Source organism: Saccostrea echinata, unplaced genomic scaffold (genome assembly GCF_033153115.1).
Source record: "Saccostrea echinata isolate AGI-Se365-2 ecotype Australia unplaced genomic scaffold, CSIRO_AGI_Sech_v1 ptg000008l, whole genome shotgun sequence".
Lineage (NCBI taxonomy): Eukaryota > Metazoa > Mollusca > Bivalvia > Ostreida > Ostreidae > Saccostrea > Saccostrea echinata.
In genome coordinates, this window is record NW_026889757.1 from 10,857,454 (window position 1) to 10,929,542 (window position 72,089).

The following is a 72,089-nucleotide window of genomic DNA, read 5'->3' on the forward strand; positions in this document are numbered from 1 at the left end:
AAAATCTTGCGACCAAGATCAAAATTTGATAACTCAATAATTTCTTTGTTTAATATGAAATTATTTTTATGCCCCCGTATCGAAGATTCGGGGGTATATAGTTTTTGCCATGTCCATCCGTCTGTCTGTTTGTCTGTTTATCCACAAAAACTTTAACATTGCCCATAACTTTTGATATGGTTGGAGCTATGGCTTTCATATTTCACATGTGTATACCTTGTGACAAGACCTTTCTTTGGGTACCATCATATTTGACCTTTTGACCTTGGAGTTTGACCCAGTTTTACAGAATTTTACCCAACTTTACACTTGGCCATAACTTTTGAACAGTTGGTGCTAGGGCTTTGATACTTCACATGTGTAATCCTTGTGACAAGACCTTCCTTTGGATACCAACAACTTTGACCCTTTGACCTTGACCTAGGAGTTTGACCTACATTTGAAAAACTTTAACCTTGGCCATAACTTTTGAACGGTTGGTGCTATGGCTTTCACACTTCACATATGTAATCCTTGTGACAAGGCATTCCTTTGGATGCCAACAACTTTGACCCTTTCACCTTGACCTTGGAGTTTGACCTACTTTTGGAAAACTTTAACCTTGGCCATAACTTTTGAACGGTTGGTGCTATGGCTCTCACATTTCACATATGTAATCCTTGTGACAAGACCTTACTTTGGATACCAACAACTTTGACCTTTTGACCTTGGAGTTTGACCTACTTTTGATAAACTTTAAACTTGGCCATATCTTTTGAACGGTTGGTGCTAGGGCTTTCATATTTTACCTGTGTATTTCTTGTGAGAAGGCCTTTCCTTGGGCACCATTAATTTTGACCATATGACCTTGACCTTGATGTTTTACTTACCTTTGAAAATTTTTTACCTTTTACATATCTTTTAAATGGTTGCAGCTAGGGCTTTCATATTTCACATGTATATTCCTCGGGACAAGAACTTACTTTGGGTACCAACATATTTGATTTGCATTTGAGAAAGTTTAACCTCCGCTATAAGTTGCCATACGGGGGCATCAGTGTTTCGCAAACACATCTTGTTTTTCTAAAGGATTAATCAAAATATTTTCTAGTGTAACAGAAATGTAAGCTTTTTGTGACCTACTTTTTGTAAGATATTTTGTGGAAAAGGTAGGTTGTTAATTTGGTATCCTTGCTGATTTGCTTTGGTTTTCGTGTAAAAATTCCAAACGAAAGAGCACACTGGTAAAGATAAGATATTTTATGATACTATTTTCATCCACATGTGATTTTCTTAATGTATAAACATGGTACTGATTTAATGTGTCTATGTATTTTCTACATCTATGTATTCTATCTTGAACTTACCTTCAATGCACGCTGCAGTCAAAAACAGCCAAAAGGACACAAACATTGTGTACACTGTAAAGGAAAAGATACTTATGCTTTCGAAAGATCAGTCTTTGTAAGTTTTGTATTTTTTTCTTACGAGGCAGCAATGATACAACAGCACAGATGTGTCAGTAATCCAGATTAATTATTAAAATATATATTTTTCATACTGATTTTGCATAAAGAAAATAAATTCATGTTAATTAATCATTATTAGGATTATTATATAATCATCTCGCAAATGATAGTTGCAGAACTACTTAAAAGTGTATAAATAGGTCACAGGAATATTGATTTAACAATTAAAATACATTAAAGTGCATATATGAATTTAAATTGAAAGATACATGTAAAAACTAAATCAATCTATTGCATTAAAAGTTACATTTTATATATAACATAATTAATAAATCAATAAATAATGTCCAATTTTTAATTTTTCTTAGGTATAATATAAAGGTAGTTTTTAGTCGTTGAGCATTAAAAAGTTGTGACGGTACGTATTGTTCTGTACATATTGTCTTCGGCCAAAATATGCACCTACCCTCAATGCATATATTGTCGCCGACAACAAAAATATACGTGTACATTGTCGCCGGGAACGATAAGTGCCTACGCCCACGCAGATGATATGGTTACTTCAGAATTTCTTTTTTAATTTAATGAATGCTGTTGATGCTGGAATACTGGAAAATATTAAATAGTCAAAATAAAAATAACAAATGCACAGCTGATTTAAATAATCTGTATACCTTTTTCAAAAATATTAATGAAGCCAATTTAGAGGAAACTGATTCAATCAACATCACTGAACAAAGTAGATATAATGAAATCCTTGATTGTCCAATTACGCAAGATGAAATTTTGGCCGCCGTAAAAGACCTAAAATAACAATAAATCTCCCGGAAGTGACCATATTCTTAATGAACATATTAGTACCACAATTTCACTGTTTCTGTCTCTATACGAGAAGTTGTTTAGTCTAATTTTTAACTCTGGGATAGTACCGGAAGAATGGCTTATAGGCATTGTAAACCTATTTATAAAAATAAAGGAGACTCAACACAACCCGAGAACTATCGCCCGATCACATTGTTGAGCTGCCTTGGGAAACTTTTCACTAGTATTTTGAAAAACGATTAGAAATCTATGCAGAAAATGTCAGTCTGATTAACGAAAGTCAAACAGGTTTCAGAAAAGGGTACTCTACTTTAGATAATATATTGATTTTGCATTTTCTGTCACAAGCACATATAAATAGCAAAACAAAAGTTATATTGTGCGTTCATCGACTTTAAACAGGCTTTTGATACTGTGTGGAGAGGTGGTCTTTGGTACAAATTATTTTCAAATGGTGTTAGTGGGAAGTGTTTCACTTACATTAGAAATATGTATGCAGGCATAAAATCAAGAATAAATGTGGATGGTGTGTTTCTTCTGAATATTTCACCTGCAATGTCGGGGTCAGGCAAGGTGAAAATCTATCACCTTTTTTATTTTCTCTGTATTTCAATGACTTAGAAAATTATCTTACAGAAAGGAATGTTTACGACTTAGAAAGTTTGTCTTAAGAGATTGAAGATGATCTTACCGTTTTTATCAAACTGTTTATATCATTTTATGCAGATGATACTGTTATCTTGTCTGAAACTGCAAATGATTTACAACATGCATTGAATGAATTTTCTGTAAAACATGGAAACTCAATGTCAATAAAACAAAAATTGTCATTTTTTTCAAAAGGACCATCACCCAAACATACATTTAAATACAACAACGATGTTTTAGAAACTGTAAAGGATTTCAATTACCTAGGTATTTTATTTTCAAGATCAGGGTCATTTTCAAAGGCTAAGAAACACTTATGTAATCAAGCACAAAAGGCAATGTACGACATTATAAGAAAAATTCGTTTATATAATCTACCTTATGATTGTCAGCTAGATCTGTTTGATAAAGTTGTTGTTCCTGTTTTGTTATATGGGTGCGAAATATGGGGATTTGAAAATATTGTTGAACGTCTACATTTAAGATTTTTGAAATATATTTTAAACCTAAAATATAGTACACCTAGTTTTATGGTATACGGGGAGACTGGACGTTACCCGATGTACGTACGCATTTATACAAGAATGATATCTTTCTGGGGAAAACTGTTACATGGAAATGAGAATAAGATTTGTAGAATTATTTATTTACATCTTTATAATAAATATACCAAAAACGGGATCAATAACCCATGGATATCTTGCATACAGAATATTCTTAACACTGCAGGACTGTGTAATGTTAAGAATGATCAAAATTTTCATAGTGTTAAATGGATCGCGACTACAATAAACCAAAAGCTCAAAGACCAGTTTTTACAAAAATGATATAGTGATATGAATAATTCTAGTAAAGGTATTACATACAGAAGTTTTAAAACAAAGTTTGAATGTGAAAAATACTTAATTATTTTACCAAGAAAATTTAGAAATATCTTTTCAAAATTCAGAACAAGTAACCATCGTCTTCCCATAGAGGTGGGTAGATAGAATAATGTTGAAAGAAATGAAAGAGTATGCTATTTATGTAATAATAATCAAACTGGAGACGAATTTCATTACTTACTGGAATGTAATGTTTTATGTAATATTCGAAAAGATTTTCTGTTAAAGAAATACTATGTACATCCAAATGTTATAAAATTTTGTAATTTAATGACATATACTGATTCATCATTCTTAAGAAAATTGTGTATATTTATCACCAAAACTTTTGACACTGTTTGTCCTCCTGCATTGTAATAAAAAAAACATATCTTCACTGAAAAATAGCTATGATCTCTATCTGCCCGATCGCAGTAAGGCAATCCCCAAAACTAAGCTTTTTGGCGACAAAATGTGCAAATGTTCGCAGAGTATATTGTCGCCGATATGTAACTGATGCATTTTGTCGCCCATTTTGCAGAGATAAAAACCTAGTCTCGGCACATGCTGTTGCTGGTATCAAATATGTACTGATAGACGACAATATGTGCAACGAAGGTATTTGCATATTGTTCGCCGGCGACAATATGTACAGGACGAAAAAAATTATCGTCATAAGGCATTTTGTATGTGCCACATTGGACCAGCTGTAACAATCGTAACTTCCCTTAGAATTATTATGAGACAAATGTACAGAAGGTTGCCCATCTATTGTTATGCATTTACGAACGCTGTTCCAGAAAATTGTACATTGTACTATATGTCCAGGAACTATTTTTCACAACTTGGCCACTTTTTATGGCATTAACGCAAACATATGTTTATATCATGAAAAGCTTAGTTTTGAATCAATTTTGATCATTTCACGATCAACTATCACATTTGTCAGTTAACAATCAAACGATTTTGTTTAAAAATCTTGTTGAGTTTTCTTTTCTTCATGTATGAAATATATGAAATCATTTTGAAATCGTAGACGATGGTACCTACGTCTTAAGAAGTTAGAGCAAATTTATTTTTAAAAAAAGTTTCTTAAAAATACTATTCGAGCATATACATGTGCATTTTGCTAAGAAGTACAACGTAATTTATTTATTTCTATGTTATAAATACAGAAACCTGCATACCATTAAGAAATGGAACTATATTGATGCTAATACTACAACATATATTATGCCTTAACTATTAGAATATCCAGAATATTAACTGATTATTCCATAGAGAAGTTGTCTTAATTCTCTAGCAAAAACATGAATGATTTGAATCAAAAGTTATGATTTGACTGTTAATAAGGAGAGAACAACAATATTATTCATGAAATGTTTACTATACCTTCTTAAGTTTAGGAGAACCGAGCTGACCTTGTCCCTGGAACAAGAATGACCCAGATTGATAAATGGTACTAAAGGCAGTTCAAATACAGTACTTTGTGATAACCAAAAAAATCTGTTACACTAGCAACCGATCCTAAAGATTACCCGAGGCTTTTGAATTTGAGTATAACATGACTATATCTATAGAGAAATTGTTAAATGATTGTGTTAAATATGCTAATGATATATATATATATATATATATATATATATATATATATATATATATATATATATATATATATATATATATATATATATATATATATATATATATATATATATATATATAAGAGGGAGAGAGAGAGAGAGTTTCTCCTTTATATTAAAATTGTGATTCTCCAATGAAAAAGTGATGTCAACATAATATAGAAATTACAATAGAGGAAATGAACCGATTCTCTTTTTAAAAAGCCCAAAATTGTGATTTTGGAACTTTTCGAATGAGTATCAGACATGATAGCTATGCTAAATCTAAGGTAATGCAATTATTGCCAGAGCCTCTGAAAATATAACACTGATGCTATAGTAATGCTGAGGTAGATACTATCTATATTAACTATCAGCATTGTCTTTAGAGCATTTTTATTCTTGCTATGTTCGATTGGTTTTCTTATGTGCTTATGGTCATTAAAGAAAGTTTTCCTGATAATTGTAAAGAAAATTATTTACATTTGCGCTAAAATAATTAATAGTTCAAAGATATGACTGAATACTACTGTAATGATAAAAATTCTAATAATGCTGGTATACTTCTTGGTAATGCTGATTACTTGCTAGACTAAGTAATGTTGAGTGTTTTATAAAAATGTAAGAGAAAGTGATTAGAGTCATAACACCTGTAAAAAATAGAATTGTGAACAGCACAAAAAACAGGACCCTCGGGTCAACGGAGAAATCTGTAATCAAAGCAGAAAACAATCGTTTAACAGTTGGTATGAATCATATTAGTCAAAATACGATAAGTTGTATCACAAGGCCATTTTAACCACCATAAAATCTGGGATATGCTGACTTGAAATGAGTTTGTAGAAAGCCCTATAATATCGACTCATTTGTTAGATGCTTGCCTCGGTTTAGAACTTGATCGTACTCAGAACATGCTCTTGCGTACGAATCAGCTGGGAGACATAAAGACCATATGCAGGTGATAGTGGAATTTTACTAATTCATAAATATAGGAAATTTACGATGGTAAATATAAAGTCATCGAGTTCGTCATGAAGGTTTTAGTAAAACATCTAAATATGAAACAGACTTCATTTCGAGTTAACGTTCAGTTGGAAAAATAAATGAAAATAACTTATGTTAATTTATTAATAAAACGCCGTCGACATATTTAAATGTCGAATTGACGGCCACAGCAAGTTTTCTTCTTGTTCTTGTTTAAGGTTTTGATGAATCTTGCTTCATAAAAATATAAAAACAGGTCGACTAATAAAGTTGCAAAATTAGCTCCATCGGAATTCCAACAGATTGTTGGAAGACAATGGTCTCCAAGGACAACATACTAGATATTATCAAAGAGAAATTCCTGCATCTATTTGATATCAACTTCAGAGTATTTGTATGTTGAATAAGAGTGATTTTAACAAAGTAAATTTTCTTTATGACTAATTGTATGGCATAAAACTCTACGAGTTCCATTTTTATTGAAGAAGCAGATGTCAATAAAGTTAAAAAAAGGTCGTCTTTAACTCATCGTAAGGAATGGTTGTAAAAAGCGTGGAAAAATCAAACATCTTGATGTTATTGGTGTTGGAAAAAATTAGTTAATGTATTTCAAAAAGGATTTTCATACACTCTTTATTGTTGCACTTGTTGGAATGAAGAGTCTTATTAGTACAAATCTCTTTCTGCTTAAACTTTCAGTAAGGCGTGACATTCTCGGCGATACATAATTAGCGTCTCTCAAATGGTGACCTAGATTCTCATTGGTTAAGAAATTAATAACATTAGCAACTTTAGATTGTTGTTAACAAACGATGAGATGACATAAGCCATACCTCTTTACTGTAAGAAGCGATGTAATTGGTTTCTTGCGTTACTCGTTGACTCTGACTCATTTTTATCCCATATGTATATCATCCGTGAATGAGAAGCTGTGTAAATTTCAGTATTGATGAGGTAATCCGACAACCAATGAGAATCTAGGTCACTATTTGAGAGACGCTTATGTATCGCCGAGAATGTCATGCCTTACTGAAAGTTTAAGCAGAAAAGAGATTTGTACTATTCTGATGAGATGCTAAAAGCCACTACTTTGGTTGGAAAAATCCGTTCTTTACTGACCTAGCCGAACTTAGAATGTTTTAAACACGGAAGAATTTGTGAGAGAGCAGAAATATCTACTTTATCATTTACTGTCCAAAAAGACCGTACATAATGCACACAGAGAAAGTTTCGCCCCTAATTCGCACACTCACAGGTGGGCGAATTTAAAACGAGGCGAATTCAAAGAACACGGTATAATTTCTTAAACAGAACAAGACTGGGCGATTTTAAAATGGGGCAAAATTGCTTGCAAGTGTAAAAGAGCGACATTAACACGGGGCGAAAATAACAGTATACAGTAGTTTTTATATACTACTAGTGGCAGGAATATCTGAGTTATTGAGTTTTGAACAGGGTTAAATGCTCTTTAAATGTTTAACATACTCTTATTTGTATAATCGTTCAAAATTCAGAAGTTAAAAAAATTGGGGTGAAAATTAACTAAGAGTTCATGTGTATATAGGCTATAAAATATAATTATGTCAAAAGGTTCTGCAGTCAATCTATAATGCAGACATTTCCATGAAGAAAAATGTCTGATATTACCTTATGAGGAAGACAAAAATATCCTAACGTACCATTTCCTCACGGTCAGAACAAATTAATCTGACAATTGCTAATAAAATTAGCTTAAAACATATATGAACTTATCAAGTTGCAATAGAATGCTGCTAAGATATAAGAGCAGAGATAATGCTTTATTGAATTCAAAGAACACAAAACACATTTGTCTAAACTATCATTTCTGTTTTATTGAGAGATATTAAGGTGGTTTTTCTCATTAATGTCGATCAGAGAAATAGCGGAACTAGGTTACCCTTGACATTTATGCTAAGGGGCCATTCCTTTTGTATGTTATATGTTCAAGGTTCTGTCTAGAACATAAGAATATAAAAGTTTATGCTTGTAAATAGATAAAAGTATTAAAGTACAAAGTATGGTAAGTATATAGTATAATTTCCTCTTGGATAAAATCAAAAAAATTTAGGAGTCAGATTTCACTCTGGTCAAAATTAGCATTCCCGGCGCAAACAGACATCCCAAAACGGTTCTCATTATGTTTTGGCAAAAACAAAGAGAAAATATTAATATCTTAACGATCATAAAAAAATTCTTTGAATATCAGTTGATTTTAATGTATTCTTCCTGTGAAATCTCCATAGTATGCTACAAACTTTAAGTATTGAAAAATTATAAAATAGCATGCAAACGCCAAAGTATGCAAATATGGAATACTTTCACATAAATTTTGAGTAGGACATCGTTCAATCTGATTAAAAATGTATCTTAAATAAATAGATAATAATAAAATAAAATAAAAAACCTTTTCGACTGAAAAAAAAAAAACATAGACTAAGGAACACCACTATACAGTTCATTTGATCAACGATCATACCACAAAGAAGATTTGAATGCCAAGGCCTGTTATGATTGTAATGATTGGGCCAGAGATTTAAAGTTTGGTCTCGCAGACAATATCTAAATGACAGGATATTAATGTCTGGATTTAATCAACGGAGACACCATTTTTTTTTTACTCTTACCGTATACTAATAATAATTTTTGCAGCAGAATTTCACAAAAATGAAACGTTTGATACAATAATAATCCTTACTAAAGAAAAATGAATTAAACATTAATAAAAAATCAATTTACTTAAAAACTATGAAAGTTGAAAGCATTCCCTATGCCTAATTTTCAAATGTTTCTTCTAACTTATCTTAGAGAATAGCTTTCTTTTCTGAAAAACAGGGAACGTAAAATGGTCTGTCTGAACTTTTGATAGGCTGATATCGGCACATCATACTTCATTTTCATTCGGAGCAAATATAATATATCCTTATTTATAACAGTCTATTCAAAGTCACTATAGCTATGCAAATCAATGATTAGTCAATCTCCAAACAAACCGGTTTTTAAGTCATATTTTCTGTGGGGACAACAACGTATGCAGCAGCAATCGCGATGTCACAAAGAACACATTACATAACGTTGTAAGCAATTACTGCACTGATTTTCAGGACATTACAAGTCGAAAACAAAAATGTTAAGCTTACAGATGTATTGACGATCTGAATTAGAAAAAAAAATGTTTAATATATAGCAATATCTTGTCTGTCAATTTTCTTATCTAGACGGTCTCCAGATCAGTCTCTAAACTATTTCAACACCAAAACTGGGCGGAATTCCAAATCAACAACGGGTTGGGGGTGGGGGTTGGGGGTGGGGTGGGGGGTAGGGAGAGCAGCATCTCAATAACAATTGAATATATATATATATATATATATATATATATATATATATATATATATATATATATATATATATATATATATATATATATATATATATATATATGTATATATAAAACAGGTAACAACATCACACCTTTTTTTGTAAGCTCATTATCACAATTTCATTTGAAAGGACCTTGCAATTGGATTTAATTCTACATATAGTTATCCAATTTGTACTCATTGTTCGCATTTAAAGAGGTTCTACAAAATCACTTGTTCATCAGATTTAATTGTTTTATACTCCAAACAACCAGTTTGATTTCGAATAATTACACCTATCTTTTATTCAAAAACCTCATAAAATCTTTACAACCAAAATAAATAGCCAAATCTAGGTTATGTTCTACCATGTCCATTTCTTAACTCCTCCCGCCCGAAAAATATTAGCAGAAGTGAAAGAGATGTGAAACAACATATTCTAGAAGTAGTGTTAATCAAATGTGGATACTTAAAAACTCCAAAGAACTTTTAGAAATCACAAAATTTACCAAAATCATTGGCATCAAATAGATGAAATAGCAACACCTTATAAAGCTATTCCCAACAATGAATGAAAGATCAAGCTTTTTTACATCATGGACAACGGCTTCTTTAATAAGAATGAACCTCGCAAATTCTCGTAACTGGTCATCCAAAAAATACTTTGTCAAAGACCATTCTGATTTACAAACAAGTTCTTTGAATTTGACATTAATAAGGTGCTCGAGTACCTCATTGGAAATAAATGTAGTTTTGGGGGACTAGGTCTTCTGACAGTATCTTAGAATTCCCAAGGGTAATAATTGTGGCCCATTATTAGCAGACCTGTTTTTGTTTTCTTATGAAGCAGAATTTATTAAAAAAAACTACATGAATAGAAGTCTTTTGCTTTTTTTATGGCCTTTAATTCGACATTAAAGAGGGTTGTCCCAGAAGAACATTTTCAAAATTTTTCTTTTCACTTAAATTATAAAGTTGAATGTTCGCATGCACCATAAAATTTTTTACATAATACACAGAAATTTCAAAAAAATATCTCTATAAATAACATTTTCTCTCTGATAAACGAATCATTCAAAATAGTTCCCAGCGCAACACCGACGACGTCAAAATGTAGCGGTCGTGGACTTTTTGAATTTGTTCAGGAAGGAACCGTGCGTCTTTAAAAATTCGTTCGAAGCAGAAATCTGATACTGCATTTGATTTTCTTTTAGTTAGCGAGTTATCCATATCACACGAACTGCAGTTACGAATAAATCAAGGAATTAATTTTTAATAGACAATTTCCCAACCCCGATCATAAACTTAACTGCTCGCATAGTTAACGGCGGTCTCCACGTATGACATCCAGCTCTAGACTTTTCAGTTTGTCGTCATTTTTGTTGATCTACCAAACGCTTCTTCCATCGGATAGCCAGTCCATCCATCTTTGTACCCCCTTTACTATATAAAAACGAGTGTAAGATACATGTATTTGTGTCGTTCCTTCAGTTTCTATGGAAGTAATTTTTGTCACATTATATTTCCGTATAGCTTTATATTAAAGAAAACATAAATAGCAATGCTAATTTTGAAAATCAAGAAATTGCCGCGCGCCGACCACCGATATATTTTACACATTTTAAATGCGGTTTCTAAATACATATGATATTCAAACATTATAGTATATGGTCAAAATGACGAAAATATCATTTCCCAACATTGTGCCAAAAATGAATAATTTCGGTCAGTTAGTTTATGAAATATTTAAAGAATTAGCGTTTTTCTAGGACATTATTTCGATGACGTTTTAACAATTAACAATATACGTTGGTTAGATATTCACATCGAACTCGAAATAACAGACACCACGGAATATGACACATCTGCTTCCTATTTGGACATTTTACAAGAGAAAGACATTGATGGCAAACTAACAATTTAACATGATGACTTCAACTTTTCTATTATTAAATTCCATAATCTGTATAGCATGTACCATTATCACTTGCATATGCAGTTTATGTCTCCAAGCAGACACTACTAAAGAGCATGTTCTGCGTACGAAGAATCTCTGAAACGAGGCAGACTTCTGATAAATACATTGATAATACAAGGGTATCTACTACAATATCGCTTAATTTCAACATTTTACAAATCGTATGGTCGATACAATGACCTTGTTAGTAAATACATTCCCGTTAGGTCGAATATTGATGGAGGTTTGTCATGCACTTTGATTTGGCCATAATATTTATACTATGTATTTGTCCGTTTATCCGATCATGACAAAGAGCACATGGCAGGTGTGACAGTTCGACAGGGGATGCTAAATACTAGTGATCCTTGACACCTGATCCTTTCCTCCGATGTTTTCAGAGGTCCTCGTTTGCTCTGCACACAATTTATATTGTTTCCTTAGGATTTTTTTTTAGCATGGTGACTGTTCATTATCTTCACATTTAATTCAATGAAATTGTGTATGTACGGAAAAATAGTGCGAACACCTTAACAGAAGTAGAAATCCATTTTAAGGTTTATTTCTCGTTGCTTTTTCGGTGGTTTTGCAGATGCAAAAGTGTCCATTTTTAAATTTTTTAAATTCTGTTAATGCATCAGGATTGGTTTGGAGAGAGAAGGCTAAGTGATAGGAATAATGTCCGAATAATGTCCGCTAAGAAAGATTAACGGTGAATTGGTTTTGTCGTTTATTTCTTTTTAGTTTACCTGTTTCAAGAGCTCAAAGCAGCTTTTCTGATCAAAGAGTGTCCTTCTCCGTCATGGTAGTCAAAGGAAAAACCAAGCTTTTTTTCATGGGGAGATTATTAAGAAAAAATTATAATATTATGAGTTTTTTCCTAGTAAGTACTCTTCTACATTTGTCCCGAGGTCAGGATAGGACTTATAAATAGGAGGTCAAAGTTTAACAAAGAAATATACTGATTACAATAAATACATGGTAAAATGTTATTGATAAATTAAGATACATACAGGTTAGTCACTTAAGAGAACTATGAATTGATAGCGAACAAATGTTGTGAACAATACAGTCTCTTAAGAATTTCACAATCATTGTTTAAGGTTATAAAATATCAATATTTAGTAAGACTCCACTGACACTAATGACTGAAAGTCTGAAAAAGGCTTCTCATGGAATATTTTGATTGTCTACAAACAGTCTTGAAATGCTATCTCATTCTAACTGTAGAGATTGGACCAACTGTTGCTGGGTCTGAGATTGTAGTTGCCTTTGGTAAGTCTGCCTTTTCAGTTCGTAACATGCTTTCATGCTCAAACTAAATGGGATTAAATCCGACGATTTAGATGGCCCAGGAAAAACTGGATGTTTTTGCTTTACAAGAATGCTTTTGTAAGACGAGCAGTATGTGGGCTTGCATTGTTATGTAAAAATCGGCTCCAGGATGCTCCATTATTTGAAAAATATGTAATGGTAAGGTTAGAAATAGATGCATAATTACTAGGAATGTCAACGAATAGTCGAGTATTCGACTATCAGTCGAATGGACTAACGATCGAATAATGAAACGACATTCGAATAAATTAATTCCAGAAAAGAGTGATAAAGAGATGGAATTCTCATACTAAAATTGAGAAACCGTCTTTCCTCAGGCACAGTCGATAAGATAATTTTCCTCATTAAAAACTCCTAACTTTAAATGTAGAATGAACAGTGATTTGAAATGCTTCACTTCCGCGAGAATTATTTGTCAATTAATGTGTTGTTTTTGTAATGAAATTATCTCACTATACTGGGCTTTGTTTGTAAATTATTAATTGGACTTGATATCATACCATGTACCCATTATAGCCGTGACATGTTTGGACACTACGATAATTATTATAAGATTAATATTCTTTTACATATTTTAAAGACATTTTGATTATTGGTACAAAAGGTATATTCAAATATATAACATTATCACAGACACCGTGTGCCCCCCCCCCCCCCAACATTTTGATAAGCTTTTAAAAAAATACCGTACTGTCATTTTTTATGCTTCCTAAAAATACGACTTCACAGACCGATTTATGAACATGATTGACGGGGAAATCATACATTTTGGAGAAATTAGCGGTCTATATTTAGTAAATACGAGTCGTCCCAGGAAAACTCGAACATTTTCAATATCTTTTGTTTCACTAACACTATAAAGTTAAAAATTGGCATACACCATAACCAAAATTTTTGAATAATGCATAAAAATTTCAATAAAACATATCTATAAATAACATTTTTCTCTCAGATAAACGAATCTTACAAAAGAGCAATCGGCGCAACACTGACGACGTCAAAACGTAACTCGTGGCGTTTGTGAATTTATTAAGGAATCGTGGGTCTGATTAAATTCGTTTGAAGCATAAATTCGACGCTGTATTTAATTTTCTTTTAGTTATCAAGTTATCCATCTCAGGTATTAATTTGCGTTTTTGAAAGATCGCGGAATTAATTCTTTTAATGAACTTTAACAATTTCCAAACTCAGGTCATAAGTGAACCTAACTGTTCTCTCAGTTGTGAGGCCGTCGCCACGTATTACGTCCGGCTTCTGACTTTTCAGTTTGTTGGTCTACCAAACGCTTCTTCCATCAAATAACCAGTCAAGCCATCCTCGTACCTCTTGAACTAGGTATAAATCTGTCCGAAATATATGTTTGTGTCGTTCCATCGTTTACATATCTTTTTTCCCGTGTGGACAGGAGTCATATCCCGCTCAACAGTACTGCTTGATAATTTGGTGCTCCGTATTCTCGCCCGACGTCACTATTTTTGACAATATCTAATCTAAGGTGTTTTTGCATCTAACGTCATATTTTTGTCATTTGTGACGCTAAATTAATTAATTTTTACACATGAGTACTTCAGATCATAGAGATTTATGGAGGTAATTTTTTCCCATTATATTTCCGTATAGTCTGGTAATAAAGAAAACTTCTCTGACCCTGCTATTACTAAAACTCGAAAAATTGCCGTGCGCCGAGCACTGATATTTGACACCCTTTAAAAGCGATTTTTACATGCATATGACATTAAAACTTTACAATATTTTGTCAAAATAAAAAAATATTTCATTTCCCAACAAGGTGCAAAAAATTATTTATTTTGGTCGAATAGTTTTTGAAATATTCAAAAAGTTAGCGTTTTTTTGGGACAACCCTCGTATAAACACGCTATCTACATTTTAGGTCCATGTGAACATCTGTGTGTAACATTTGATGTAACTTTTCAATAAATAAAAAAAAAGGGATTTGGGGTTAAATATGTCATGTACCAGTGAAGTTTGAAACAAAATTTTAGTTTCCAAAAAAGTTTCGAATATATTCGACCATCGTTCGAATAATGCAATCGAATATTCGACTAAAGGAAATGAATATTTTGACATTCCTAATAATTACAAATACGTTTAGATCATTTTATTTGATTGATTGATTGATTGTATATTGTTTTACGTCCCATTCGAGAATTTTTCACTCATATAGAGACGTCACCATATACCGGTGAAGGGCTTCAAATTTTGACCTTTACTCGGCACCCAGGGCCATTGAGCAGTGAGGGATCTTTATCGTGCCAACGCCTGCCGTGACACGGGGCCTCGGTTTTCAAGGTCTCATCCGAAGGACCCGCAACTTTCACTTCAAAGTGCCGAGCGCATGGCGAAGGAACTTAGGTCTGTCGCGGTCGAGATTCGAACTCACGACCTCCCGATCACGGAGCGAGCGCTCTACCGACTGAGCTACCGTGAACGGTTCATTTTATTTGAAAAAAAAGATTACTTCGAAGTAGTAGAATTGTCTAATTATGAAAACTGTTTTATACTGAAACTTGTGATATATTTTATATGTCCACAGAGTATAAGAATTCGTATATTTTTGTTTTAAAAGTGTACAATCAGAAGCCACTTGTGCATGGCAGGCCTCATTAAAGAAGTTAATGTTAAAATTTCAATTTGATACATCAAAAACTTCAAAATTTTGCTCATTAATATTCAAATCCAATCGGAATCATCTGGTTACTTTATAGGTCAAAGACAAAAATTAATAACAAGTTTTACAAAAATATGCAAATTTTTAATTATCAAATCTGTACAAATATGCAAAATTCAGACTTGTTTGTAGTTTGAGGCATCACTTTTATGATTTATGCATTTGAATGTCAATTATCTGCATATCCGTTTCTGAGAAGAGTCACAATTTTTTGCATATCTCTGGATAATAAGAAGTGATATAGATGTCGACTGGCGGCAGACAACTCGTTGTAAGTGAGCGGAACTGTGGCCGGGTTTTGCAGTGATGGAATCACACGGTCCCGATTCACTATAACTGTGTAGAATTCGCAAATGAGATCTTGTAAATAACTGTAAATATCATTGATAACAGAACTATAAGATATCCTATCTGAGGACTCTTCCAGTTTTTTCATATGTTCCACAAAAGGCCATATATTAAGGAGAACTTGATAGTCTCGAATAAGCTGTTCATCGATATCCTGAAATGATAAAATTGGAACATAAATATGAATGTCATGACTCAGCTTTATGAAGAAAAATAAGAAATTTCACTCAAAACTTACTTCGCCAACATTTTGCAAATTGAAAACTGGAAATCCATCTAAACCTTCAGATGAACCAATGGCTTCGAGCAAATGCTGATCACCCCTCAGTCCTCTTTCTTTCTATTTCATTACAAAGGAACTAATTAGATATTGCTATTTAAAGGCGTACATATCTTTTTCTGGCAAATAAACTCCTTAAAGTGAAAAGGAACATGTACCAGGAATGGTATACACATTTTCTTTAAATTTGCATTTGGATTTTTTTAATCGTTGAACAATAGCCCATATGATAGCAGTAGCAATTGGTTGTTTAAAAATCACAAGAACTGAAGTAGTGAATTAGTAATTGTATCTTATTCCACCAAAAGGGGTGTCCCTTTTTTAAAATTTCAAAATTAAAAAGCTAGATACTGCTATAAGACAGAAAACACTGACGTGAGTTTGTGTCGAAAATTATTCTCCTTTGTACATAGCCTACTAGCGAAGAATCGACAAAAGTTTGTAATTTACATAAATATACATGTATCAAATTTATCAGAAGATGTTTCGGTGAGCATGTCGTCCATCGGCCTCTTCTGTTAGAATTCCATGCAAAAATTCATATAACCAACCCGAAACAAACCAATTCAAAAATAATAAATTCAACTCTAAAAGGGGATTTTTGAAAGGAAGGTTTTGATAAAAAAACAAAAAAAACAAAAAACAATTGGCTCCTAAATTTGCCTCCTTGATGAAAAAAACCCCGTATTGCATATCTACAAGACACTACAATCATATTCTATAACTTGATTTGTCAACTTTCTTTTGTTATATAGGTTACGAGGTAATAGATTAAACAGCTGATATGTAATTATTACCAATTTTGTTGCTTTAAAATGATACTACAAGAAAACATAAATTATTCTGAAAGTTCAAAATTGATTTTATTATAGACTACCGCTGATAGTAATGTAGGATTGATTAATAGTATATTTTTTAACGTCCCATTCGAGAATTTTTCACTCAGATAGAGGCGTCACCGTATGCCGGTGAAGGGCTTCAAATTTAGACCTTTACTCGGCACTCAGGGCCATTGAGATGTGACTGTTCTTTATCGTGCCAACGCCTTAGGTGACATAGGATCTCAGTTTTTAAAATTTCTTCTAAAAGACTTGTGACTTTCACTTCTAGTGCCGGTCGCTTGGCGAAGGAACAGTCACTTCCTATCTTTACGTCTTAGGTTTGACGCAGCGCATCGGACAAGAATCGGAACCCGGGCCTCCTGATCATAAAGCGAGCGCCCTACACCTAGGCTAGTGATGTAGGAGTGAGATAGGAGAAATCCCGGATAGTGTTATGGGAGAAATTATCGTACCATAGTTGCTTTTTAATAGTCGTATATAATAAAGTACTTGTAAATTCAGACATATGATCAAAAAGTCCGATGAAGTTTTGATCTCTTTTTTAAAACAAATAAATTCCAAATGTTATTAAAAAATTGACTTGACGTGTATTTTCTTATATACTACTGTGGATTCATAAGATTTCGTGGTGGCTCAATACTCGTAGAATTCGTGGGTACGCTGCATCCAAAAGTACACATCCTCATTGAATAAATAATGAGGTTTTAAAAGCCTTCTTTCTTGTGTAGATATGAGTGAATACAAGAAATTACGACCCTCGAACATGTAAAATTTTGACAATCCACAAAAATTGGCATCAACGAATGTTAATGATTTCACAGTATTGCAATTAATTAAAAATATTGAAAGTGATATACTTACAAGTGTATCTATAAAATCTCCTAAGTTCCTTAAAAAAAGCTGAAATTTTTGTAGAAGGCGTGGAATGGCATCTTCTACAGTTTCTGATACAGTCATTTGAAAAACATTGTTTCTTTCACGACTTCCTGCGCACATGTTTACAGGAGAGCAATCTGTTTTATAATTGTCCAACATAAAGATGAAAAAAGCAAAGTAGGATAAACCTACAATGAAATGTAAAGATAAAAAGATTAAAAAAAAAAAGGATCGTTCTCATCCATTTAAACAATGCAATTCATGAGCAAAGCCAACAATGACCTTTGAAAACAGCGATGGTGCAAGGTGCCATCAAAAAGAATATATGAAAAACCATGAAGTAAAATAAAAACCCTATGAAGTTATTTTTTAAGGTAGTTTTGAAAATATTAGCCTCAATGATGAAATGAAACCAAAAAAATCATTTTTTATTTAAATATTTTAACTTATCATAAAAGTTACCTTTTATATTCCTCATTGCATTTATTTTGCCAAAAAGTGATAAAATAATAATAAATACTTAAATAAATACATTCACCACAATTTCATTGAGACAGCTATTTTCAAAACTTTGCAAAAACCGAAGACCTTAACGACTTTCTTTTAGAATTTACAAACATAAGCAAAATAAAAAAAAAATATACCCACTTATCGATTTCAGCATGACAGAGGACAACATTTAGCTTAGACAAGCATTTGTTCCTTCACGATTTACTGTCTTTTATAGGCATAATGCGTTCACACCCCCTCAGTGGCGTGAGTTTAATACTGTCATTCTTCAGACTTCATTAAGTAAAAAATAATTTCAATAATTTTAGGGGAGGCCAGCATCGCTTAATTTGTTTTCCCCTCACAAAATGAAACATATTGTTCATTAGTAAGTATCGCCTTAAAGTACATTGACTATTTTTTTTAATATCATATACAAAAAGTATCATCATTTTTCTCTATCGTTGACAGCTACTGTAGATTCCTAAATATACGCGAGGGAAATATTATCACGTAATTTTGAGGAAAGCTCAACTCGCGAAATTGAATTACCCGCTATTATTTTTATGGCGAATAAATGTATGTAAAATCTCTAGATCAATTGTCCACTCGAGAATTATTGTTCTCGCGATTTGACGTACTACGGCCATTTCGCGATATTAAATACTCGCGTAAAATAAAGAATCTACAGTATCACACTTCAATCTTTTCATGTGATGTATCAAACTACATCACATTACCAAGAAATCAACATCTTACAAAGTGATTGTTTATATTTTAAGATTCTAAAAAAAAAAATTCAAAATTAGAAACAATCTTCTCTAAACCAACGTTAATGACGTCACAATAGTCTTTTTTTCTTTAAAAAGTTAGTCAAATTTAAAAACAGATACATCAGCTGCTTTTTTAATAGTGATGTCATATTATGTCGTAAAAATGCCTTATATGAGAAACTACTGAGTATTAGAAACATTAATTTAAAGATATTTCTCATAAAGTGATATAAACAATAATTAAACAAATGTAGCCTTTTGATTCGGTACAATCCTTAGTAATGTATACCTTAGAGAAAGCATGTTGACCTCGCACTGCGTTCTCGGTCGATATGCTTTCTCTATGATCTATATATCTAGAGATCGACCTCATTAAAAGGCTACATTTGTACAGTATTTGTTTTAGTGTATGTGTGTGTTTTTGTTGTTTAACGTCCATCTTGAGAATTTTCCCCTCATATGGAGACGTCACCACTTGCCGGTGGAGGGCTGCAGATTTTAGTCCTTTACTTGGTACCCAGGACCATTGAGCAGTGAGGGATATTTTTCGTGCCAGCACTTACTGCGACGCGGGACCTTGGTTTATACAGTCTCATCCGAAGGACCGGTCTCCACATCCCGCAGTGGGATTCGAACCCGCGTATTTAGGAACAACTCTTTACACCACGACTGTAGAGCAAACGCTCTAACGACTGCGCCTCGCGGGCGACTATTTGTATAGTATATCTCATATTAATCTTATAAGCACTTAATTCATATGAACAGGGTAGATAATCACAAAATAATTAATTTTTAGATCCATTAAAACACACACAGACTCATAATGATTGCATGAATTTTTATTATTTCATATCTTCATGACAAATGTTTGATATTTTCACATCATACATACATGTATACATGTACTAGTATTCCACCATTATTGTCTATTCTTCAAACTTCTGTAATCAAGGAATATAATGTTATTTTAATTGAAGGATGTAAAGTGGGTAATTGTTTTGTTTCAAGTTTTAGATCATAAAATTAGGACTTCGTGATATGTTTTCACTTTTTGAATCTGATATGAATGAAAATTCCCCTAAAGAGTCTGTCGCTTCACTTTCCTAAGATTTTGTGTCTAAAATGTCTAGTTTTATATGTGCTTTTAATGCAAAGGAACACTTGAAGAATACTTCTGAGATTTTTTTTCTCTCGCTTTAACAATGAGTTTATTGATTGAGAATGGAGATTTATCAACTTTTCAACAAAATTAGGAGACAAAGTGCATTTTGTTTCCGCTTAACTCAGCATCAGCATAGACTATGTAACTATGCTTTTATCTTACTCATGCATTTGTATCATTCGACGCAGAAGCTTACAAAAATGGGATCTGTATTTTTAACTAAAATTGGTGGCATTGTAAGATATTACTCATTTTTTTAATGAAAGAATACAACGTTATGACTTTGGACGTATATTTTATTTGACCAGTGATAATTGGAAGGTAAATAATTTCGATCAATGTTAATAAATTAGTGAGTCTAAAGGGCATGTTTTTTTTACAGTAACATTCCAGATCATTCTCTCCTGTCTGATAAAACTTGGTCGTACTGAAAACATACTCTTGCGTATCGAATAAGTTAGGAAACAAAAACATCATATGCAGGTGATATTGGAATATTACTACATAAATGAGGAAACGTATGCAAGCTATGGCATTCCTACAAACAAGAAACACCTTCTGCAATTTTTGGACATGAATGGGTATTACCAAAAATAAATTGTCCAACATTTTTCTCCGTAGTTGCTCCTCTTACTACCTATCGAAAAAGAGGAGTAAAATGAACATGATAAATCATTTCACAAAATTAAAACTGTCCTTATGAATTCCAGAGATAACAAAGAGTAATAAAACTTTAAAGTTTATTGAAACAATACAAATCGGAATCAGTGCAAACACAGCTCTAAAAGCATCAGAGATGGGAGCAGTACCATGGAGCAGTAAACATCCCCTGTCGACCGGTCACATCCGCCGTGTGTTCATTGTCGTGATCGGGCAAACGGACACACATATAGACAATTAAGTGTGTAAATAATGGCCCTACAATTGAATGAAAAACGTCAGTCAGCATTGGACCTAATGATAGATTGTATTTGCTGACAAGGTCATTGTATCGACCAAAAAACTTGCCAAATGTTGACTTTAAACGAGACATTAATATCCTTGTTTTATCAACTTGTTTGTCAAAAGTTTGCCTCGTTTTTAAAAATTGTTCGTACGTGGAGCATACTCTTGCGTATGGAATTAGCTGGGGGACATAAACTCCAGTGTGATAAGGGTGTGTTGCTACAAAAATAAGGTACGTTGACAATAGAATGATATTAGTCATTATGTTTATCACAATGTTTTGTTGTAAGGTTACCATAACGTCTAGCAGTAGGCCGGTCATTTCAACTTCATGTCTTCCTAAGCAATTCATGCTCGTCAATTATGTTAGTAATGTAGGAATCACGGCTGCATTTAAGAAAGGAGTGAAATGTGTAGGCAGAAATGTTTCTCATATTAAAAGGCAGAACATCAACAATTTCTACCATTGACAAAAACTGTCCTGCTCTGTTGCTAAATCTACAGCATTTTGATGTTATTTGAACTTTACAGTACATTTAATTAGTGTTTATACATATCGTTGCCACTCATTTCTACGCAAAGAATGCCATTCAAGAATCAAATATTTACAAGATGGAGTATATTTTTACAACAGTACAATATTATTACTGAGTATTTCAAAGACAATGTTAATGCAGATGACTTGTCAAGAGTAGCATGAATGTGGTATATACCATAATAATAATAAAAAAAAAACAAGAGACCCAAGGGCCTTAACGGTCACTTGAGTATAATACAACAATTTAGGAGATCCATAGAGTATAAAATAAACTGCCAGATGAAGCTTTGTTGCCCAAAAGCAGGGAAAAAGGATGATCAGAATCAATGAAATAATTAGTCTTGTATTCAGTAACAACTCATACATTAAATTCTAATTTACCCCCCATTTAGCACTATCACCATGCAGACTATTAACAAACTAATAGTTCCTCTGAATTACTTTTAACCCCACATTGTGACCTCTCACATTGGCCTCTCTTGGTCTGTGAAGAACATTTAATAAGTTATTTTTGTCTCATTTTTATCTATTTAATATTATTTATCTATCTGATCATTAAAACTATGAAAGTACTTTTTGTATTATTCAATATATATATTTTTTTGCATAATTCTCTTATTCTATTAACTTTCAAATACATTATTTACAGTGATTATTATCAAAAGTAAATGGCCAAGGGTATAACTTCTCTCATTTGAATACAAATTTGGAAAAAGCATCCTTGTGCACCTTTACCATGCACTTAGTTTGTTTAAATAATACCCAGGAGCAGAGAAGAAGATTTTCAAAGAATTAATGCATTTTCACTATATAATCAATATTATAGAGCCCCCCCCCCCCCCCCAACACCAGAACCCCTGACCCAGGGGCCATGAATTCACAATTTTGGAAAAGGCATCAATGTTTGTCATAACCATGCACTTAGTTTGTTTAAATAATACCCAGGAGCAGAGAAGATGATTTTCAAAGAATTAATGCATTTTCACTATATAATCAATAGAGCCCCCCCCCCTCATTACCAGAACCCCTGACCCAGGGGCCATGAATTTCACAATTTTGGAAAAGGCATCAATGTTTGTCATAACCATGCACTTAGTTTGTTTAAATAATATCCAGGAGCAGAGAAGAAGATTTTCAAAGAATTAATGCATTTTCACAATATAATCAATAGAGCCCCCCCCCCCATTACCAGAACCCCTGACCCAGGGGCCATCAATTTCACAATTTTGGAAAAGGCATCAATACTTGTTATAACCATGCACTAATTAGTTTGTTTAAATAATATCCAGGAGCAGAGAAGAAGATTTTCAAAGAATTAATGCATTTTCACTATATAATCAATAGAGCCCCCCCCCCCCTAACACCAGAACCCCTGACCCAGGGGCCATGAATTTCACAATTTTGGAAAAAGCATCATTGCTTGTCATAACCATGCACTTAGTTTGTTTATATAATACCCAGGAGCAGAGAAGAAGATTTTCAAAGAATTAATGCATTTTCACTATATAATCAATAGAACCCCGCCCTAGCACCAGAACCCCTGACCCTGGGGTCATGAATTTCACAATTTAGGTAGAGGGCCCAATGCTTATTACAACGATGCCAACAGTTTGACTGCTTGATGTCCAGGCGTAAAGAAGAAGATTTTTAAAGATTGGATCAATTTTGGTGGTTTTAGCCCCACCCCTGGGGCCCCAGGGGGGCAGGGACCATGAAATTCACAATTTGTTTTTCCCTTCGCCCAAAAAAGCTATATGCCAAAATTGGTTGAAATTGGTTGAGCGGTTCTAGAGAAGAAATTGAAAATGACGACGCACGACGACGGACAAAAACGGATAGCAATAGGTCACCTGAGTGACTCAGGTGACCTAAAAATTCCCCCATGTGCAAATATATTTTAAAGTTTGACAACTTAAAATTTGACATTCAATTTTTAAAGGGCAGATGCTGTGTAGTAGAAACATCTGAGATATATTATTTCATCATGTTTACTTTAAACAAACTAATTTAGACTTCAAGGTTATTTTTCAGGCGTTAACAGGAATGTTGTTTTTTTTTAATCCCTAACAAAAATAATATAATTATTAATTAACTAAAGTTTACAAAAATTAGCTTTATTTTAAAATAGTAAACGGTTGTGTTCTCAGGTAATTTCTTTTGCTTACATTTTTGTGAATAAGAACTTGTTAGAATTGTTTTGTAGAATGTAAATTTTGAGGTTAAAAGACATATATGCATTTATAGTTACATTGGACTTTCTATATTTTACTGATTGGTTTGCATCATACATCGTTTGCGCTCTAAACGTTCTTAGTGAACACAGAAACACAGTAAAATCGCCAAATTGACACTGTTTTCTGGACTTTTACGGAGAGTAAACAATTTTCAAGAATACTTTTATCGCAAATTAATGTGTAAATTTAAATTATCTCATTGAATGTTTGCATTTAGGGTTATTCTGAACCATTAACCATTCTGAACCATTGTGAAAGTGCATAGAAAGGTCATCAAAGTTCTTTTATTGTTTACCGTTTATCCTTATTATGTATAAGGTTAAATTCAAGTATAAAGGTAGTCTTTGCACTATTGATAACAGATCTTATCTTCGTCTCTTGCCTTTCTGAACTTAAAACTTCACAATAATCTGCTCTTCACTGGATTACCATGACTGGAAAATTATTAGTCTTTATTTTTATTGCATATGCTGCAAAAGAAGTTAGTTCTATTGTTTTCAAAGACTGTGGTAAGATTTCGATAACATTTAATGTTTATAGTAAGGTATGCATTGTAAAGTATATTCGTTCCAATGATGAAATTCAACAATAATGCAAATTAACAAAAGATATTTCCAACGAGTTCAAACGGTGAAAATATTGTATAAAGAGTAATTTTCGCCCCGTTTTATTTCCACCCTTTTCGACTTTCAAACAGTAATTCGCCCAGACACAGTTGCGTTGAAGAGTTATTGCTGTCTTTACTGAATTGACCTGAATTCAAATTTGCCTACTTGCAACGATGGCGACAGGGGCGAAAATTTTCCTGTATGCAGTATTCTGGACAAAACAGTTTCAATTATTAGTTTTGCAAATTAATTTCCAAACCGCTTGCACAATAAACCACCATTAGATTGATTGATTGATTTATGTAGTTTTACGTCCCATTCGAGAATTTTTCACTCAGATAGAGACATCACCATATACCAGTGAAGGGCTTCAAATTTAGACCTTTACTCGGCACTAAGGGCCATTGAGCAGTGAGGGTTCTTTATCGTGCCGTCGCCTATCGTGACAGCGGGCCTCGGTTTTTAAGGTCTCAACCGAAAGTCCCTCAACTTTCACTTCAAAGTGCCGAGCGCTTGGCAAAGAAACAGTCTCTACCTATTCTTTTTTTTTTTTTTTAATTTTTTTTTATCGATTTAGGTCATTCGCGGCCATGATTCGAACACACGACCTTCCGATCACGGAGCGAGCGCTCTACCGACTGAGCTACCGTGACGACTAACCACCATTAGAAAAATTCTTCTAAAATATTGATAAATATAAATGAGAATGTGGTCATTTAAGAAAGAATCTGGAGGTCATGTGACTGGATTATAAACAAACAAATTTCGTACCATTTTGTGTGTCTTACACATAATAGGAGACCATATAGGAAAGAAACTGGGTAACATGTGACTGCCCATAAGCGAACAGATTGTCTTATCATTTTGCACGTTTTTATTTTGAAAAGAATCTGGAAATCATGAGACTGGACTGTGAACGAACAATATGTCTTATTTTCAACGAAAGAAATTGCTTTTAGAGATCTTCGTTTCATAGCGATTGGGTTACTGAGGACAATGAAATGACAATCATTCTTTAAAAAAATAGTAAGTTGATTGATAAGAAGAATGTTAAAACTATGAATGAAATTTTATTGGTTTTTATCATAAGTTGACCTTAAAACATGACACATAGGCTAACACTATTGAATGTATTTTTGACTTTCTATTAAAATTTTTTTCTCCGGAAACATCGTGATATTTTTGCTAAATTGGTTAATATTCCCATACGGAAGAAATTCTCTTAGTTTCCAGAAGGAGAGGTTTTGAAACTCAAATCAAATACAAGCATGCAAATGTATATTCCCAAAAGGGAGTATGCATTAGAGGTGCGTAAAAACCCTTTAGCATAAACTGTAGACAGTGGGTAGAACCTGAACACCTACTGCTTACGAGGGTGATTGAAATGTAATCTACTAAAACAAATGAAAGAAATGACATGACCATGGATTGCGTCACATTCTCTCAATGTATTAGATTAGGATCCTTACTCAATGAAAGCTCCTCTGTTATTGAAATTATTTATTTCATATGCAAAAAGAGTTACCGAGAGAATTGAAAATGTTGTGAAAAGTATACTGATATAAAAGTCTTTTTTCCACGTAAATAGAGTGCTTTATTATACTGAAAGTCGTTTTAATTCCACTGTGTTAAAATTTCACGATTTCTGAAAAAGTACCAATCGATGGCTATAATTTCACGCTGCAAGAAATTAATTCAAATTTCATATAAGCATTTAAAAGTTTTTAAAAACTAATGATAGCATTCACTATGGGTTTAATTTCGAGGAAAAATGATGAATCGCGAACATAGTGAAATTAAAACCATCGTGATTATTTGTCAATCTACAGTATTTAAAGACCCTCTATCACCAAAGAGTTCCAATGCTATGGTATTTTATGTAGTAAATGTGATCTACCTATCTATTTAAAATCTATTAAACTGAAAACTAGAGTGTAGTATATAGTTTGAATTCAATTCAAGTATTTTCAACATTACCTATACTTGTATATTAGACCAAGATGAAGTCATTGAATACTTAATTTACCTATGTATTCTCCATTTAAGTAAGTTATGGTGATTTCCATTCAGCAGTATTTTGTTTTCTTTGAACAATATACAAATTTGTAAAAGTCCAAAAACATTTATCATCAGTGTATTCCTATACATGTTCCTTAATCCATTGTATATGTTTGTCTTAATAGTGAATTAAAATGTACAAATTACTGTCACTGTTTTAAACGATAAACTTTTAGGAAAAGGTCATTTGATTCTTAATAATGTTTATTATATAATATAATACAGTTATGAATACGAGTTCGATTTGTATATGACTGTATAAAACTTTGAATCATTGGTGATCCATGTATTTATCATCATGCTGACGTGTGAAATGTATGAACAGGCTATAATGACTGAACTCTCTTTATGTAGCTGACTGAGGAAAACAAGTCGATCCATTCGTGACATCTGTGTCAAGAAGTGAACAGAATATGTTACAATAAATTTAATCTCTTAGACGACTAAATTCTGAAATCACATACTAGTGCAATACATGAAAAGTGCTAAAATTGAGTTGTTTTTATTGGATAAACTAAATGTAAAATACAAAAGAAAATGTAACATATGAGAGTAGGCAAAGAGTACTAAGTGAAAGAATCTTCTGGTCATATGTTGATGTCAATATAAAATGTTTGGAAGATCAGTTTAACTATGAATACCATTGTAATCAACGTCCATACAAAATATAGTTATACAGACTTTTGATATACTCCTCTATGAAAAGGAATTCAATAGCTTTAGGTTCTGTCCCCCCACCCCCACCCCCTTCTACCCTTTGTCTATTTATAATTGATTTGCAGACCATGAAATTATAAAGAATTATTGTAATATACTTGAAAATGAGGTGGAATTAAGAAAGAGGGTCTCGGAAGAGATGTCAATATTAAAAACCTTTATCTCTAGGGAAAGACAATACTACAAAATGTTGTTTCCTTTAATCTGATCATTATATATTTATAATTTTTTTTATATATAGATTGAATTGTAAAACAATGATATTGATGACATAAATGAATGGTGTGAAGTGAAAACTTAAGACTCTCAGTCGACGTTGGTTATTGATAAAATAATTGAGGAAATATGTTGGGTTTTGAGAGACGCAATTGCTTGCAATTTTCTCTGAATGCTTATTGGTTATTGAAGAAAAAAATGCTTTCTGAATGATGCAGTGCATACATGTATGTACTCGTTTTTATTGAAATACGTATCCTTATGAGAGATAATGTCAATATGGTTTTGTCGGGTTTCAAAATAATTAATCAATAATGGCCTCTTTTACATATATGGACTTTTATTATTAAGAATGTTAATGTACAGAATTTTACAGATTACTCTAGAACCATGATAAATGTACAATTTTAATTAAAACATTAAAATAATATATACTGTTTCTCTTCATTTCAGAGATTGGGATCTTTTTTATAAATAGTAAAAACTGAGTCACTTACTTTCAGGGTCAGTCTCGGGAAAGGTTTTATCGGTAAATGTATCAGGATGCGACAGCGAACCTTGTATATTTTATTCACAGACCAAAGAAACACTTAATGCAACATTTACCTCAAGTGAGTTTTACTAAGCGGTATTTCTATTTATATTTACAAGTATGCTTTTATACGAATGCCCGTTGAGACCAGTTCAAAGAAAGAAATATTTTTTATTGCGTTTAAACGCAATAATCATTGCGTTTAAACACAAAAGATTGCGTTTAACGAGGTTTGCTCCTGAGCTTTTGAGCAGATTCTTATCTTAACCTATATTTCAAAAATTCTGCATAATGTTTTAATTCTTAAAATAAATTTGGATTCTACAATGCCAATTTAACTATATTCAGTTAAAACTCCATGATTAAATTCCATACCAAAAGCATTAAGTGAGGAACTATATTTTGTGGCGGAAGGGTTTTTTTTTTTTTTAGAAGAAAATGATCATTTTTTTCTCTTTCGAAGTATTTAAAGTATGTTAAGTTTGGATTCCTATTTTTACATGCAGGCTGCACATATAGTTATTTTGTGCAGTGGACTGTTTTATAATGGTCCTAAATTACCTATTAAATAAACTGTCATGAATTCTATCATCATATTTTATAAATATAGCAAATATATTGTGGAAATGAAGTAAAAAATAGCTCTAATTTAAGCTTAAAATTAGCACTATTTTAGTAATATCTAAAAATTAACATCACAGACCCCCACTTTTAATTTTCTTTTCTGAATATATACGATACTTTTAACCATTCTTTTTAAATTCAGTAAAATGTCATTACTTTCAAATGATTTTTTTGCTTGTTAAATTTTAATGCCAGAAAAATGAAAATGTTTGAGTGCAAAAAGGTCAAATAATTGAACATGCGGAGTAATTCGAAAATTTCTTCGTTGTTACAAATTTTAATGTGTCTATTTAAGATGAAATAAGACTGTGTTTGTTCACCATAATTTATTTGAACAAAAAATATTGAAGGAAAAACTTTAAAAATTGATTTATGTGTAAGAGGTATTTACAGTGCAAAAAGGTCAAACTAAATGCTCTGTAGCGCAAAAAGAAGCGCATTGACCCCCATTTTTTGTTTTGAATTTTAATAAAGCTATGTGTATAAATTCTAAAAATATACTTGCATGATAAAAAATTCTCATTACTTTTGATGGCAGGATCCAACCTCCTTAATCGCAATGTATATCAATGTATATTGCGTTTAAACGCAAAACACTTTGCGTTTAATCACAAAAGATTGCGATTAAACGCAATCTTTTGCGTTTAAACGCAATAATATTGCGATTAAACGCAATACTTTTTGCGTTTAAACTTGGGATGTCAAAATATTTATTTTCCCTTGTCGAATATTCGATTCCATTATTCGAACGATAGTCGATTATTCGGAACATTTTCTGAAAATAAAGTTTTATTTCAAACTTCACTGGTGCACGACTTATTTATAACTCAAAAACCCTTTTACTTAAATATGTTTAAAAAGTAACACAAGAATTAATGCAACGTAACATTTGATAGCATGATTATATGAAATAAATTTAGAAATCTAATTCTCCAAAATTTATGATTTCCCCATCAATCCAATTCATAAATTAGTGTGTACATGCAGAGTGAGCATTCAAAAATTGCTAGCCGATATTTTTAAAAGCTTATTATGAAATAAATTGGGGGGTGGGGGGGGGTGGGGGGGGTGTAATTTCACACTATCCAAACACCAGGTGGTTGTTAAATTGTTAAACAGTAAGTAACTGCTTATTCATTAATTGATTGCTTTGGCTATCAGAATGTCCTTAATTATAAACAGTTTAAAAATGCAAGCGAATTGTTTTAATAATTATCAAAGCGTCAAAACATGTCACAGCTATGGTTTGTTCCTTGCATTTGAGCAATCTTAAAATAAAAGATAATTGGTACATCGTACAAAATCAAGTCCAATTGATTATTTTACAAAGCCCAGTATATATATTGATGGTTGATTATTTAAGAAATAAATTTAATTTTTGAAGATTCATGAGGACAACTACGACGCTTCACGCCGGCATATTTCATGAAGCGCGTTAGCGCTTCATGATAAATATGCCGGCGTGAAGCGTTGTAGTTCATGTCCTCATGAATCTTCAAATATTAAATTCATTTCTTATATTTACATTATTTTTCTGATGAGTTTCCACAAGTTACGCGATTCAAATGTCATTTTTGAAGCAAAACAGTTTGCACTATAGTTTTGACGTCAAATACGGTATTATGACGTCACAATGGAGATATTCTTGCTCATCTCATGCTAGTTCATGAGAAATGAACAATCATCTAATTTGCAAAGAATCTTAAGGAAAAATACTTGGAAATGTAAATATTACAAAAACAACGCAAGCAGTAACTGATAGATAATTCTTGCGGTAGTGAAGCATTTATTAGTACTTTACTTTCTATCCACACACGGAAAATCAAGTTTTTTTATGGAGGAAAATTATCTTATCAACTTCTCCGAGGAAAGACGGTTTCTCAATTTTGTAATGAAAATTTCATATTATTATCACTCTTTATTTGCATTTTTAAAATTATAATATTCGAATGTCGTTTCATTATTCGATCGTCGGTCCATTCGACTGACAATCGAATAGTCGACTATTCGTTGACATCCCTAGTTTAAACGCAATAATATTTTTGCGGTTAAACGCAATAATTTTTGCCATTAAGTGCAATAATTTTTGCGTTTAAACGCAATAATATTTCGATTAAACGCAATAATTTTGCGATTAAACGCAATAATGTTGTGTTTAAACGCAATTATCTTTGCGTTTAAATGCAATAATCCTTCCTTTTAAGGATTCATTTTGCATTTAAACATAATGATACTGTAGTTTCAAAATTAGACATCAATAAGCCAAAGCTTACTAGGTTCCGACACTTCAGAGAACCGTTTGGTTCTGCGTCTTTTTGCAAAATTTTCCAGTTTATGAAAATTGTAGTAAAACAATGGCATCCTAACAACCAGAGTGTCTTAAATGTATTAGAACCCAACACTCATAATGAAGCCTTTGATCAATTGCTTACGTATCACATCGTTTCAGTAGTATTAATAAAAACTTGTCAATTTCATAGTACACATCGCTCAATCTGTTTTCATTTGATTTTGATCTCAAATGATTCCATCACCTATGTTCTTGTGTTTTCTGTATGCAACCGTAGGAAAGGTTGTGAATACACATTTAAGTCTAAATAATACATCATGTTGTACGTACATGTAATTCCAACATTTCATTAGTTCTTTCCTGAACCCATTTATACATGAGTTAAACTTTGTAACCGCAACGTGGGGGATAGTTTTTTAAAAATTATTTTTCCTTCTTTAGTCTTTTATTTAGAAGGTCCATTCTAATTGTTTGCAGAAATTATTTCAAAGTAGGAAAAATAACAAAATAGAAAAGTGATTTGTGATTGTAAGCAACTGACCAAATCTTCGTTAAGAATATAGCGATAAAAAGACATGTTTCGTTCTTAGGTTTCTTTGTTTTTACAACCCAACATTTTTTTCTCCTCTCAAATCAGTGATTTATCCTTTCAGATAGCGTTTGCTCGGAGGAATCTGATACTATAAAGCTAGACATTAAACAATTTTCTTATAAGTAAAAAAGAAAGAAATATAATATATCAGTTTATGTGGGTCCGTTGTATTCTGCAAGATTTAATACAATTGATTGCCTTTAATCACAAAGATTATTGCGTTTAAACGCAAAGATTATTGCGTTTAAACGCAAAGATTATTGCGTTTAATCGCAAAAGTATTGCATTTAATCGCAATATGATTGCGTTTTAACGCAAACAGTATTATGTTTAATCGCAAAATGATTGCGTTTAAACGCAAAAGATTGCGTTTAATCGCAATCTTTTTGCGATTTAACACAAAGTGTTTTGCGTTTAAACACAATATACATTACGATTTAACGCAATCTTTTGCGTTTAAACGCAATGATTATTGCGATTAAACGCAATGTTTTGCGTTTAAACGCAACAATTATTGCGTTTAAACGCAATAAAAAATATTTCTTTCTCTGAACTGGCCTCAACGGGCTTCCGTACTTTAAAACACATATACCAAATTGTAATTTTTTAATTTCGTTTATTGATAAATCCACACTATAGAGCAAAGTTTAAATATGTATTTTTATTTTGTGTTGAATAAAATTAGTATCGGGTACTTGAAACCTCCTGGAATTCAATATTGAAACCTATTACAAAATGCACTTTTACTCCACTATTATTTGGATTTTAATTTATTTCAAAATTAAGGATTATCTCCCTCAAGCATAGCTCTGATCCTTCGACGTATTTGGCTCCAGTCTTTGGCACTTTTTTCAGCGCTTCAAAGTCTTTTTTTATTTACCTATTTTGGATGTTCAACCTTTCGGCATGAGCATCACTGAAGAGACATAATTTGTCGAAATGCGCATCTGGTGCATCAGAATTAGTACCGTATATGATTTACATTATGACCCCCTGGGTCGAGGCCTCTGCTGGTGGACTGTTAGTTCCCGAGGGTCTCTACAGCCTAGTATCTAAGTACTTCGCTACTAGTTTAAAAATACGGATATATATGTAATTGCTGTGGTAAAATTTAGAAATTTATTCCAAAATTAAGGATCATCTCCCTCATGCATAGCTCTGATCCTACGACGTATTTGGCTCCAGTCTTTGGCACTTTTTTTCAGCTCTTCGAAGTCTTTTTATTTAAGTATTTTGGATTTCCAACCTTTCGGCGTGAGCATCACTGAAGAGACATAATTTGTCGATTTGCGCATCTATTGCATCAAAAGTTGTACCGTATATGATTTACATTGGAAAGATGCTATGTTGTTACTTAAATCTGTTTTTGAATACTTTTTGTAAAGCACAGCGTTAAGGAAAGCGAAAGCATTTAAACAAGGATTAATTAGAAAATTTGAGCGTTACCCTCACATCATGCATATGGTTATCTATATCAGACTGCATGATATTCTGTATTTTAAACACAACTAAAATGTGTTACTGAATGTACATTTGCTTATTAGATGCCATTTATCAAACTATAAAAAAGTGAAGAAAACGAACAGTGGTCAATCTCATAAATCGTATATAAAAAAAGATTCAAAATACATAGACCCTGAAAACACCAAAGGTAGGATCAGGTACCTAAGATAGGCATCCCATCTTTACCGTTCACACCCGCTGTGAACTCTTCCTTTTGATCAGGCAAAAGGAGTTATCCCTAACCAAAATAAGAATGAAAATTATGGCTTAAAAATTGGCATGAAACACTACAGTCAAAATTTACACTGGCATCAGATCGCTCTTCAAATAGAAAGTTATTCAATGGTAACTGACACAGTCACCTGTCACAGTGTTTACATTCCTGAATTTTTTTTTTCGTATCTATTCTAACAGATGTGGCATCAACAAAACCAACAACGCAAGTAACAGGAATCATAGGGGGCGTTCCGATTTCATTTCCGGCAGAGAAAAACACTTGTGTCAGTCAGACGAAATGTCCTATTCAGCCAGAGCAGCAAAACACATTTTCTATCACAGTGAATGTTTTGAAAGAATATCCTCACGTAAGAGAGTCTTTTGAAATAGGAAGCTTAAAGTTAAATACCAAAAAGAGATCAATTAGGATATAAACGACGACAAAAAGTTGAATCAGGAATGAAATACAGTGTAACAGAATGATTTTTTTTTAAATCAAACTTATTGATCATAAATGTATGTTTTGGAATCCATGAGTTTTGTCGTAAAAAGAATGATCATATTCAAAGATGCATGTTTCTAGAAAAAAATATAATCATCATCATCCTATTTTGGTAGAAGAAATCTGTTTTTGGAATATTGCAAACGTGCCTAGAGCGAAAATATATTTGCAAAATTTCACTTATCTCACCCAAACAATCAATTAAGAAAGGTGGTGTTTTGTATAACTTACGCCTCCATTGTTTGTTTTTGTCTATGTCTGGTTTAAAATCTCTTAATGCCTCATTTTATTCAATCTTAACGATAAAGGAATATTGGTTTTGACAAAGAGCTTAATAATATCTTCAACAGTCAAAACTAATAATATATATTTATTACAAAAATGCAGACGCCTTAAAATTATGAGATGTCGTGCATGTTTTTTTTTTATAACAAGTTATTTGATTTGTATTGTAGATAAGTCTTTTGGTTAAAACAGAAGTTCGGGACGATACTGGAAAAGATATATTCTGTTTTGTTTTTCCTGCACAAATAAAACCTAAGCCATATTTCTTTTTATCATTATTATTACATTTTTACAATGGACTGCGTTATATAGAATATTGTGTTGAATTTGTTTTTGAATGATTATGTTTAAAGGGGCACAGAAACAGTTTTGAAATGTATATCCTTCAAAATTGTCGGTAGAATTTCATGATCTATATGATGTAATGGCGTTTCAGACTGTTTCAGACTGATGTATTGGTTGGTTGTATATTTCTGTCTGCAATTTTAATGAACAATTTTCCATAAAGTTTTTGTCAGAAACTTTAAGATATATTCAAATTCTACTTTAGAATTACATGTAAGTCTATCCATAGTGTGGCATGAATTTCTCATCATTTTTTAATTAATAATGTCTTTGAAACATAAAAATAACCATTGCATGACTGTCATCCATCGCATCTTGTACTTTCAGAACTTTTAAGTATGTATCTGATAATTAAAAAGTATGATATTATTTAAATCCGAATTATTATGAGGTGAAGTAATGGTACGTGTATGTTACATTCACCCGGTCTATCTCACCCATTCTTTAGATGCGGTGGCACTTAAAAAGGAAGAATTAAATAAAAATTATATACGTATTCATAATTCAACTTTTTGCGTTCATAAGACCATCCTAGTTCAGTAAAGTAAAGTTCAGACTAAACGTTACTTTTTTGTCTACACATTTTCTTTCAAGAAGTATTTTTTAATCTGTCTGAATGCAAATTTTACCTTTTTGTATTGTATTCTGAGGCATCGTCATTATCATTTTGTAAATTGCGTCTTTTCAAAGGAAATTATCTGTTTTCTACATTTCAATATCTGAATTTCTTTGAGATACAATGAAAAATTGGTCGCAAACCCTATGGAAACATCATACATCCAACAGTAGACGTAGACAAGAAAGCAGATTAGGATCTATAATATAATTTCCTTGTCAATGTAATACCAAAGGGAAATGAATTTCGTAATTTAAAACAAATCTCTTTGCCTGTGGTTAGTAAGTGCGCTTTTCCATGACCATCAAATAGACAGAAGTTCTAAAGGAATATTTGATTCTTTATTCCACAAAGGTAATTTAAAAGCATTATTATAAAAGTGAAAGATAGTTTATACACATTTCTTTTAAAATGCATATGTAATTTCAGGGATTTTATTCTTTCAGTCCATTGACAAAACACGAACTATGATTAACACAGATTTACGAATGGACGCGAAAGAAATCAGTTAACGGTTCTTTCTGGGTTACTTATCAAATGGGGCTGGACATTATGCAAGATTCTTTCAGAAAATCTTAACACTTCAGAGCCATTCTCTGCAATGACTCAGACTCGTATAATAGCTACGGCACGCATAGGCACAGGATTTCTTCAAACTCACAAAGGATATAAATATTTGATACCATATACTCATATCAAGCAAGAATTGGTTGCTATGTTTTGCATGGTAACATGTCCCTAAATTTGAAAAATTGCATTTTTTAAACATGTTTAGAGTCCAATATTAACATTTGCAGCAATACAGAAAAGTGATAGTGATATTCTTAAAGTCAAATACTTGATGTCTTACTGTAGATCACTTTATTTTCGCGAGATAGCTTTTTGGTATTTATAAGCGAGACAAAATTTTCGCGAGCTACGCTCTTTGTTGTATATAATCTTTAACAATACAAATATACGCGAGAATAAAATTTTCGCGAGCAGACAGACTCATATAATTACGCGAAAATAAAGTTCTCGCGAATAAAAAGTTATTTACAGTATATGCATGATAAAAATATTTGGGACAACAACAATTACATACGTTACCATAAAAACAAGGTATTGAAAGGAATTATTTTAATTTTAAATATTCACTTTGATTAGTCATACATTCAAAAGATAATAGAGATTATTAGTTAAAATGCAACCAATTTACATGTATTGAGAAATATATCAATAACATATTTGATGTAGAAATGTGATATTTCTTACTGGTTTGAAATGGTTGCTATGGGAATAAGACCGAGAAGTTAATTCCAATTAACTCTCTGTACTTTTTCATCTGTTTTTATCTTTTTGCAGAGCACAATTCTCTTTGACTAGAAGGAAATTTTTGAAGTCAATAGTGTGGATTAAGTATCAATATTTCAAAAAGTTCAAAACTTAGCCTATAAATAGAGCGTTGTTGTTGAAATTGTATGAAAACATATCTAAAAATCTCAACAATATTTTACTTCCTTGTGTGCACATTCCAAAATTTCTGGCTGATATGTATTATATGTACACCAAACATGACTTTCAACTCTAGCTACCAAACAATTTGAACTGGATGTGAGAAGCTACCATATAGGGTTTAATACTGTCATGAAATTAACAAAACTTAACATTTTCCCTTAATTGGTAACCATACATGTAGCAAAAGTATTATTTCTTTTATCAAACTTGATCAATAAATGCGTTTGAACTTAAGTTCTGTCATTATTATTTAAAACATAGCCACAAGTTTAAGACTAGGATTGATATAACCTTTCTTGATCAGGTCAAATATTATCATTGTTTTTATAGTGTTGGTGATTGATGTTAATCATGTAACACCTATCATTAGTGATTACTGAGCATTTTTCAGCATTTAAAATCTACGCACACGTATCCATCGTTACCCTTTATTTAGAAATATATTTAAAAATATTTCTTTATAGCATAAATAGCAACAATGTATAATATTTTTGTGAGAGTGGCATTTTTGGTTTTCTTAGTCTTAATGAAACCCCAGTCACAATTCAAAAAAAAAGGCCAAAGGCCAACGGTTTTTGAGGCAAAAATAGGACTCTTCGGGCGACAGTCGGCGGTTCATCTGCCATTGCCTTGCCCGATTTTGACCCTATTCTTCGTCAGCCGACCAATTTTGTGTCCGTCGGTCCAAGATATAATTTTTTCATTTGAAGCAAGATATAATTTTTTCATTTGAAACAGCCATTGAATAACCCGTCCACTAACCCTCGATCATTGGGTTTTGGGTTTTCCGCAATTTCGGCTAACGGTGGAGAACAAACTTCGGCTTAGCGCTCGCTAATCGAGCGACGATTTGCCGACTTAAAAATATTTGAATTTTTAAAGTCATCGGTGTTCTTAGGAATTAATGTGACTGCTCGGCGTCGCCCGATACTGGTGTCGGCCGATCATGTTTTTTTTTTCAGCGAAACAATTTGGTTGCCCGACAATCGGCTGAAATTTGACTCAGGATTAAGGATAAAAATAGATTCAAAATGCTAAAAATATATTCTTTTTGGTCTATAATTACTACTTTCTAGAACATATTCATAAAGACACAGAAGTAAAGAACCTTAATACCAGTACCTATAATTAAAACAAGAGAACAAGAGAAAAGAGCAACGGATTTCAGGTATCCATCAAAATCAAGTGTGAAGCTTAATTCTACATGCATACACTAAACTTTATGATAAACTTGAATACTTCAACTTTTTTATCGACATCTTCCCTTATTTATGGAGCAATAGTTTACGTCTTCCAGGTGATCTGATATACAAGGTTCTATTTCCGAACTCGAGACTGTCTATTGAAAAATAAGCTGATAATACAAGGATATCAACACTCTCATTTAAAGCCAACATTAGGAAAATTCCTCGGTCGATACAATAACCTTGTCGTTAAGTCGAATGTTGACTGACGTTTTTCATACAAATTGTTAGGTCATTATTTCACACCGAATTGTCTACAGATTTTCTCGTTTACTCGAACATGACAAAGAGCACACGTCGGGTGTGACTGGTCCATTGGGGATGCTTACTCCTCAATGGCACTTGACTCCACCTCTGTTTCCGAAGGTCCGGATTGCCTCTGTTCATTATTTGCATTGTTTCAATGGACTTTTGAGACTGATTACTGTTCGTTATCTTCATATTTTGTACACCAATACCTCTAAAGATAAGCATTTACTCATTGTATGAAAGCATATCGTCTGAAACAGATGTGGAATTTCTGCTCAAGTTCAGTCAAACCTTAGTTGTCTGCAGTGCCATTTAATGTCGTACTTAATGACAATAAATTTCATTAAAGAGCAATTCTTTGTAATCATTTAAATTTTGATTTTTTGGAAACTTTACTCATTGTTGTAGCTTGACATAAGAAAAATAAAGCAAACAAAATTTGGTTGACGTGTTTCTTGGTTGCCATGGTAACTGTCAGAAAAAAAATGAAAGATTGAAATTTGCAGCTGCTTTAAATCTGTATTGAACATTTATAAAGAATGAGAAAACCAATTTAACCATTCTCACAAATGCATTATACATCGTTGTCATTTGTCCTATAAAGAAATTATTTAGAACATACCAGGTATCTAAGTAAGCGGAAGCAATCGATACATTTGTCAAACATTATAAATGTTGAAAAACTCTCAATATTCAATTATACAAATTATGTATTACTTTTTCAATTTCAATTACCACTCAAGAATAACAAAAGAAATGTTTGACCTTATGTATAAAGGATATAACAATGTTATTCTAAAAATAACTTTCATGGTTGTCATGGTAACACAAGTATAGCAACACAAATGTCATGGCTAAGTTTTTATTAACACTGTTTTCTTAAGGAAAGACCAAAAAAAAAAAAATATCAAGACTGCCAAAAAATGTATCTTTAGAACCTTGTAACACAGATTACATTAAAAAATTGGAATTTATAAATACATTGTTTTGTAACCATGGAAACAACACACTAGTGATTTAAAGTAAAAATTCCTTGCTTGTTTAGAAATTAAGTTACTTTTTAATCAAGAAACATGTCTTACTCGCTTTAATTGTAGTTATCTGATAGAACTTAAGCAGAATATCATATTCTAATCAAGTTTGATCAAAGAAAAATCGTTGCTATAGTTACCAAGAAGGGAAAATGTTCATTTTTTTTTAATTTCGTAGCAAAATTGAACCCTATTTGATAGCTTCTTGCATCCAGTAAGAGATTGAATGGTAGCCAGAATTGAAGAGGATAGTTGTTTATAAATATTAATCAAAAAAGTTTTGTGAAATTTTCATTCAAAAACACATATCCAAGGGAAGAAATATGCTCTGTAAAAAGAGCGAAAACGATGAATACATACAGAGATTTAATTCGAAATCACTTATCGATATTATTGTCAAAGCAACCACTGCCAACCAATAAAAAAAAATCTTCTTCTTCCTTAAAATATGTTACAATATTCTTTCCTGATCTTGTGGTTTCTTTTGAACTTATACTTGCTTTTACATTTTGAATGGATGACTAAGCAAATCAAATGAATTAAATTTTTGCTTTTCAATAATTTGTTTCCCTAGTAACGTATGTAATAACTTGTGACCGAAGTATTTTTTATGATGCATATAAAACATCAAGTCTTTGACTTTTTAAAATAACCATTGTCACTTTTCTGTATTGTAGCAAACATTAATAATTGGACTCAGAACATGTTTTAAAACATGCTATTTTACAATCTTTGGGATGTGTTGTCGTGGTAGCCATGACACATCGCAAGCGATTTTTGCCTTCTATGAAATAATGGTATCATTAAGTATCTTTATCATAACAAGTTTGTAAAAATCTGTTCCTATATATTGAGTTAAGGTCATCACAAAAAATGGCTCTTAAAACTTCATAGTTAAATAATAGAAGGGGTTCCATTAGCGTACCGGAGAGATGAGTTTCTTTCATACGGTAAATTACCGCAAGGAAAATTGCGCCATCAATGAATGTACCATCTTTTTGGAGTTTTCTTTCAAAGGTTTTAAGTTTTTTTTCCATTCAATTGTAATATTTCTTCTTTAATTTAATCAAGGAACATTTTTATTTCCATTCCTCTTCAACAAATCTTAAGAGTCTGCTATTTATTTATCTAGGACCTTTGAAATGAATTTATATAAAAAAAAAATCTGCATTTCTTCTGAAAAATAATTTTCAACTTTAGGTGTCGATACCAAACCCTACCATTATTCCACAGAAAAAAAACTCTTTTTTTTCCATTGTAGCATTGTCCTATGCTATGCCTATTTCATCTGATGATCATGCAGAGCCATTATCCCTGAACAGGCGAAATCCCTGAGGACATACTGTTCAAAGTTACAAATGCAATTATGTGTAATCCAAGGAATTATCAAATGGCATAATTTATAGTATACTTTCAGAAAATGTATGAGTTTTGAATTCCCAAACTTCCTCACAATAGTTTACGAACCAATACAAATAACACACAAATTTGAATGGTGCTTAAAATATGCTGACTCTAAATTCCTTTTAACTGATTTTTTTTCAATCACCCTTGTGTTTTTCCAACAGGTTTTTTCCTGTTTTCCGCTGCAAAAGCATAAATTTAGGGACAAATTCTGTCTCCCTGTCAAACACCATTAAACATTGGAACAACGATAAAGTGATTAAAATCTTTCTTGGTTCGAATTATTATACCCGCACTTGCTAAAGAAAGTTCGGGTATATTGTTGTTATCCTGGTCCGTCCGTCTGTCACACTTTCTTCTTTCTCAAACTGCTCTAGCATTTTAAGCAGAAACCAACTCATGAATATGTGCAGAAGATTTTAAAATTTTCAATTTCACCCTGAGGGTCATATGAGGATTAAAAAACGTCCATTTTTCTACAAAAATCTGATTCCCTGAATTCCTCATGTCTACAGGACACTTGGGAGTGTCCTGTAGATAAGTATTAATGTTTTGGAATTTTGATTTTCACCCAAGAAGTGATTGTGGGTCAAAAAACGACGCTTTTCTACAAAAACCTGGTTCCCCGAACTTCTCTGACTAATCTTACAGTAACTATACAAACCTGGTCCCTGAAGTCCTGTTACATTTTTTGCGGTAACCAACTCATCTTTTGGAATATAATTGATAATGTTTTGTAGATGTGCAATAAGGTTTTGGAATTTCGATTTTCACCCTTGGGGCGATTAGGGTTCAAAAAATGTAGTTTTTTCTGCAAAAGACCTGGTTCTCTGAATTCTTCTTACATTTTTTTTCAGTAGCCCAATCATATTTAGGAATGTGATTTGGAGTGTCCTCTAAGTATACAATAACGTTTCAGAATTTCTCACCCTGGGGGCGATTGGGATCAGAAAACGTTTTTCAACATAAACCTGGTTCCCTGAAGTCCTCTTACATTTTTTTGCATTAACCAACTCATCTTTTGGAATATGGTTCTTGGTGTGCTGTTGATGTGGAATAAGATTCCAGAAGTTCAGTTTTCACCCTTGCGTCGATTGGTGGACAAAACCGTCGTCTTTTGCAAATGCCTGGTTCCCTAAATTTTTCTTACATTTTTTGCACCAGACCCTTCACATTTTGGAATCTGATTGGGAGTGCCCTGTACATGTGCAGCAATGTTTTTGAATTCCGATTTTCACCCTGGGGAAAAATGGGGGTAATAAAATACTTCTACAAAAACCTGGTTCCTTTAACTCCTCTTACATTTTTGCAGAAGCTAATTTATCTTTTGGAATATGATTGGTGATCTCCTATATATGTGCAACAAGGTTTTAGAATTTCGATTTTTACACGAGGGATTGAGAGGATTGGGGGTCAAAAGGCGTCGTTTTGCTACAAAAAGTGGTTCCCTTAACTCCTCTTTTATTTTTTCCAGTTGCCTACTCATATTTTGGAATATGATTTGAAGTGTAATATAGACGTGAAATAAGGTTTTTGAAATTTCGATTTTTACCCTGGAGGACGACTTGGGGGTCGAAAACCTGCTTCGCTTCTCTTACCTCCTCTTTCATTTTTTGTTGTAACCAACTCATTTTTTGGAATATGATTGGGAATGTCCTGTAGATGCTCAATAAGTTTTCACTGGGGGCCAAATGGGTGTCAAAAAGATATTTATATTAAAAAAAAACAAAAAAATTCCCTTAATTCTTCTAAAATTTTCACAGCAGCTCAATCATATTTTCGAAGAAGTCTATGTGTGTCCTGTAAATGTGCATTTAGGTTTAGGTATCTTGACTTTTCACCCAGGGGTGGTTGGGGTTTGAAAACCTAATTTTTTGTAACATATAGAATTATTATGGCTTCCTCCCTTGTTACTAAAATATTAAGATGAGTACATTTAGATACTAACACCTAAGTGGAGGTCTTACAGTATGTAGTTTTTATTACATATCCTGAAATATAGTCATTATAGAACTTCAAACACACACACTTCTAATTTAAATGATTTCGGAGACTGATGATGTCTCATGAAAAGTCGTTGAAAGTTACATAGACTACAGGTATGATTTAGTTGATAGATAATTAAGGGTGTTTGGTCTGTTAGTGTCATACCTCACATATGGCATGACATACCCCACATATGGGATTCAACTTTATTTTAAAAAACAATGGAGGTTAAGGGAAAAAATAGAAAATTCAATAATTTATACATAAGATAATTCTGCATTCACTAGAATATTTTGGTAAAATTCAGTAAAAGTACCTCAGTTTCGAAGCCCCCGTATACAAACATCTTATATGTCTTTCTCCATTTATATTATCTTACTGAGCAAATAGAAAATGTACCCTAAACGACCTTCAAATAGAAACAGCGCAGATTTTTTTTTCTTACAGATAACGTGTCAGGTGTTATATTCACAATAAACCTAATGTGAAAGTCATAAACTTCATTTGTGCTCAACAATGATTATTTAAGACTTATGGGAGGGATAGTAGAAAGTATACACCTCCAAGAAAATACAGGTAAGTTATACTAATTTGAATTTACTACTTTTCTTATCAGTTTTTGAATCTAAATGTAAGGGATTCTTATCACGTACACGAACGTTCGACGCACGTGTTTACGAGCAAACACTAAATTATACCTGTAAATAAAAATGCTGTAACGTCGATACCGCTAAAGATGATGATTTTTTATTTAGACAATTAATGTGTAAATAAAAACATACATAAGGCTCGGGTATTGGTTTATTGACACACCAGAATAAGAATGATGTCATATTCATGCATACCCTGTATTTATTATTTATCTTTATATTGACTTCATCTCTTAATAGTCATGATTAATTATTCATTAATTAGTCCCTTAAATTGTTGATAAAAATCAATAGCTGATTTTTTAAAAATTATTTTTTATTTAAATATACCTTAAAAAGTTAAATGTTTTTACCTATTGCGAAAAATACATGCTATGAGTATCCAGTAATAAGTAAGTTTAGTATATGATATTCCTTTAAACTGCAGAAAAACAACAGGTACTTGCATTTTAAACACACTTTAACCTCCATGTGGATATTCACGTAAGTTACAATCAATTTTACACAATCATTTTAGTTACGTACATATGCAGGACCAATTAAGTCATAATTTAACTGTTAAATTTGTTCACAGTTATGTTGTTATATTGCTTTTATTATTGGAAAGCTGAATTTAAAAAAAAAGCCTTTTTCATGCATGATTATGATTGTACTTTGAAATTTTAGAATTTTACTTCAAAAAAATTTTTCTTTCAAAAAGTTTTTTTCCAGGATAAACAATGAGCGCAGAGAGTCTTGGAAATCCAGTGGATCGAGGTTGGTCCTGGGTAATTCTGGGAGGTAAATTGTAACACTGAACTATTAAAGTTTTAGGATGCAACACATTCCGAATATTTTATCTATCTAAACGGATATCTTGAATCTTATATTGATAATTAAATCAAAATCTCAGGTCTTATGTGAAAATGGAAATACACTGAATAAGCATGGGCGGATGTTTGAAGATATAAATAATGAATCAAAAATAATAAAAACAGATTTTATGCAACACTCAAGTGTGGTTGTTTCAAGAAGACCTAGTTATGGATCATGCCATATGTTCTAGTAACATTGTGCTCTCTTGATATCTCGATGTATGCGACAAAAAGTATAAAAATTGTTTCAGGAATTGTTTTTAAAATATTATCTAAATGTATTTTGACATATCGCAACCAAAGTTTAGACTTGAGCATACAGTTGAAAATATGCTAAGCTACATACTATATCGCCAAGAAATGATTGTTCGTATTTTATAAATCATGTTGCATTTATCAAAGAATGATAGTGATAGAAAATTACATACTCCTCGAATTCGTTGACTAGTAATACAGTATGTTACTGTTGGTGCGAGGAGATATTTAACTATACCTTAAAATAGCATAGTAAAGTAGCTTAATTAGTAAAATAGCTAAAAAGCTAATATAAACCCTCACTGCAGCAAAGATTTCTTTTTGACATCGGCATCTTCATTCAACCTTTACAAAACAATATGACTGCTTAATGGTCACTCCCATTCAAATGTGAGGCTTAATTATGAAAATAGTTGAACAAAATACCCTTTAGGAATTCAACATAGTAAAATGAGGTACATGTACTTTGAATTGATCAACATATGCAACCTGTCCTCAGCTGTTGGCCTTCTTAATTAAGGCCAGTCACCTCATGGGTCAGGTCTTGGGAGAACTTTCACCGTGTTGATATCTAAGGGTGATATTGTATTATGCTTTATAATTTAAATTCATTAGTGTCTTTGTATTTGGAACGAAATCCTTATCAATATTTTGTTAACACAATGTGAAATCGGTGAAGTTTTAATATTATCAATATCAGTCTTTTCTGTTTGCAATTTTAGCAAGTTCTGCAATTTCATTCTTACATATTGGATCAATCAAGTCTTTTGGATTATTCTTCGTTGAAATTTTGGAGATGTTTGATGCAAGCGTCTCCGTGACGTCACTGATATCGTCACTTCAGGCCGTCTGTTTTGCAGTAGTGGGTAAGATAGATCCACTCAAAATTTATCATATGATATTTTTTTTTGTTCTGAGAATTATCGTATCAAGGCAAAAAAAAAAAAAACTACATTTGAATATACAATAAGATTATAATGGCTTATTTTTGACAATTTCAGCCTTACCAGTATTATCCATAGGAATAAATTTCCAATCATCCCGGTTCTTTTGTCTCGTTGGTGGCCTCCTCTGTACAGCGGCATACGCTCTAAGCGCATTCGCCATGAATGTTGAATTCATCATCTTCACACTCAGTATTCTATTCGGTATGCTATAATTAAATGTAAATTTTAAAGTAATTTCACCAATTATATCTTCATAGAAGCCATATGTATTTCACAATAATCTTTAAATATGACGAGTATACTCCTAGAAACTCACCATCGAAACGAGTAAACAAAAAAATGCTGTATTCTTTACTATAGAATTTTTAAGGCCTGCAACTCGCAGCCATATAAAGTCCCCGAATGTCGGTCGGAAGTTCTTTATGTTGAAAACTTCGCTTGCTTCGAACTATAATAGTGTCACTTTTTTGTCTAGAAATATGTTTTACATGTATTATTCTGATAACTGAAATGAAAAGGGCAAAACAGAGGGAGTTTGTTGATTTCAAAGTATAAGAGCACAGAAGTTCGTATCTTATTTACGGATTTAAATAGAGGCTCAGTGTTTATAAATATATTTCAAACATTTATTAATGATTGACCTAGCTATCTACTATAGTTTGTGTTTTTTTTTTTTTGTTCATGAGAAGCAATATAAACTGTATAATGATTAATGTAAAGATTTCTGAGCTAGTGTACAGAGTATTGCGATTTATCAAGCTTTTCGAATTCATCGTATATGCCTAACAAGGCATTCACAAACATAGCGATATTATTATTTTTCATGAATGCTAAACAAACTTATATTGGGCTATTTTTTCCAATTAGAAAAAAATCAAACCTTGGATTCAAGTATAGCATTTTGCCTTTGTCTAAAACCAGTAGAAATTCTTAATACCCGGTGGTTACAAATTTTGATTTGAAATGTCAACCTGTATTACCTTTTATTGTTTTCAAGTAATTAGACAGTTTACAAGGTTCAAGATGGAATATTTATTAAAATAAGGTTGATATCAATCAATGAGTCTTTTTCCAGTATCATTAGGCTATAAACAGAACAGCAGTATTTATTACTGTTTTTACTATTTTCAAACATTGTGTTAGAAAGATACAGTATACTGCACTGACACATATTTATTTCCTGTTTATAATTTGAATCAATTTCTTTGTGTGTGTTTGAAAGGCTGCGGAGGAGGATTTTTATTTCCACCGACGCTGGTGATTCTTGGCAGATATTTCCATAAACGACGGGGATTAGCAAATGGGCTTTCAATGGCAGCAGCATGCTTAGGAGGCCTAGCCTACCCATTATACATTCGATTCTGCATGGACGAGTATGGCGTCCGAGGAGCATTATTATTAGTTTCAGGATTATATATGCATGTTCTTATAGCTGCTTGCCTCTTGACTCCTCCAGAACAATATGGACTGTCTAAAAGAAATGAGAAACTGCCCGAAAAGGAAAACCTATTACTTTCACCAATTGTAAAACGAACAAATAGTTTAACGTTAACGAACGATAACAGTGCACTCTCAAGTTCACTTCCAAATATACGTTTATCCCGGGAACCTGTCAAGACGAGACGAAGAACAGTGACAATATCACATGATGCAAATTCACCCTCAACACACAAACTCAAAACCCCTAATTTCTCGCAGTATCTCAGTAATATGAGTTTAATGTCGATATCATTGGTTGATTTAAGCCTTCAAAAGTCAACGACAAACATGAAGATAAAAGAGATGAAATGGCACGACTACTTGAAGAAAATAGATTTGACAGTCCTCAAGCAAATTGAATTCATATTGTTTTTAGTTGCCTTTTGTTTCTCAGCTGTACCGGCTATCTTTTTTGTGTTCCTACCAGCATTTGCTCGAGAAAAGGGAATCTCAGACAATGAAATTCTTATACTGGTTTGCATTGCAGGATTTACGGATTTCCTCGGGAGGGTTGTTTGGGGATTTCTTTCGGATATTCAACGAATTCGTACATCCCACATCATTGTTATAACAATGTTTATTCTTGGTACTTTAAGCCAGATGGCCCGCCTTTTAGAGTCTTTTGTAGCTTTCTGTTTGTTTATAACACTGTATGGGTTTTTCGCCGGATCTCCTTTTGCACTGTTTTCTTCTATGATAACCAAAATAGTCGGAATCGAGAAATTTCCCACGGCGTATGCTTGTCTTATTTTGGCACAAACATGTACCTTGGCAACATCAATACCTTTTTCTGGTGAGCACAAAAACATATATACACTGTTTTCTTAAAGTTTTATTTTACGCTGTATGGAATACTTGTGTAACATTTTATGTTTCTTTTTAAGGGTTCCTTCGAGATCTGACCAGTGGTTACTATGCAACATGCCACTATATTGGAACAAACGCACTCCTATCAGCCCTACTCTTTTTATTTGAACCATTCGCACAACGAATGGATTTGAAAAGAAACGTAAATATACGAACTCAAAATGTTCAGAATAGTGACTTGCAAAAAAATGGGATTTGACATGTCAAGAAATACACTACTGACTAGATATACATGTAGGGAAAAAAATGAATATATGATTGAACTAAAATACAAATGTAGATCATTTTCTATTGGTGTCGTAAAGATCAGACTTTTTGTAATTAAAAATTAGGACGTGCAATATTAGAAAATGTTTTCTAAATAAGCTTTTTAATGATTCAGTAATTTTGAATCAGAGGTTGTTCAGACATCTCTCTTTCTTTATCTGCATAAAATAATCCATACAGCCATTTTTGACGGTATTTTAGAAATATTTTAAGGATATCATACAATTTATAGATATTGTTCACGTGACTAAATGTTGTTTGATATAATTTTTATTTATTTTCTATATCTTTAACGAATCTGGGAGCATTTTATACTGAACAATCATATATAAAGATATTGATTTAAAAACTTTGCAATAAACAGTGCTTTGTATCATAAACAGAGGCTTTTAGATTTCTTCAGAAGAAGAGAAAATATTGCAATGATTTAAAAAAATGTAGATAGAATGTTAGAAAAAAAAAAAAAAAAAAAAATAAGTATTCACACTGAAACAACTACCTGCGAGGAAGGGTAGCATATTAAGGTTCGATTATCGGCCGCTTCCAGCAGATTCTGTAGAATGAAATACTAGTATGAATATAACAAACAGTATTCAAACTCATTTTAATTGGGAGCAGAGCAAACACGGACCTCCAAAACATCGGAGGTGGGATCAGGTTCCATGGAGGAGTGAGCATCCCCTGCTGACCGGTCACACCCAGCGTGTGCTCCTTGTCAAAATCGGGAAAAATGGGAAGATCCGTAGACAATTAAGTGTGTAAATAATGGCTTTACAATTAAAGTATGAAAAACGACATAATTATTTGACTTAATGATAGACAGTATTATAGTATAGCACATTTATCATAAAGTTTTGTTGTTAGGTTACCATTACCGTTTTTTTTTTCTAGTAAGATATCCAAATATGAAACAGATGTGTCAGACTCTGTGGTGTCCTTTATTTCAAGCTGGGATATATCGAATCGACTTATGAATGGAAGCTGCTATTGTTAATACGTCGTCGATATATATTAGATATATAAATGTCGAGTTGAAGGCTACAGCAAATGTTTCCTTCTTCTCATGTAGAAGTTTTTAGAATAAATTCTGCTTCATATGAATACAAAAAGTATCTGCTAATAACGGGGCGCAATTGGTACCCATAAGAATTCCAACACATTGTTGGAAAACCTGATCTCCAAAAACTAGATAGGTTTTGTCAATCAGAAACTCAAGCATCTTTTGAACATCAACGTCAGAGTACTTGTGTGTATAATCAAAATATTTTTTTACAAAATAATTTTGCAAATGACCAATGACAAGGTAAGTATATTTACGAGTTCCATTTTTATTGAAAAAAGCAACTGTCTATGATGTCAAAATGCCTGGACGTTAATTTATCGTGGGGAATGGTTGTATAAAATGTTGAAAAGTCGTAAGTTTTGAGGTTATTGATTTTGGTAAAATTGTGTGATTTCACGTTTTCTAAAAGTTTCTTTGAGTTTTTAAGTATCAACATCTGATTTACACCACTTCTGGAATATACTGTTGTACAGTACTCCTGAAGTTTCTTCTTCATTGTTGTAAATATTTTAGTGATGAGTAAAGAAAGAGGCTTGGTAGAACATTTTCTGGAACCCGCTATGCATCTTTGTAAGGATTTTATAGAGTTTTTGAAACCAGTACAGGTATTTAAAACTGACATATGGTTTTGAAGAATTTCCTTTTTAGAAAGGAAGCTATGACTTTTTAATTGGAAGGTAATCGTTAATGGAATGTGAGAGTTAGGGTTTTGTCTCTCAACAACTTTAAAATCTGTATTGTTGTTGCGATACCAGACCTTCCCTAAAAGGATCTATCCTTTTTACTTCTAGTTAAAAAAAACCCTACACTAAATGATTGAAACAATCTTTTTAATTTATTTCAGATCAAAAATTACTTGTGAAAAATAAGACAATTTAAAAAAAAAATCTGCATGACATTTATATCACGCTTGTCACAGTATTTTGATTAACTTATATGCACTCTGTGGTTTATGTCTAATGGGTCACAGAAAGGTCGCGATATGTTTTCTTTTAGCTTGAAGAATAATTACAGGGACATTTTTTAAAAGATATTTTAAAGAAAGATCATCAATAATAGTAAAATCATTGAATAAACATATCAATCAAATAAAACTACAAAATTATTCTAAGAAAAAAAGAGATTACATCTGAGTAGGAATAAATAGTTTGAAAACAGAACATTCAGCAGCAAAAGTGAGGAGATGATTGTTTCCTTTTATATTAAACAGGTGAAGATAACGAAGAGTGACCGGTCCAAAAAAAAAGAACAACCTAAAAACAATACTAATCTGTGAACAAGGCATAAAACTCGGCTCCCTTGAAATTCCAAAGCAGGGATCAGGTGCCTGGAAGAAATAAGCAAACCAACCCTGTCGACTAGTTAAACCCGACATGAGCCCTGTGTGTTGATCAGTTAGCTAAAAAGAATAATCCGTATCCAAATATTATAAAAACAAAGGTCTAATAATTGATATAGGACTGCATGCATGCCAGTCAAAATATAATACGACCCAATACTAGGTTGTACTATAGTATTTGCTAACAAGGCCATAATAACGACGATAAGTTTACGAATGCTAATTTTGATCGAGGTTGATGAAATCTCTGTAACATCAGTTTGTTTGTCAGTAGCCTGTCTCCGTTTAGATGATCGTTTTCGAAATATGATCTTGAGTATCGAAAATGGTGGGAGACAAAAACACCAGATGCAGATGATAGTGGAACTTTACTACATAATTAAGGAAAAGTGACGATGTAAAAAGCTGAAGTCATCTCGTTTGTTATAATGTTTAAGTGATAGTTGGCCCTTATTGTCTATAGCTATAGTCAGTAAAACATCCAAATACGAAACAGATATTAACAGACTCCATGGTGTCTTTTTTCAAGTTTACTGGGATATATCGAGTTGACATATGAATTGCAGTATCTAGTTGTTCATAGATAATACGTCGTCGATATATATCTTAATGCTGATTTGGTCAAAACAAGTGTTTGCATATTTTCTCATAGTAGCTATTGAATAATTTCTGCTTGATAGGAATATAAGAGCAGGTCTGTTCATAAAGGAGCACTGAATTCCAGCATATTATTGAAAGGTCTCGTCTTGAAAGACTGCGTAGGTTTCAATGAAGAACTTCAGCATTTTTGTTTATGCATTTTTGATATTGATTGTCAAATATGACCCAATCACCTAATTGAACACATGGTTGGAAACAGCACACTCTACTTACGGGCAGTGGAACTAAGAGTTAAGTAAAGGTCTCACTATGCTAAGGTGTGACAATAGGTAGCAATTGCAAGCAACCTTTATTCGTATATTAAACCCTACCGATCTTTATATCTTTATATAGCAACGAAATGAGAACACTTAAACAAATCCATGGATTGCTTCATTCGAATATAAAATCATTCTTAAAATAAAACTGGCATATATCAGATATTTGCCCAAGTTTGATTGAATAAGAAAAATTAAATCTTTCTAGCCAGCGATGGCTTGTTGCAAAATTCTGCAGTGTGTTAATTGGGGTGCAGCCTGGAAATAATCTTCAATCCATGACCATGGTTGATCATGAGATAAGAGCAGAAATACAGAAACAAACGATAGATAACAAACAATAACTCCCTCATATAAACATTTAAATATATCCTATGGTGATCTAAGAAATGACTGGTCCCATTAGTGAATGTCAGGAATGTTTGGGGTTGGCATGGGGATTCGAGATCGATGAACCGGAAAGGATAATACATGAAAGAAAGTGAATTTCAGGTTTTAGAAGTAAAATACATGCTTACAAATATCATTTGATCTAGATTCCAGACATGAATAATTAAATGTCTACGATGCTGCATCAAGAAAAAATATTATATGACAATCGAGGTTTATGTTTGAAAAGATTGGTAAAGAAAAGTCATTTAAATTCAAACATTAAAATGGCAATTTTAATGCCATTAATTAGCCAAAATTTCATTTCCTTATAATTGAAATTTCGTTTTTCACGAGTATTTGTCTTAAACATTTAAGCTAACCTTTAACAATGGACTTGTTATTAAAATCTTACCTTTTATTCTAAAGATGATTACTTTGTCCTACTGACATAGATTTGGTATGCCTTCAGTTTGTACATATTTAGATATATTCTATTAGCGTTGATATATTAATGTTATGAAATGAAGAAAAAAAAAACATGAGAAAATATAGCAATTGTTCCGAATTTTTTTTATTACAATTATTATTCAATTCAGAATAATTAGCGCTGTTTGTTATCAAGCCTAGATATCATCTCTTCTGCTAATCATTGTTATTTTGGTTGGTTTATATAATTCTACAATGTGTATTTCATGAAGCATAAAATGTGTAAAATATATTGATGCGTTGACTGTTTATTGAGTCCGCTCTTGTCCGTATTTTTATTACTATAAAACAGTTCATAATATTTTTTATTTTAAAACAGATGAAACACTTGATGAAAACTATTTTTCACGTGCAGGAATAGTCAATGTTGTACTTTTCAGCTGTTATAGATTTCTTTCCCTTTGTCCAATTTCCATCTGCAGTTTCTTTCAGTAGCCATCAATTATTCAAATAACTGTAGTAAAAGGAATTATTTACAGCGTTCAAAATTTGTTTCGATTGGCTAACAACATATGAATATATAAAACGAATAAATTTCAATACAGCAGTTGCCGTTGTGCAATGATAAAATTACAGGAGATTTTTTTTCAGTGATGTATCCCTCCACTTTTTGTATTATTTTTGAAAAATTCTTATAGAATGTAAAATCGTTTTAAAAAACAATAACCAATGGCCGTTCTGCACAATACAATGGTATACTGCTTTCAATTTATACCAGAATTTCAGAACAAAGAAATTTGAAATTGAAATCGCTTCCTACATGTTATTTGTTGGTAAGAATCGATCAATGCCTCCTTTGCACTATGAAAAATTTAATTGATGAAAATATTCAACAGAAAAATATATGAATTCCAATAAAACTTGCGTTACAAAAATGTTATCAACTTAAAATGAGATAATATGCTGTTAAAATTAGTTTTGATCCATTGTAATGAAATATAAGGATAACGAACATTATTCAAGCTAAAAAGTTCATTCAAACAATGCAAATAAGGAGCAGAGCATATTTTAATGATTTTACATGTATTTTATCTTAGTGTGTATTATTTACTTTGATAATCATTTACATAAATATTTCTTTCAATTACTGTAAATCATACGTACCGTCTTTAATATTATTTAAAAATAACTCAGAATATTCTTGATGCTATCAAAACTAGACTATCAATAAATTTGATTGTTTCCTATGTTTTATCGGGGCATGTGCTCCTAAGTAAACACAGTGTCAGGTAAGGGATACAAGTAATTAATAGACAACTGTTTAGGTAATTGAAAGAAAATTTAATCATGATAATTGCCAATAACAGATCAAGTGTAGAGTTCGTAAATCAAAAACATCAGCCTAGTGGTGGGGCGCTCGCTTCGTGATCGGGAGGCCCGGGTTCGATTCTCGTTCACGGCGCCGCGTCAAACCTAAGACGTAAACATAGATAGTGACTGTTCCTTCGCCAAGCGCCTGGCACTAGAAGTGAAAGTCACGGGTCTTTCGGATGAGACCTTAAAAACGAGGTCCTGTGTCACGGTAGGCGTTGGCACGATAAAGAACCCTCACTGCTCAACGGCCCTGAGTGCCGAGTATAGGTCTAAATTTGAAGCCCTTCACCGGCATACGGTGACGTCTCTATATGAGTGAAAAATTCTCAAATGGGACGTTAAACAACATACAATCAATCAATCGACTCGACATTCAGATATATCAACGACATATTATTAATAAACAATATTTACTGTGGAATCAATTTAATTCGTAGGGGTCAATGTTTGTTGGCCAGCAAAATTTTATTGGTTCGTGGGGACGTAATTTCGTGGGTAACTTGTATATACAGAAGATTCAATGTATAAATATGTTGACATATAATTGTTCGTGGGGATGTAAATTCGTGTGAATTTAAGGGTGACTCATGAAATCCAAGAACATTGGTCCCCCAGAAACATTGATCATTTCACAGTACTTTCATTCATATGTCGGCACGATATATCCCAGTGAATTTGAAATGAAAGATACCACAGAGTTTGACACATCTGTTTCATATTTAGATATTTAACTAAAAAACGTTTACTTAATGGTAATTTAACAGCAAAACTTTAGTCTTCTAGTAACTTTCTGTAGATCTACATCACAGTGTAAAAAAATATGTCACCATAAAAAGACGAGTTTGATACCTGACTGTCATTGTGTTATCTGAACCATATTTTTCTTATGTCCGGCGGTATTTCCGAGATCTACACAAATTTTATTAAATGATAACTGCTTCACTGAAACGTTACATATAGGCTCTGCTCAGTCAAAAAATAAATAAAATTTAATCTTTCTTTAAGCATCGTCTATCAATTTTTTCGTATGATCACAATTTTTGAAGTTCTATAATTATGAAAATTTGTCATTTTCGGACTATTTATTTGCAAATGCTCTTACTCTGGTTCGTAGATCACGAGAGATCAGGAGGGCGCAATTATTTTACTAAAGTAATTTTTTATTTATATGCTGGTGCCCCTCCCCCTCCCCATTTTTGTTGCAGTAGGGTCGAGCACTGGAACATTTCAGGATTTGGACTTTTTTTTTTGCTTGTCAGACTATTTTGGGAAGTCCTCCCCCACCCCCACCCCCAGTTTTGAACAGTTCAGCGTTTTTTGTCAGATATTTTGGAAGGTTGCCCCCTTTCACTTTTGAAACTGCTGCTACGGACCTGTTCCTTTTTACCATTAATTTTAATTTTGTGCTCTGGATACCAGCATCAATACCACTTTACAAGGATATTTTCACAAAACTACCAAAACTGAATCTTTAATACATTTATGCTTTAACCTCACTATTAGTCCAAGGCAAATTGGAGCTCTTTTTCCATATAAATCATAAAAGAACACATGTTAAAATATTAGATCTTGCCATTAATTTTAAATGACAAATATTTAAGTCAGAAATCATTAAAGAATAGGCTTTTTGACATCATAGACAACTGTTTTTCTTCAATAAAAATGGAACACGTAAATTTGCATACCTTGTTATAGTCATCTGCGAATTTATTTAAAAAAAAAAAAACATTTAGAATTCAACACACAAGTTGATAGGTTGATACTAAAAAGATGTTTGAGTTTCTCATTGACAATATTTATGGTATCTTTGGAGTTCAGGTCTTCCAACAATTTGTTTGAACCTACATGGGTACTAATTGTGTCCCGTTATTAGCAGACGTGTTTTTGTTTTCTAAGGAAGCATTAAGCAGCTTTTTGCAGAAACTTCTACATGAAAAAACTAAGTTTCTTGCCATGGTCTTTAATTTGACACTAAGATATATCGAACGCGATTTATCAATGTACAGTACTTATTTTCATTCCTACGTTGAGTCGATATATCTCATTAACTCGAAATAAAAGACACTACAGAGTTTCATATCTGTTCGTATCTGACACTTCTGTCTCTTATTTGGATGTTATACTAGAAAAAAGACATTGAGGGCAAACTAACAACTAAATTGTATGGTAAACGGAATAGCTTCAATTTTCTTACCGTCCACTTTCCTTATTATGTAGCAATATACCATTATCACCTTTATATGGGTTTATTTCTCAGGGCTGATTCGATACGCAAGATTCGATGAGAAACGTATGAATAATTTCTAACGAGGCAGGTTACTGATAAACAAGTTTTTAAAAGAAGGATATTAACAGTCTAAAAAAGACAGAAAAAAATGTAGAAATTGTTGCTTAAATTTGAAAGTTGTGTTTCTTTCATTTATGTCAAAGAAACACCCGGTGCGGTAGCCTAGTGATAGAGCGCTCGCTTCATTATCGCAAGGTCCCAGCGCCGCTTCACATTAAGACCTTTAACACGGGTAGTGACTGTTTCTTCGCCAAGTCCTCGGCAATAAAAGTGAAAGTCACTGGTCTTTTGGACAGAAGTCCCGTATTGCGGTAGGTATTGGCGCGATAAAAAAAACTTCACTACTTAATGGCCTTGAGTGCCGAGTAAAGGTCTAAATTTAAAGCCATTCATCGGTATATGGTGACCTCCTATACCACGTATGAGTGCTAAATTCTCGCAAGGGACATAAAACAACAATCAATCAGTTAATATCAAAGAAAATCGTTCAGATGTATATGTGAAGGGGGGTAATTAAAAAAGGTCCAAGTTATGCACATGTATGATTGTTTACAAATTAAAAAGACATTTTTGACAATACATAATAAATGTTCCTCTCTGTCCAGTTTTCTTATTTAAAGTAAACGTAAATTTATATTAACAATCTCCAGTAATGTTCAAACATTTTCAAACTTGCAGAAAGAAAAAAATGTTTGTGATACTGCCTCAGAATTTAGCAAGGTTCGTATGAAATGCATTTTTTGTTATTTTTGAATTGAAATTTCGATTAACTTCATTGACCGCAAATATTCTGAATAATTATTGGCTTTTTGCTTAAACTGGTTTTTCAATCTGTTTAACCTTATATTTAACTGAGATTTTAAAGATAAGAAAACATTATATTTTTTATTAATTAAAAAGAAATGCAAATAGAATCTTGGCCATAGTAAGCAGTAGCATATGTCATTCCGAACTGACTCAACAAGCAATATTGAAATTTTGCAAAAAATTTAAAATAGTAGTTGCTTAGTGTGTTAAAATCATAGTAAACATCTCCTGTCACACCATCCATGCATCCTCTTTATTGATTGAGTAATCAGTGTTCAAATTTTATTTTAAAAAACAATGTCCTTACAATTGATATGAAACCTCTCAGTCAAAATACGACCAAAAGATATAGGTTTCATTTGCAAGCAAGGTCATTATAACGACCATAGAATTTGCGAAATGTAAATGTAACCATCATATTACATATTTAGTTTGAAGATTAAGGATTAAGAATCCTAGAGTCCCTGGGTAAAATATCGAGCTATTAGATAACAATTGTGATTTACTGGTAGTATTAACTTAGATATTTTTGTGATGCAGTTTTTCACTACAGAGGAGAATGATGGAAAAGAGGAACAGGCCTACATTTCTTTAAAGGTCAAGGTCAAAATAGTTTATTTTTACAGGAAACTAGTATAGTGATAACAAAGAACATCTCCTTACATGCAGTTTTCATATTCACTACACAAATTTAATGATAGATTATGAAGCAATCGCACAAAGGTAAATGTTGATAGGACATTTTTTTCAAAGTAAGCCTACTACTGTACGACTTTGTCAGTTAGAGATAGAATTTGATCCCAAATAAACTTCAATAAAGTATAATTTACTGACAGGAAATATTATTAATAACGTTCATTTGTTTAAAAAATGCAGAAGGCTTAATTGGACCAAAATTAACTAAAAAGAGTTGTTTCTTTCTTCTTTTATTTTTTGTTTTAAAATAATCACTTTTGCCATACTCTTGAATTCTGTTTAAGCTGAAATTTATATTTTAATCCTTAAGAAAGCAAAAATGAAATTAAATAAAACTAAGCATTTTTAAAACTGGTTTTCAAAATCTGTTAACTTCTTTTAGTATATGTTCCATGAAAAGATGACATGGCAGTTTTCATGGCAGTTTTTCCGAACAGAGCCAAGTGTGATTATTTGTTGATTTTTTTGGTAATAAATTCCCCTTTTCATTTTTTCTACGTAACAAACTATATATCAATATCAGGGCGAAGTTCATTAATTCATATTAATCGACTAGGTTGGAAGGCAACTAGAATTTTTTTTTAGGATGTGACACGGTTTTCAACAGCCTTGACGAAAGTCAACGTTTCGGATATACTCTGGCCGTTTTTATGCCGTTGTTTGCAAATACATTTATACTTCTATTTATTGCATTAAAGGGTTGTACATCTTGTAATTTTTTTTATTCTTGATAAATATAACAAATTAATAGAAGTCCACGAAGGCCATCAATACAGAATTTAATGCGACATTCCCGTGCCAATGAAGCCAATATAAAAAATATGTATTTTTTGGAAAAATTTGAAATAAGATATATAATTCTTTGGACAAATTTATTCTTCTTTTGGACGAACAAGATATTTGTTTTGGACAAATAAGTACTTCAATATGTGTAAGAAGGATGTAGATTAAAATGTATTTGTTGGGATTTTTGCCTGGATAATTGCCTGGACAACTTATATAGCTGTTGGAGAAGTCTTGATGTTCCTTCTTCTTTGCACAAAATTTATCATTTCTCTAATAAAGAAGAGCATTTAGAAAAATCAAAGATGCTATAAATACTGGATGGTTAGTGATGCCTGTTCTGTCAATTTTATTGAAAATTCACTAAAATCTTCAATATATATATATATATATATATATATATATATATATATATATATATATATATATATATATATATATATATATATATATATATAATTCAATTGTAACTGGTTGTTTTTCAAGAATTACTTACATCATCTTAGTTTTTTCAGGATACTTTTGCTTTATGCTCTAAAATTACATGTATATCAACTGTTAAATTCATTGACTTAAAAAATTGTACTCAAACCTAACCTGATTTGAAATTTTCTCTCTCTCTCTCTCTCTCTCTCTCGTAATATAAAGGGAAACATAAAGAAAAATCTTTAAAACAATGATATGTTTGTCAAATCAATGTGGAAGCATTTCCACATGATGTGGATTAAGTAGATTAATGTTGTCAATTTGTCATAAACAAAGGATCATTTTATTCAATACAATGCCCAGAGGGGTGAGTTAATATAAGGATTTTAAATGAGAAAAATAATTCTAAGTTTAGCTCAGGTGAGCATTTTAGTCCATGGTCTTCATGATTTATAAATCTTTTTTTTTTAAATTACGATATTTGAAGCATTACGTCTTTAATTAAATCTACAAGTGGTCATTATTCTACAGAGGTGATTTTTCTTCAGGTAGGGTATGCTTAATTTAAGTTTTATGACACCTTTTCTATTTGCCAGAGGGTCATTTACGATGTTGAATAATGACCAGGGATCAGTTTTGACGTCAAAATATGATTTTCACGGGGGCATTATTCATCTTTACACCTGCAAAAGGATGGTAAGGTAGAGAAATTAAAACCATGCGAAAAAAACATGGTCTCCTCCGGTGTACATGTCCTTGAGGGAGGTTATATGAACATGTTACCTTTTCGAATTGCATAAAAATATGAAGCATGACTTCAACCTCGAATGTAATAAAATGAATTCGCATTTCTAAGACTTTTATTAAAAGTAAAAACAATACGATTTCTGAGTACAGTTAACAATTATTCCTTTTTAATAATTTAAGTTATATATATCTATATATAAAATATCTATATATCTGTATATTATTTATATTTTCAGTTACACAACACGTCAGCAAGTAAGATCATCTGAGCAAAACACCTTTTTACACCGGTCCCTTTCCTTTTCTACAACAGAACAGCATACACCACAGAATATGTCTCCAACGGATGATCGTAAAGTAGTAGCATACGATTCAATATCTCTCGTTCTATCTGCAATACAAGGGGATTCTCGGTCATATTTACTCTTTTAAGTAAAAATGAAATACAAGCCAAATAAATAAATAAATAAATAAATAAATAAAAATTGAAAAACATCAAGAAATATTAAACTTACATATTTATCATATTTAATTTTATTCGTTCATTGGAATTTGAAAATGATATTTTTAGTTTATTCTTTAGATCCAAACATGAAGAAGGAGTCAGAAAACTAAGGTTAAAAAAATCAAACTGTAAAACTTTTCGTCACCAATCATATAAAATGAATTCAAAACGAATGTCATTTTGCTAAATATTTTAAAACAAACAAACAAACAAAAAAAGAACAAAAAAGGGTATTTCTTTACAATCTGACCAACTTAAGGAAAACGCTATTAAACTTGATAGGACCATGAGTTATAGCAGAAAGGCATGAGGAATATATGAGCATAATTGAAATGAAGAAGACGGCAATTCTCATGCTTATAGATTGAAATTTAGAACTATTGAATATACATTGGAGATAGTTTGGTTTGATTTAACATATAATGTTGATTTTTATTGGTTTCTGAAAAATTCTTCAGTTTAGGGGGTCGATATAGATTACCTTGACTTATTAATAGAAGATTTGCCATAGTTTTTGTTACGTTTTATTTTGTTACTTTTTGTTGTTGTCGATTTTGTTAAAAAAAAAACGGGAAAATCTGCATATAGAACAATTTAATTTAAAAAAAAAATATTTGACTGGCTTGTGGTTATTAAAGTTTGATAAATGAGTGAGATACCTTTTAAGAGACAGAAGGAATAGGCTGAATCGTCGACTTTAAAGCAGTTTCTAGCTTGCCAAGTATCTTCCACACATGCAAGACCTGGTGTAAATCATATACAATTATTTCATCAAAAACATGCAAAACTGCTAATTTTGAAAGAAAACAACTTTTCAGGAAAGGTAAAAATTGTACTTGGAAGATGGTATGACGCTAACATCATCAGGTAAAATACTTATTAATTGAATAGTATTAAGAATACCATATGCAGTATTGCAAATGGAACATCATTTGGGATCAAAATATATCATGGGTATAAAAACATATTGAAAACTCTGGCCTGTAGCAATGTTATAAGTGCATGTAATTCATAGGAGAATTTATTGAAAATAAATACCTGTTTTCCTAGTTGTTTGTTGAAGACCTGAAATATTTTTAAAATATTATAAGGAAGAGCATTTCCTTCTCTCACATTCTTCTTATATTCAATTAAAATCTATCAAAGATCATGTGATGTAAATAATTGAAAGTTAATTTAGTGAATGTCATCTTGTGACTTGTTTTTTTAGCTATACATACTTCCTTGTGATCTATGTTTACATAATTATGCTAATAACAAACCACATGTCTTTCTTTTCACTTAGTTTTTAAGGTCATGACATCATTTAACTCATTAACATATGACAGTGTGATTTAGAAGGCTAATCATGTGGTAGGTTGAATGTCACATTGAATGCCTATACATTTGTATTAAGAAAACCTTAAAATTGCTATTTTATCTTTGAACAAATCTTTCCATAACATACATCATACTGTTATTTGAGAACATATCCATATTAATATTAATGGTATTTATTTTAACAGACTTTCTTTCATTCAGAATAATTGAGGTAAATTATGTTTATTTTTGTTTCATCTAGCTTTACCAACAATATAAATAACAAAATGAATGACGTTGCATAAAGTAAAATACCTTTTCTGGACTCATATCTGTTGCGTACGTTTTCCAGTAGTTGCAAAACAAAGTCATGTGTGACGTCCGCATGTCCTAAAATTTCATTTCAGGTCAAATGATATACTGGTAAAAAGTAAACGATTCACAAATCAGGTGAGATAATCCGTGAACAAACGCCTTAATATTTTTTTAATACATCACTACAATTGCTATTTTCAACTACATGTTTGATAGGATATACATGTACATTTACATGATTCTAATTTAAAAGAAAATCACAAAACTCACCTAGATGAACTGTACAGAAAGTCAGGACAAGAACAAGTGTCACGGTCGGTTTCATGTTCCAAATAATTAAAAGATATCCTGGAATGCCTATTTTAAGAGAAGCAAACTAGTGTATCCTCCAAATTTACATACATTTTATAAGAGAATTAATCCAATAATGCTTAAAATAGAATGACTCAGAATACCAAAGCTACTATCTTCTCAAAGTCGTGATGTATATCGGATTCATCATTTAAATTTTATTTTATACCGCAAAAACTATCCGGGCTATCGCTTTATTTAAACATGAATATAAATTATGATCATTTGTAACCATTTGTCTTTTCAAATGCTTTACCACATACATCATTTGGAGTCAAGAAAATTATTTGCATAGAATTGTAGATGCAATGAGAATAGTTTGACGAAATGAAGTCATCGAACTAATTGTCTTGAATATACCTAATTAGATAATAATTACTAGTTTAATTATTAGTATATAAAACAGTTTGTAGAATGTACATATGTACCTTTCAATAAAAATTAATGTAATTAAATTATGTTTATCTCCGGAAGGTGGTATAACAGGAAATCATTTAATAAACATTTTCAGTGTGTTCTGTAGTTTTCTGCACTGTTCTGCATTTAGAATTTTGATACTGTTATTCGGTAGATTTGGGTTTCTTGCATTATGTATCGAAATTGTAAAAACTTGTCTTATCTTTATCAATGAAAATGAATCTAATTGCGTGTTCTCGGGAAAATAAACTTAGAGTTGTAATCTGTAAATTGATTTTCTAAAACAATAGAATTGAGACCTCATTTGCAGTTGGATACATATATTATGTTAATTACCCATTACGTAAACAATCTTGATTGCAACTGCGTAATATAAAAATGAATGTTTTTTGCTAAGATTAAAATACAGTGATCACCTATGATTTTGTTCATCTAAATTGGCACATAACACTTTTCCAGGAGTAGGCCTAGCGAAAGATAAACTTCAAGGGTGTATCAATTAATTAACTGTGACTTATGTTGTACATGTAAAATTATAGACGAACTTCTTCAGTTTACTCCTTTTCTATATGTTATGGACTTCCTTCTGTGAGAAAGTTTCAATCTTGATCTCTAATTAATCCAATATATATTAAAAAGGAAAGTTTCAATTTTGGTACCTTATTAAATTGAAATCAAGCAAAAAGTCCTCATACAATAGGGAACAGTGTATCTGTCATTTGCACGAAAGGGAATTTATCTGTATTTAAAAGAATGAATGCGGAAAATGTCATACATTGGAAAAACGTATATAAATTATATTTTTATTATCCTATATTTAAGCCAAGAATTAATGGAACAACAGGACCAGACATCTCTGAAGAAGGTCCATTTGTTAAAAATTTACGGTGATTTGTAAATTATAATTGTGTAACATTTTCCTTTTTAATTTTGTTTCGAAAAGTAAGGTCTTTTGCATACGGAACACAATTTTTTCTCTTGTCTTAGCTCTCTGAAACACATGCATTAATTTTACAATCTAAAAATAACAAATACAAAGGGATTATATTTTTTGTTTTACACCTCGTTCCGTCCACTTAAGGTATTGTCGAAAGTATTCTGCCTTAGTTTCTTTTGCTTTTTCTTCTTGCACTCAAAGGAACCAATTAAAGTTACCATGTACACACAAAAGTATATAGAAATAGTTCCAACAATATAAAATTGTTGGAAAATTGAAATGATACTTCTGCCAATAAGATATGTTACATTAAACGGTGGGACTTTATCAAGTTTAACTTATCTATGACAGTCTAAATTGACATATTTTAAATTCTTTGATAACCCTCTTTTGTATTCTTCTTTTCAAAATTTAGTTTCTAAATGTCCATAACCTATGCAAAGTTAATTTTGACCAATAGTTTCCTTCCAAAGGGCCATATTCTTCATAATCAGATGTCAATTTTAAATATTTTAAAACCAATTGAATAAGTACTAACCATAACTTCGAGAAGTGATGTTAAGCAAATGTGGATACTGAAAAAAAAACTCTAGAAAATTTTCGGCAAATTTATAATCACAAAACTTTTCAAAAATTAGTCAAATCAAAATATATGACGTGTCAACACTTTATACAAATATGCATCATGATGAATAATAAAAACGAATCTAATTTATCTTACAGATAGCTGCTTCTTCATTAAAAAGACATCTGAATAAAAATTCCGATTGTCCAAAAAGAATTCTGCAATAGAGAGTAAAAAGATGCTGTAATTTCTGATTGATAATATCTATGTTGTCTAACCCAGTGAATATTATTTGTGTCCCTTCATTGGACGACTATTTTTGGATTCCAATGAAACAGAATTTATTTTAAAACTTCTACATGAAGAGAAGAATTTTCTTACTGTGGCCTTCAATACTACGTTTAGATGTACTGACTACGTTTATTTTTTTTTGGTCAACAATATTCATTTTCATTCATTTTTTTATTCAAATATATCCCACTGTACTCGAATAAAACACAGCACAGGTTTTGACACCTCTGTTTCATATTTGGATATTTTACTAGGGATAGACATCAATGGTTAACTAAAAACTAAGCGATTTCATTTACATAATGACAACTTTTCTAATTTCAACTTTTTTTATTCACATAGCAATATACCATCATTATCTTCATATGATATTTATATTTTTCGGTTGATTCGATATAAACAAAGGTATTTTCTGTGTTCAGACTACTGATAAATACTATGTTAGATGTCACTAGCGCATAAACAATCTCATAGATAAACAACACTACATAAATTCTATGGTCTCTACAATGGCCTTATGTGCAAATACAGTCTATCGTTAAGTCGGATCGAATGTTGACTGACGTTTTAATACAGTAAAACCATTAAGATTTTTTACGGATTTATCTACGGATTTCTACGTTTACCCGAACAAGACAAATTGGGGGAGGGGATACTTAATCCTCCATGGTACCTGAACCCGCCTCTGGTGTTTCCAGGGGTCTGTTTTTGCCCTTCCAAGTTTGTTCAGTTCAATTTGATTTATCAGCTTGATTACTGTCTATAAGCATCATATTACATTTATATTGCATATAAAACAACATTTGATTTAGAAGGGTATGTGTTTACATAATTTGGATGCAAGATCAAAAAACTGCTCATTGGGTTATAGAAACAAGTATAAAATTGCTTCATCCGTCTGCCAAAAATATATATAAATAAAATACAATTACCATTAATTTCTTAGAAACCTAATAAATCACTTACATTTTACAGCAATATCCTGCTGCGAACTGAATTTTAATTTCCAAAAAAATATATATTCCATCATGAAATATGACCTGTCATTAAAAATGGCTTGAATTTGTTTATCATGCCAGCCAAAGTTCTGTGCAAATCAAAGTGTTTAAAAAAATAAAATAAAACTTAAGATTGTGAAATGTGTAGTGTTTAATTTGAGGTTGTCTTTCTTCTTGCACCTACCGTGTACAATGTACGTCTCCTGTGCATATACATCGAAGGTAAGGATATCATTTTGTGCCCTTTCATAATGTAGCATAGAAAACAAGAGGCCCATTAGCTACAAAGCTCACGCTTTCGGTCCGCTGTTATTTTTCATCAGATTTTGAAGTGTTAGTTTATTTTTCTTCTTTATTCACATTAAACATTTAAGCCACATATTGTGGTCCAACTTTAATTTCACGCGTTCATAACATAACCGAATTAAAATCCATACAACATAAGGATGCTTCAATTTCAGAGAGTCTTGCTATTCGAAAGAAAAAATTTTGATCATTTCTCCCCATAGTCAATGCATAATGTAAATTTTTGATGCCCAGATAAGCCCCGTCCTAGCGCATTGGTCAGTAAATTGAAAATAAAAACCCAACTTAGGAATGTTTGTAAAATGATTATTTCTGTCCTCGCTACTCTTGGAAATATATTTTTACAAATGTCCTACATATTTTCCCATCTCTCTTTTTCTATCCTAACAAAAATATTAACTGCTGTAAAGGAGAAACTTCAGACGTATTGTGTTACTGCATATTCCAAAAGTGGTTTAAATCAAATGTATTTTCTAAAAAACTCTTTTTAGAAAATTGTGTTTAAAATTATAATTTTTTCAAGAGTTAACATCAAAACGTACAATTTTTCAACACTTGAGGCACATTTTATGCAATCATTCCTCACGGTAAAGTAAAACAAAAAGTCTACTGGGCTTTCAGACATCATAAACAACTGCTTCTACAATTAAAATGGAACTCAGAAATTTCCATATTTTGTGATTTGTCATGAACAAAATTACTTTGTTAAAAATCACTCTGATTTTACACACAAGTACTCTCAAGTTGATATTGAAAGGATGCTGGAGTTCCTAATTGACAACATCCATGTCTTTGTCATGGTCTTCAGAGTCTTTTGGAGACCAGGATCTTCCAACAAACTATTAGAATTTCGATGGGCACTAATTGTGTTCCTTTATTAGCCGACCTGTTTTTATATTCCTGCGAAGCAGAATTTATTTAAAAACTTACACATGGGAAGATAAAAAACACTTGCTGTGGCCTTCAACTATTCAGATATATCAACGACGGTTTATTAGTTAACAATAGTACCTTCCGTTCATATGTCGACTCGATATATCACAGTGAACTCGAAATAAATGACATCACAAAGTCTGCCACATGTTTCATAACTGGATGTTTTATTGACTAAAGAGGAGTAGGCTAAGTAACAACTAAACCGTATGACAAACGAGATGACCTCAGCTTTTCCGTCGTCAGCTTTTCTTATTTATGTGGCCATCACGGTAGCTCAGTTGGTAGAGCGCTCGCTCCGTGATCGGAAGGTCGTGTGTTCGAATCACGGCCGCGACTGATCTAAGTTTATAAAAAAAAATAGGTAGCAACTGTTCCTTCGCCAAGCGCTCGGCACTTTAATGTGAAAGTTGTGTGTCCTTCGGATGATACCTTAAAAACCGAGGCCCCGTCTCACGGTAGATGTTAGCACGATAAAGAACTCTCGCTGCTCGATGGCCCTGAATGCACTTAAAGTCTAAATTTGAAGCCCTTCACCAGTATATGGTGACGTCTCTATATGAGTGAAAAATTCTCGAACAGGGCATAAAACAACATACAGTCAATCAATCAATCCTTATTTATGTAGTATTATTCTGCTTTCACCTGCATATGGTGTTTCTGTCTCCCATCTTATTCCATTCTCAATAGCATGCTCTGCGTACGATCAATTTTTAAACCAAGTCAAGCTACTCACAGATCAGTTTATGTCATAGGGATTTTAAAAATCTCGTTTAAAGTCAACATTTCGTAAATTCAATGGTCATTATAGTGATTTTGTAAGCAAATATAACTTATTATTAGGTCGTATTTTGACTGACATATTTCACACCAATTGCTATACCTTTGGTTATAGACTTTTGAACGAAATATTCTGTCTTCCTTATCAATACATATGGCTCACGGCTTGTGTGACCGGCCGACAGGGATGCTTACTCCTCATAGGCTCCTGATTCTCTGTTTATTCCCTGTTCACATGTTTGTATTGTTTGAAGGCTTTTTTGATCGATTACTGTTATCTTCACCTTTTTCGAAAATTTGATTCCTTATTGTGGCCTCACCCTACCACAAGGGGTTTGTAAAAGCAAACATAAGGGTGAATCATAACGATTCTTACGGAGTGCAGCCACTTGTAAGGAGATAACTCAACAGATCAGCTCTGTCTTTCTTCGGGTAGAGGGCTGCAAATTTTGACCTACACTCGGCACTTAGGGCCAGTGAGCAGTGAGGGATCTTTTTCTTGTCAGCATCTACTGCGACACGGGATCTCGGTTTATACGGTCTCGCCGGGCGATTCGCCACGCGTGGCGCAGTGGTTAGAGCGTTTGCTCTAGAGTCGCGGAGTAAAGAGTTTATCCTTACGACGCGGGTTTGAATCACTGCGGGATGTGGAGACCGGTCCTTCGGATGAGACCGTATGAACCGAGGTTCCGTGTCGCAGTAGGTGCTGGCACGAAAAAGATCCCTCACTGCTCAATAGCCCGAAGTGCCGAGTATAGGTCAAAATTTGCAGACCTCCACTGGCAAGTGGTGGCGTCTCCATATGAGTGCAAAATTCTCGAAAATTCTCGAATGGGACGTTAAGCAACAAACAAACAGATATAACAAGGCCATACAGACAAATAAAAGATTTCTTTGGGTCAGATGACAGTTCTTAGTGCATGCAATAGATACCTATTCCAAATACATATTACTAATACTTCATTCCAAATGGTAACATGCATATCACAAACCACATGTTTTTATTTTTACTTTCATCCTTATGCAGCTAGATTAAGATATCATTGTCTTTATTAACATCGACAAAAATTATATACATTTTAAATCTACGATAGCTTTATACTTTTCAGTATAAAAGAGGATTTCAGAGTGTTAAATCTTATCTAAAAGGAACTACTCAAAATATTGCATTTAAAAATATCTTATAAATTTGGTTAATAAAGTCATTTTTTCGGCACATTTTATTTTCTGAATTCACAACTGAAAACGTATTGAAGAACGAAGCCTATAACCTAATTTCATTTTGAATACAAGCGCATTTTATGAAATAGTTGTTTCTTGGTATAACTTTAAAGTTTAAAAAAAAAAAGTAGGGCCAAAATCAGTTAAGAAGTTGGTTATTAAGTGATTGGATCAAATAAGCTAAACATTCATAAAATTCTTTCCAAAACACTTCAAGTTCAAATAATTTAGATCCAGAAAAAAAAGTCTTATGTACATAAAATCATACTTTACTCGATTTTGTATCGCAGCTAGCACTATTTGTTTGCAATTTTTACGGATCAAATTGATGTCAGTGCATCAAAAACCAATGTAAGAGGTGACTTCTGCAGAGCAGCTTATCACTATCTAACGTCTGAGTGTCGACAATTCAATTCCTAAATCCTAGATGTCCTCTATTTACAAAAATACCCACCTTAGCAATAACCTTTGTAAGTTTAGGTGATTCATCGGCAATGGCGGGGAAATTTTTATGAATGAATTCGGACTGAAATATGCCAAACAACAGATGGCAAGCGAGAATCACGTGACACAACGTATTTACTTTTTCATCTTTTTATGTTCATGTCTGTTATTTATTTAAATGTAAGGCCCGATGTCGCCTATGAAAGAACGGAAGAAGATAGAATTAATATGTGTTGCTACTTGGTTTTTTTTTTATCTATCTGCATATTGAAAATTTTCAACCACCTTAAGCTTTTAACATTTTGTCAGTGAACGAAAAAGAATGACTGTACGTTTGCAAAGGAGAATACAAATGCGGTCATGAATCTTGCTTCTTGTCACTTTGTATCCAGTGATATACTCGGTATAACATCTTTCTCAAAAGTAAAAACTTTGCACTTGAAACAAAAAAAAAAAAAGAAGAATTAATCAATGTGAACCATCAGACAAGAAACGTACAGACACATTATATTTAGAGTCTGATTTCTCACTCTCTGCATTGAAATGCCAAACATTGAATGCATTTAACAATATTTTCACTTTTGAAATTTACTTACTTGCATATCAGTTACTGATATCATTAAAATATTTTTCTAAAATTGTTCGTTTAAGGTCATTTGGAATTCTTTGTACAACGTGCATATAAAGAAAATAATAAGTATTCACTTTGCAGAGCCACATAATGATAATAAAAATATTTCATACTTCACAGAGAATTTTGTCGACTTGCATTTGGGCGTAATGAATTTTATTTTCATGAGCTATCAGGAGAACCAGCGAGTCCTTTAAAGTCGTTTTATGCTAAACTTTTCAATATCTATGAACGTACTCTATTTCATAAATATAGATGTTCTAGACTTTATGTGCTTATACCTTTATGTTTCTTTTCTATCGTATAAATAATTCACCTTCTCATCAAATTCACAAGGTATAACCTCGGCATCTAATTCACTCTTACTGAAGCACCGAAAACAATAATTGAATAATTGATAACAAAACGCAGTTCCTGGAGTGTTTAAATACCTATAAGAAATGAAAAGAGTGAAAAAAGAAGCAGGACTATTAGAAGATCCTCACAAACAATTGACATTTTAATGACGAAATAATTAGAAGACAAACGGCAATGAATTTCAGGGACACGCTTTGATGCCTTGGATCGTGTCCTTCTTATGAATAATAAATAATCCGGATTTCGTTCCAGAGCACTTTTAATTTGTCAGCCCACAGACTAACTCATGAACCTCCTTGAGTACACGTTTTCGAGCATACGTCTTAATGCTATGTTCTCTGTCGGGGATTAGATTGAAACATATGGGATATAAGTGTGATGGGTCAGACACGGTCGATTTCAATGTATCGATACCTATAAAAGATGTTATAGAAACGCAAATGACACGTGTCAGTCATGTGGAAAATAGAAACTTGCATCTCCAATATTAATGCAGTCAACTGCACATCATGAATATTTCACTCTGAATGAGTGTTCTTTCATATTTCATATGATCCCTCTATTTTATTTACAATTAAAAACAGATTGTAAAAAGGTTAAAGCTTCAGAGACAGACAGAAAACTTACAAATAACCTGAAAATAATATGAGAAAAAGTACATTCACGTAAGTCGGTGGATGGAATTTGCATAGAGTAGCAGGTGCAAGTCATATAAAATTAAAATTGTCCATATTTCAGCATGTGTTGTTTGTAAATTCCATATTGCATTAAGTAATTCTTTATGGAAAAAATTAAGTTGACAATTGAACATTTCGTCAAATATCTAATTATAAAAGAATATTTAAAGAAGTTCAAAGAAAACTGAAAAGATAATGTATCCTTTCATGCATACCGGTATATGTCTCCCAATGTTAAAAAAATCACTTAAAACCTATCAGCTGTTTAAGAAAATGAAATGAATAAACAATCAGTTTGAGTGTCAAATACGGATAAATAACCAACCCCCCTTTGTTGTATCTTTGTTTTATTGTTGTACTCATCTGAGGCCGATCTCAATATGAGTATAGAGAGGGCATCTGTCATTAATGCTGATATTTTTATAGGATATATAGCATGTCTACTTATAAAATTTATCGAAAGGAAGTCTATAATGGCAATTAAAATATATATATATATATATATATATTATGGATGTCAAATCGGTCAATTTTTGATAATCGGTTACTCGGATGTTTTTCCGATCGAGTACCCGGGTACTCAGTAAAATTGAAAATACAAGTGTGTTAATTTTCTTGAGCCCCGTTAATGTTAATTTTCTTGAGCCCCATTAAGCTCTGTTAAACCCCAAAGCTGTTTTTATCACGTTTATAAATGTATATAAACAATCGAGTCCAAGGGAAATGATTTTTGGTACTAAGTTTATTTATAAAATAAACACAAAAGACAAAATTAATACATCAAAAATATATTAAATGTTTACAGTTCTTGTTTAGGATCTATTTCATCAACGCAAAAGGAGGACAATCTGTTACGCAGTTTTGACCAGCGAAAGGGAATGAACGGACGTTGCTGTGATCGCTTGTCTAATTATTCCATATGTTGGTTGTTCCCCCGTATACACTAAACTTATTACGAAAATTGACTTTCAACATTTTTTTAATCTTTAGTTATTTCTAAATATTTCTTCACTTTTGAAGAGTGTAGCGGCATTTATATGCATGTCCGATTTTGCTGGCTTATATTAATTAGATAATTTAAAAATGATTTTAAGATAATAGACCATACTTAAACGATGTTTACTGAAAACAATCATTAAAGCCATCCAAAAATTAAGGACCACAATAGGTAAAACCAGCTATGTACCAGGTGATTGGTCACTAATTACTGTATCTACACAGCCAAAGGCGATAACGGTTGTTTCACAGGTGTAGATGACGACACGCTAATTACCGTATGCATATTGAAGTTTTTTTTTGAAAAGTTGTTGATAAAAAAATGTACTTTGAAATAAGAAAAAATACACTTCCGAGTAACCGAGTACCATTTTTAGTATTCGGTTAACCGGGTACTCGTTGACATCCTTAATATATATATATATATATATATATATATATATATATATATATATATATATATATATATATATATATATATATATATATATATATATATATATATATATAATCATAAAAGAAAAAGAAAATGCACAATTTCCAAATTTCATTTAACACAAGCGCTTTCTGGATTTAACAATCCTTCTTCAGGTGTACATACTTTGAACTGATTTGTTTTGCTTGGTAACTAACTAACGTTAACGTTACCAAGCAAAACAAATCAGTTCAAAGTATGTACACCTGAAGAAGGATTGTTAAATCCAGAAAGCGCTTGTGTTAAATGAAATTTGGAAACTGTGCATTTTCTTTTTCTGTATGATTA

General features: G+C 32.2%; 4 protein-coding genes across 4 annotated transcripts; 2 read left to right on the forward strand and 2 right to left on the reverse strand.

The window, feature by feature from the left end:
- Positions 1 to 15,904: 15,904 nt before the first annotated feature.
- Positions 15,905 to 18,569, reverse strand: LOC133181362 (uncharacterized). The gene is made up of 4 exons (XM_061315879.1): positions 18,554 to 18,569; positions 18,077 to 18,279; positions 16,332 to 16,433; positions 15,905 to 16,247 (listed from the first exon to the last, which is right to left on the reverse strand). Exons 1-4 carry the CDS (start codon positions 18,567 to 18,569, stop codon positions 15,915 to 15,917), a joined length of 654 nt encoding a protein of 217 aa, XP_061171863.1. The 3' UTR covers positions 15,905 to 15,914.
- A 6,072-nt stretch (positions 18,570 to 24,641) lies between these two features.
- Positions 24,642 to 34,716, forward strand: LOC133181363 (NPC intracellular cholesterol transporter 2-like). The gene is made up of 4 exons (XM_061315880.1): positions 24,642 to 24,741; positions 28,335 to 28,442; positions 33,787 to 33,956; positions 34,546 to 34,716. The coding sequence occupies exons 1-4, from the start codon at positions 24,663 to 24,665 to the stop codon at positions 34,714 to 34,716; spliced, it is 528 nt and encodes a 175-aa protein (XP_061171864.1). The 5' UTR covers positions 24,642 to 24,662.
- A 9,388-nt stretch (positions 34,717 to 44,104) lies between these two features.
- LOC133181415 (monocarboxylate transporter 1-like) lies at positions 44,105 to 48,076 on the forward strand. The gene is made up of 5 exons (XM_061315928.1): positions 44,105 to 44,177; positions 45,229 to 45,372; positions 45,508 to 45,654; positions 46,676 to 47,725; positions 47,817 to 48,076. Exons 1-5 carry the CDS (start codon positions 44,117 to 44,119, stop codon positions 47,996 to 47,998), a joined length of 1,584 nt encoding a protein of 527 aa, XP_061171912.1. The 5' UTR covers positions 44,105 to 44,116; the 3' UTR covers positions 47,999 to 48,076.
- Positions 48,077 to 59,453: 11,377 nt separating this feature from the next.
- On the reverse strand, positions 59,454 to 61,830 carry LOC133181416 (uncharacterized). The gene is made up of 5 exons (XM_061315929.1): positions 61,693 to 61,830; positions 61,423 to 61,497; positions 60,847 to 60,873; positions 60,468 to 60,551; positions 59,454 to 59,694 (listed from the first exon to the last, which is right to left on the reverse strand). The coding sequence occupies exons 1-5, from the start codon at positions 61,745 to 61,747 to the stop codon at positions 59,552 to 59,554; spliced, it is 384 nt and encodes a 127-aa protein (XP_061171913.1). The 5' UTR covers positions 61,748 to 61,830; the 3' UTR covers positions 59,454 to 59,551.
- Between the last annotated feature and the right edge of the window lie 10,259 nt (positions 61,831 to 72,089).

Coding starts and splice junctions, on each gene's coding strand:
- LOC133181415 (XM_061315928.1), top strand. CDS start 44,117: ATGAGCGCAGAGAGTCTTGGAAATCCAGTGGATCGAGGTTGGTCCTGG. Junction 45,373..45,507: donor CGTCTGTTTTGCAGTAGTGG/GTAAGATAGATC, acceptor TGACAATTTCAG/CCTTACCAGTATTATCCATA. Junction 47,726..47,816: donor AACATCAATACCTTTTTCTG/GTGAGCACAAAA, acceptor TTTCTTTTTAAG/GGTTCCTTCGAGATCTGACC.
- LOC133181362 (XM_061315879.1), bottom strand. Junction 16,434..18,076: donor GAGATTTTATAGATACACTT/GTAAGTATATCA, acceptor GTAATGAAATAG/AAAGAAAGAGGACTGAGGGG. Junction 16,248..16,331: donor ATTTGCAAAATGTTGGCGAA/GTAAGTTTTGAG, acceptor TTATCATTTCAG/GATATCGATGAACAGCTTAT.
- LOC133181363 (XM_061315880.1), top strand. CDS start 24,663: ATGACTGGAAAATTATTAGTCTTTATTTTTATTGCATATGCTGCAAAA. Junction 24,742..28,334: donor TATTGTTTTCAAAGACTGTG/GTAAGATTTCGA, acceptor ACTTACTTTCAG/GGTCAGTCTCGGGAAAGGTT. Junction 33,957..34,545: donor TTTTGAAAGAATATCCTCAC/GTAAGAGAGTCT, acceptor TTTGTATTGTAG/ATAAGTCTTTTGGTTAAAAC.
- LOC133181416 (XM_061315929.1), bottom strand. CDS start 61,747: ATGAAACCGACCGTGACACTTGTTCTTGTCCTGACTTTCTGTACAGTT. Junction 60,874..61,422: donor CAGATATGAGTCCAGAAAAG/GTATTTTACTTT, acceptor AAAATATTTCAG/GTCTTCAACAAACAACTAGG. Junction 60,552..60,846: donor ACAAACAACTAGGAAAACAG/GTATTTATTTTC, acceptor GATTTACACCAG/GTCTTGCATGTGTGGAAGAT.